This window comes from Labeo rohita, chromosome 15 (genome assembly GCF_022985175.1).
Source record: "Labeo rohita strain BAU-BD-2019 chromosome 15, IGBB_LRoh.1.0, whole genome shotgun sequence".
Taxonomy (NCBI): domain Eukaryota; kingdom Metazoa; phylum Chordata; class Actinopteri; order Cypriniformes; family Cyprinidae; genus Labeo; species Labeo rohita.
Genome location: NC_066883.1, coordinates 14174895 through 14246983, shown reverse-complemented (window position 1 = coordinate 14246983; position 72089 = coordinate 14174895). Strand labels below are relative to the sequence as shown.

Sequence of the window (72089 nt, the reverse complement as noted above, 5' to 3'; positions counted from 1 at the left end):
TATCCACAACAAGAGACAATAAAATTCTGTTTCTTATAAGTGCACACTTCAGTGTCTCCTACTGCTTTAAATGCTCAAAGCTGTCAGTGTTTTTATTGTTTTTATTAAAAGTTCTGAATGACAACTATAACAATAACAACACGTTATCACAATAAAACTATAACGATAACACAATATCACCATACAACTGTAATGTTAACAACACAATATCACAGTTAAACGTTTTTTAAACTATTTTGATGATAACATGATATCATGATACAAATGACAATAACAATAACAACATGACATCACAATACTGCTATGACAATAACATGATATCACAGTTTAGCTATAATGATAACAATGTGATATCACAATACAACTACAACAATAACAACACAATATGACAATACAACTATGATGTTAACAACATGATATCACAATTAAACTATATCAGTAACAACATGATATCACAATACATACGTAACAATGACAACACAATATCACAGTAAGACTATTGATGACAACATGATATCACAATACAGCTGTAACAACACAATATCACAGTACAATATTGATAACATGATGTCACAATACAACTATAACAATAACACAATACTACAATACAACTGTAACGTTAACATGATATCACAGTTAACTATAATGATAACATGACATCACAATACAACTGTAACAATAACAACACAATATCACAATACACTATTGATAACATGATATCACAATACAACTATAAAAATAACAACACAATATTACAATACAACTACAATGTTAACATGATATCACAGTTAATTATAATGATAACAACATGATATCACAATACAACTGTAACAATAACAACACAATATCACAATACAGCTGTAACGAGAACACAATATCACAATACAGCTATATTGATAGCATATCACAATACAACTATAACAATATCACAATACAACAATAATGTTAATAACATATCACAGTTAAACTATAATGATAACAACATGATATCACAACACAACTGTAACAATAACAACACAAAATCACAATACAACTATACTGATAACAACATGATATCACAATACAACTGTAACAATAACAACACAATATCACAATACAACTATAACGACAACAGCACAATATCACAATACTACTATATTGATAACAACATGATATCACAATACAACTGTAACAATAACAACACAATATCACAATACAGCTGTAACGACAACACAATATCACAATACAACTATATTGATAACATATCACAACTATAACAATAACAACACAATATCACAATACAGCTGTAACGACAACACAATATCACAATACAACTATATTGATAACATATCACAACTATAACAATAACAACACAATATCACAATACAACAATAATGTTAATAACATATCACAGTTAAACTATAATGATAACAACATATCACAACACAACTATAACAATAACAACACAAAATCACAATACAACTATGTTGATAACAACATGATATCACAATACAACTGTAACAATAACAACACAATATCACAATACAACTATAACGACAACAGCACAATATCACATAACTACTATATTGATAACAACATGATATCACAATACAACTGTAACAATAACAACACAATATCACAATACAACTATAAAGTTAACAACATGATATCACAGTTAAACTATAATGATAACAAGATATCACAATATAACTATAACAATAACAACACAATATCACAATACAACTATAAAAACAACATGATATCACAACATAACTATAACAATAACAACACAAAATCACAATACAACTATATTGATAACAACATGATATCACAATACAACTGTAACAATAACAACACAATATCACAATATAACTATAACAACAACAGCACATCACATTACTACTATATTGATAACAACATGATATCACAATACAGCTGTAACAATAACAACATCACAATACAACTATAAAGTTAACAACATGATATCACAGTTAAACTATAATGATAACAAGATATCACAATACAACTATAACAATAACAACACAATATCACAATACAACTATAAAAACAACATATCACAGTTAAACTATATTGATGAAAACATGATCATGATACAGCTGTAACGATAACAACACAATATCAAAGTTAAACTATACTGATAGTAATATATCACAATACAACTATAACAATAACAACATGATACAACTAAATAGCAACACAATATCACAATAGAACTACAATAACAACAACATGATAACACAATACAACTATAACATTAACAATGTGATATCACAGATAAACTATAATAAAAACAACATGACATCATGATACAACTATAACAACACAATGTCACTTTTGTGTACAATATCACTATACAACTGTGATTACATGATATAACTTATATAACTGTAACGATACCAATACACTATAAAAACACAACTATAACATTTATTTATTTATTTATTTATTTATTTATTTATTTATTTATTTTACATTGCACTTTTAAAATGTGGTCAAATTTTCCCTTAGTTAGCCCGTTAATCTGTGGATTACTGAAACCTCTGGTGTCCGATCAAGAATAAAAGAACCATTTACACCACATAAAACTCAAAAATCCAGATCTTTTTCTTCTATTACCAGTCCCCCTGGAGATTTTGTCTGAAAAGACCTGTGCATAACACAAACCCAAAGCTGAAAGCAGTCTTAAGATCTCTTCTAAGAGCCAAACTTCAGCCCTTTTGGTGAGTTGGAGCATGCAAGATATTGATTCCTCATTTAAATTCCTCTGGCCAAAATGATTCAGATAAATGAAGAAAGATCAATATCATGGATTGGTTATCTTTTTTTAGATCAGTTCTCTGACAAGACAATGAATGGCCGAAAGGAGTGAGTGGGCGTGTGTTCAAAGATGTAACTATGTGCGATCAAGGACTCAAACTGAGGGGTGTCGATAAATTTGATCCAGAGAGAGCTCTATCCGTCAGTCCCTGTGAATACGGCGCAGCGGGACAGGCCACCACTGGCTGACTCCATCTTTGATCCACATTCCCACTGAGTGCCAGACACTAACTCTGGAGTCGTGACGAAGCCCCTGGGGGGACCATCTGCAGGGGTCTCTCTGTCTACGGGGTATTTAAAGTAACATTGTCTAGCCTGCTGATGGAAAAGCGCAGACACAAACACATTTTCAGAGCCTGAATTTTTGTTGTGGGTAGGAAGGTCAAAATTATATTGTTTTATACTTAGTCAATCTAGCCTAATTACCTAACTTATCATTAAGCAGCAAATTGGGAGTTTATTAAGGGAAAACTCTTTGTTAATAGTGAATATGTGTTCACTAACCTAAAGTTTTACCTTTTTTTGTTTGAAAAAAAAAAAAAGTAGACAGATTAATCAGCGAATCATTTATTTAGTCTGTGAAGTGCTTTTTATAAAGCTTATAAAAATCACTATCCAAGTGCCAAAGTGAGTTAGTTACTATGGTGACTGGCAACTTCATTCAGAATTGTAATATAATGCATAGTTTAAACTTCAGGAACAATAGTCGAACTCTCACTGCTCTGATGCAACATGAGCAAAGCAAATCAAAGACATACAAGCACTACTATAGTCTGTCTAATAATGATGGAAGTGTTTGTGTTTCCACACACGCACAGTTCTCCTCCTCTGATCTTCCCAGATATAGAGTTTCTGTTTGCTTGTAAAGCAGTTAGTTACTTAGCAGAGAGTAAGTTACTGTCACTGAGACACACAGGTTATTTTTGACTTTTTACATAGTTTTAGATAGTTTTACATAGCTTTCTATCTAGTTTTTATTTTTTCTTGGATTAAACTGATTTGCATGTTTAGACATATTACACTGATTATTATATATAATCATAATGGACAGATAATTCTGTCAACTACGCATATGGTACACATATGGTAACTATTTCCTCTTAACTACCTTAAAGATTTTCTTTAGAAAAGTGTCTTAAAACAGTATAAAGTTGCTGCATGATTGCATCACACCTCTCTGAGAGACTTCTGACTAAAAAAGATCATAATGTAAGATATATATAACTCCAGCAGAATAAAATTAGAGGTAAGAATTGAAAAAAAGGATGACTGTTTGAGAACATCATACATTATATCACTAATATGTCATTATATTATTTTTTCAATTCTTTAAAGGCATGAAATTGACTTTTATTTTGTAATTAAACACTGTTAGTAACTTTCGTTGCTCAGGTGGTGAGTTGGCATAAAGTGTGTACCTCGAATGCAATGCAAGTAAGTCATTTTGGATCAAAGTGTCGGAGAATGTAAATGTTCCAGCAGCACTGCCAAAGAGACGAATGGGAATACTAACTCATTATCCATTCTACAGGAGCCAAACAAGTCTTAAAACGTCCCATCCTGCACACCTGTTTTTGACAGGCTCAGATCAGGGATGGATTAAGGGCCGCACCAGGTGGGTCCATCGGGGACCTTCAAAGCCTCGGGCCATGAGGCTTGAGTCTTGCAAAGGAGGCTGAACACCAGGGTTCTGCGGCCCCCTGATCTCTCAGCATGAACGCCATACGTGGGACACCTGCGCCATTTCAGTGCATATACAAGCTGTAAAGGCCTTCGGAGAGTCCTCTGCTAGATGAACAGCAAAGTCAGAGCCCCCAGGCCCCTATTAAACTAGATAGATTTTAGTCCTCTAATATTAGCCTACCAAAACAGACTTTTCTTTAATGTTTTAACGTTTTAATGTCATGTTAACAACATGTTAATAATACGAAAACATGATAGTAACATGTTAATCATGTTAAAACATTCTAACAACTTCCTTATAATGTCAAGAATATGCTAGTGACATGGTAATCATGCTATGTACATCTTAAAACATGATAATGTCATGAAAAAGCTGATAATGCAATGCACATCCTAAAACATGTTAACATAATGCTAAAAACATGCTAGCAACAACTAGCTAATAATGCTAGAAACAAGTTAAAAACATTATCAACATGCTAGCAACATCCTAATAATGCTACAAACATGCTAACAACATGCTAATCATGCTAACATGCTAACCGCTTCCTTATAATGACGAAAACATGCTAGCAACATGCTAATCATGCTAACAAGATGTTAACAACATTATAATAATGTTAAAATATGCTAACATGTTAACCATGGTAAAAAATGCTAACAACCTTCTTATAATGTTAAAAAACGTTAGCAACGTGTTAATCATGTTTAAAACTTCTTAAAACATGCTAACATCATGCTAAAAACGTTAAGAACAACATGATAATCATGTTACCAACATGCTTACAACATGTTAACCATAAAACATGCTAACAACTTTCTTATAATGTTAAAACATGCTAATCATGCTAACACATTAGCGGCACGTTAGTAACATGCTAACAACACATTAATCATGTCAAAACATGCTAACAACATGCTAACCATGCAGAAACATGCCTACAACTTCCTTGTAATGCTAGAAACATGCTAGCAACATGCTGATCATAGCAACATCCTAATAATGCTAGAAACATGCTACCAACACACTAATCAAATTAGAACATGCTATGTTAGTAACATGTTAAAAAACATGCTAAATCATGCTAGAAACATGTTAATCGTGCTAAAACATCTTAACAACATGTTAATCATGCTAGAACATGGTAACAGCATGCTAGTAACATGGTATTAATTTTAACAGAATGATAGCAGCATGCTAATCTCGCTAACAACATGTTAACAACATGCCGGTAACGTGATAGCAACATAATAATAACAAAAATATGCTAGCAACAGGCTAATCATGCTAGTAACATGTTAAAAACATGGTAGCAACATTGTAATAATGCTATAAACATGCTACCAACAAGCTAATCATGCTAAAACATGTTAACAACATGTTTGTCATGTTATAAACTGTTAACAACATGCTAGTAAATTGCTAATCAAGGTGATGCTGGTTTAAGCTGGCTCTTTGCTGGTTTATGCTGGTCCTTGCTGGTCCAGCAACATGACCAGCTATGGACCAGCATAAACCAGCAAAGGACCAGCTTAAACCAGCATCAAAACTTACCTAACCAGCAACCCAGCTCCAAAACATACCTACCAGCATATGCTGTTTTTTTTTTTTTTTTTTTTTTTTTTCACCAGGGTAACATGCTAATAATGCTAACAACATGATAGAAACATGTTAAATTCTGTTAGAAATGTGCTAAATCTTGTTAGCAACATCAAAATCATGTTATTAACATGCTAATCATGTTAACAAAATGATAGCAACACGCTAATAATGTTAACAAGATAACAACATGATAACAACATGTTAAATTGTATTAGCAATGTGCTAAATCATGCTTTCAACATCTATCTAATGTAAACTTTCAGACTTCATGCTTTTACAACTGCTTCAAACGTCCAACCCTGGTGAAAAAAACAGCGTATGCTGGTAGCTATGTTTTGATGCTGGGATGCTGGTTAGGTATGTTTTCATGATGGTTTAAGCTGGTCCTTAGCTGGTTCATGATGGTCCTTTGCTGGTTTATGCTGGTCATGTTGCTGGTGAAGGACCAGCATAAACCAGCAAAGGACCAGCTTAAACCAGCAAAGGACCAGCATAAACCAGCAAAGGACCAGTATAAACCAGCAAAGGACCAGCTTAAACCAGCAAAGGACCAGCATAAACCAGCAAAGGACCAGCTTAAACCAGCAAAGGACCAGCATAAACCAGCTAAGGACCAGTTTAAACCATCATGAAAACATACCTAACCAGCATCCCAGCATCAAAACATAGCTACCAGCATATGCATTTTTTTTTTTTCACCAGGGAAGATAAGCTTTCTAAAGCTAACTTCAAAGTTTGTTTCACCTTGAAACTTCTGACTTTATGCCCCTGAAAAAAACTTTACCACCTTTTGTTTGTTTTACTTTATATGAAATGCATTTCAATGTATTTCTGAGTTGATTAATTTTACCAGATCAAAAAAAATAAATAAATAAATAAATAGCTTCATGCCATTGACCCTGAAGCCCCTATTGTCCTTGTCATACAAAGTAGGATAACAAGTAAGTTACTATAATCAGGAGAGGTGATGTCTAAAAGTACAGTATGTGTCTAAGGGTCTTGCAGGTTCATGAAAAGTCTCAGTCTCAGATGCAGAAAGGTTCTCGTGTTCCACGTGTGCAGGTGACAAACAGCCAAACGAGCGATTGGGGCATGTTTCTGCAATCCCTCTTCACCTAAGTATGGCATCATTATATATCAAGAGCTCTTTACAGCGCTTTCTACCTCGCTGCAGCCCCGTTCCTATAGCCACAGTGTCTTTCTCTAGTTTATGACCTCATCTCCAGCCATCGCCACATTCAACAGCTTATCTGCGCTCCCATCATTACCGGCCGTGTCGGCATCCTGCCTTCCCCGCATACTTTATGTCTCGATTTATTTACCTATTATTCTGCGACTGCTTCGCTCCTGGAAGCTCCTTGGCTTCGCCCATGCAAAGTGTGCCAAATAGATCTCCCATGAGGTGTCAGCAAGTTGCACTTCTTGCAAAGCCAGGCACTTTTTTACACCTTAATCTCAACCATCATTGGACGGAGAGACTCTGTTATTTGCACCGTAAAACATACTGTATACCGAACGCCATCCCGAAGGTAGGAGGAGAGCAAATCCTAGCAGAGAAAACGCAAGGTTTAGAATAGAGTTGGCTAGTGGAAGCGAACGCTTTTTGATTTCGAAATGGATTAAGTCCTCCTCCTCATTTTTATCCCTCTTTTCTCTGCATTATATGCCAGCAGTTTGTTTTAGGTGCCGCATCCTTCGCTTCTTTTCACTTCCGCCGTCTTCCTCACGGATGGGCGCACGATCAGTTGGGTCGTATTCGCCCAGTCTGGTTCATTGAGGTATTCTTAAGAAAGGAGTGAAAACCGCCAGAAGGATAAAGGACAGAGCAGATGAGAGAAACATCTCTGTGAGTCACAGGCTGTCAGTAAAAGGGCTCTAAATTGGGGTCTTGAGTGCCATTGTAGCTTGCTTTCAAAATCTGGAGGCCTGGATTACCACCGTAGTGCATTGTCAGGAAGACTGTAACGTCTCGTAGACTGATGAATGCGCACAAGCCGTCAAGCGTAATGCAATTAATTCACGGGTGTATTTTCACACTGCCCTTTCATTTCGGTCCTCCTCTGTACATAGTACAGGTGTGCACGTAAAGCTCAAAGCCACAATTGGCCTTCTTTTCTAAATGCAACCATCTGCAAAAATGGCATCAAGGGTTATATAATAAACCCAGTCAATAGGCTGAAAAGAAAGAATGGGTCCTATGCAGATTCAAAACCTCACTGGAGGGGAACGAGTGCAGAGTTTTGCACAGTAGCGAGTCTGGGTAGAAATGTTCCAAGTTCATAATATAGTTCTAATTGACAAATCTCAAATCACAATACTCAAAAGATTGCTGCAGGAATAAGCCTGAAAAACTGAACATTTTAACACTTCCACCTCCACCATCCTGTAATCAAAAGGTTTTTTGAATTAGATTTTGTTTAAATGCACAAAATAAGTTATGTGGAAAACACAAGTTCAAGATATTTTATTCTACAACATAAAACACATATGTAATGTATTTTTTATGCGGTTGTCAGGAAAATTAAACATCATCATGCCAAACAGGTTAACTCATCTTGTAGATACTATTTAAACACTGAAAGAGATGTTCAGTGCTTAATGTTGGTGATGTTAAAGACATGTGACCGATTTAGTTCACTTATAGGCAATTGTATTTAGCCTTTAATATTTATATTTAATATTCTTTAATATTCAGTGTTGTGATAATTTGTGAATATTATCGTGATGAACAAAACATACGAGAATTCTAAACTTTTGTTGGTCATTGAATTTATTTTCTGTGACAATCCAAAAGCTAGTTGAAATTGACCAGACATGTATGTGAATGGTTCAAAAATAAAATAAAATAAAATAAAATAAAATAAAATAAAATAAAATAAAATAAAATAAAATAAAACAGGATGAAATATGTATTTAATTCAAATAAAATTAGATTAAGTACTTGTAATTTATGAATGTCAAGTATTTCATTCACTGGATCAAAATTAAATGAAATTTTAAATAATATTAAATAAAAAATAAAAATAAAAATAAAATAAAATAAATACCTGCCATTGTAAAGTATTTAATTAAAATAAAATTAGATTAAATACTTATCATCTGTAAATGTCAAGTATTTCACTCATTACTTCACAGAATTAAATTTTATTAAATTTTATTAAATTAAAAAAAATAAATAAATAAATAAAAAAATACACTGGATCCAGCAAGTTTCTAAAAAAACTCAAATTAAATTAAATTAAATTAAATATAAAACCAGGACAGAATACCTGCCATTATAATGTATTTAATTAAAATTAGATTGAAAATGTTAACATTTGTAAATTTTAAGTATTTTATTCACTGGATCAAAATGAAATGAAATTTTAAATTAAATATTAAAGTTTCTAAAAATAAAATAAAATAAAATAAAATAAATGAAATGAAATTAAATTAAATTAAATTAAATTAAATAAAACCAGGACCTGCAATTCCAAAGTATTGAATTAAAATAAAATTAGATTAAATACTTTAAAAGTATTTCATTCACTGGATCAAAATGAAATTCAATTTTAAATTAAATATTACATATTCAAATTACATTCATTAAATTTATTAAAAAATAATAATAATAATAATAAATAAAATACCTGGTGTTGTAAAATATATAATTCACTGGATCCAGCAAGTTTCTAAAAATAAAAATAAAATAAAATAATAAAAAAAACCATCAAATTAGATTAATTGAATTAATCATTGAATTAAATATATATTAAATTAAATTAATATAATAAGAGGATCAAATGCCTGAAATTGTAAAGAATTTCATTAAAATAAAATTAGATTCATCGTCTGTACATATCATGTAATTCACTCATTACATCACAAAATTTGAAATAAAATTAAATATTAAATTCAATTCAATTAATTAAATGTATTAAAATAAAATAAAATAATATAATATAAAATAATAAAATAAAGTAAAATAAATAAAATAACAGGATCAAATTTAAAATAATTATTTAAAATAAAATTAGATTCATCTGTAAATATCATGTTTCATAATTCAGAAAAAAATGAAATAAAATAACATAAATAAAACATGTCATTTGTAAAACACTTAATTCACTTGATTATTAAAAACATTACTACAAGGTTACGTAATATACAAAACATTATGGGATGATTTCCTAGAATAAATGTAATATGAACGTAATTCAGTAATATGAAATAACTCATAACACAAAATAAGATTTTCTTACCACCCACATTCAGTGGCAGGTATAAATAAATAATTGAGAAGTAAAATCCCCAGCACCTTGAATCAAGGACATAGCTGGAAGGACTGTAGCCTAATTTCACGCTCTTCACTCTTACACAGACACTTTTCAGGAGTGTGTGTGTTTTTGTACATAAGACAGTGGAAAGGAGGAAACCACCTGTCACCATTCTGAGTGTTTCATTTTCTATAGATATTTATACATCAGGAGGGAGTTGGCGATGTGCTCCTAGAGGTACTGCTGTCAGATTTGCACGAATACAACAACCACACGGCGCTATGAGATTCCCGTCTGTGAAGCTTTAATAAAGGGACTCAACCCTCCTGCAGAGTATCAATTTACTATCTGCTTGTAAACTATAAGACTTCTTGTACACCTTTTCCAGCTTGCACTCATTCCACTCAGTGCGCCTGTGTGTTTTGAAGTAGTACAAAAACCTGTCTTTTGTCTGCTCATGTGTGTAAGTGGATGTAAAAATGTACAACAAAGGTTGTGAAGAGAACTGTGATGGAGAGAAAATATAATAGAGAAGTAATGCAGTGTGAGCTCCAGAGAACCAATAGAGCATGTGAGTGTGTGTGTGTGTGTGTGTGTGTGTGTGTGTGTGTGTGTGTGTGAGGAAGAGGAAAAGAGACAGACTGTTTCTATAATAGGAATTTTCCATGCCATCTTGGAGGCTAATGTCCTAGATCCTCGCTGCGCCGCGGACAGAGGCAGAAAGACACATCAAAACACATCAGTGTGCTATTGAGTGGACGCTGAAAACCATCAGTGACACCTGCCAGCTCTCACACAGGTGTTGGGCATTGCCCATTGCCATGTGTTCACCTGGAACCAGGAATTGATTTCACAGAGGTCATGCACAAAAAAACAATTTATGTCATATATTAATGTTATATATAACTAAAATTATCAGAGTTGACCACATATATATTTTCTGAACCCCTATTAAATGTATGTATACATAATATTTTTTAAACCCTAATTAAATATATTTATACATAAAAGTATATAATATAATATAATATAATACAACAAGGCTGTAAAAGTTCTGTAAAAATGTTGGCATTAATCGAGTAAAATTATTATTATTATTATTATTATTATTATTATTATTATTATTATTATTATTATATATTTTTTAATAAAATAAAATAAAATAAAATATTATGCACATGTATATTTTCTAAACACCAAATACATATGTTTACACATAAAAGTATAATATATTTAAATGATATAATGTAATGTCAGTGTAACTATTTTGTGTGATTAATTAATGCATTAATAAGGCTGTAAAAGTTACGAAAAAATATTGACATTGTACTAAACATTATTATTATTAAACATTATTATTATTATTATTATTATTATTATTATTATTATTATTATTAATATTATTATTATTATTCACTGGATCCAACAAGTTCCAAAACAAAATAAAACAAAACAAAATAAAATAAAATAAAATAAAATAAAATAAAATAAAATAAAATAAAATAAAATAAAATAAAATATAAAGCACTTTGAGTGTCTACAAAATTGCTATACAGTGAATTGTTATTGTTGTTGTTGTTATTATTATTATTATTATTATTATTATTATTGTTATTTTTATTGTTGTAGTTGTTGTTGTTATTGTTATATAATGTAAATGACCATATTAATTTTATTAAAATATATAACTAATATAGACTGCATATGCATTTTCTGAACACCTATTAAATATATTTATACATAATAATATATTTAAAATAGTGTGCAATAATATAATATAATATAATATAATATAATATAATATAATATAATATAATAATCATTGTAACTATTTATTGTGCGAAATTAATGCATTATTACAAATGAACAACAGTTATGTAAAAATGTGTATAGGGATTTAGATAATATATAACAATATAGAATAGAATAGAATGGAATAGAATAGAATAGAATAGAATATGGCCCTATTTTTAAAGTGTATATTATATAAATTCAATATAACAATATTTTGATGTAACATAATACAATATTAAACCAGAAGTGGTACCTATCTTTCAGCAAACGTCAGCACATGCTCACATATTATCTTCAATTATTTTCCACCATCAGCACACTGTAAACACAATTGATTTACAACCTGTTATCACACAGCAAATTACAATATTGGACCAAAGCTAATTTTCTATATTTGCCTCATAAACTGTATTCAATGACAAATCATTTTGAGGCTAGTGAAAGAACCTTTTTTTTTTTTTTTTCTTTAATTAATTTACTTTTGCGGTCAGGCACAGAGATTAACAACCCTTGTGGTCTACAGAGGCTCCATAATGATTCATAATGACTGTGTGTCTCATGTTGGGATTGGAGGAAGTGGGTCAGCGGAGTTCAGGGAATGGTAATTTAAGATTTAATCCATATTCCACTGCTGCTCATGCAGTCATGTGTTTTTCTCCTGAGATCATTTTGCAAACTCATCAGCTGTATCACAGGGACATGAAGAGCTCCCACAGGATCATAGTTACGGGATGTATATGATATTGTCTATTAAAAGTAGCTAAAGTATTGGTTTAAATGGAGATAGTTTGCACATTCAGCACAGTTTTTTTCTCCTGACCTCCGCTGGCCTTCACAGATCCGCCTGACTCATCGTTTTAGCACACTGAATGTTGGATTTCTACTATAATGCTGTGAGATCAAGATACAAATGCAGAGAAATCTCAGCTTTACCATGTTCAATCCTCCATGTACAGGTCGATCAAAGCATTTGCACAAGCTCAAAAAAATAAAAATAAAACAGAAAAGCTGGCATGTAAACATACCACTGGTAGAAATAATTAAATCAAATAAATCAAAATTGGATTTTTGTGGCTGTGAGGCCATTTTTAGTGTACTGCTAAATGTTTCGCAAATATGCTCATCTAAAATGTATGTTTCTTCATTCTGCTTTACTCTTCTATTGTTATTGTTATTTTATTTTTATTATTATTTTTATGTAAACACACTAGATTGAGTTTAAAAAAAGGTATACACAACAACAACAATAATAAATATATAAAAAAAACTGTTAATTATTAGTACATTTTAAATTAAGTCCATTGATTATTTTAACATATATGACTTTTGCTTTTTAATAATGCATTAGTAAATGTAGACATTAACATTAACTATTATTAATAAATGCTTCAGAAAGTTGTTTTTTTTTTCCTGTTATCTATTGTTAACTAGAATCTTATTTTAAAATGTTATCAAAATACATTATTTTGTACATTTACAATTAAAAGCAACTTACACAATCAATACATGCATGCATACACACATAAATACATACATACATACATACATACATAAAACTAAAAATAAAATCAGTACTTTTAAATGAAAAAGTTCAATTAGTAAAATAAAATAAAATAAAATAAATATAAGGCACATGTATATTTTCTAATTTTAAATGAAAAAAAAAAGAATTTAGTTAAGTGAAATAAAATTTAAATTAGGCATTGGAAATGTATAATGTACTGTATAAATAAATAAATAAATAAATAAATAAATATATAATTTTAAATACAACAAGCAAATTTAGGCATTGCAACATTATAATGTACAGTGCAAAAAAATAACATTAATTAATCAGATTTGATCACATATATTTACATATATTTTACACATTTTACAAATATTTTATATCAATGTAAAGCATTAGAAAAGCTAGAAAAATGCCATTGTTATTAAATAAATAAATAAATAAATGTCATTTTAAAAGCATTTAAGTGAATTTAGGCATTGCACAATTATAATGTACAGTACAAAAAAATAACATTAGTTAATATAATCAGATTTGATCAATTTTTTTAAAACCCCAATTAAATACATATTATATGTAAAAAAAAAAAAAAAAAAAAAAAAAAAAAAGTGATGTAATGTAATAAATATATTATAAAATTATTAGAGTTGACCACATACACACACACACACACACACACACACACATTTTGTTTACATCACACACACACACACACACACACACACACACACACACACACACATATATATATATATATATATATATATATATATGTGTGTGTGTGTGTGTGTGTGTGTGTGTGTGTGTGACTTTAAATAAGCAGTTTGTTAATAAAGCTAATGTCCACTTGAAATTTTCTTTGATATTTTTGGAGATAAATTTGATTAAAATATATATTAATATTTATATTGTCTAAACCCCTACCAAATATATGTATACATATAAATCTTTTTTTTAAAACCCTAATTATAAACATAAAAGTATATAATATAATATAATATAATATAATATAATATAATATAATATAATATAATATAATATAATAATGATCACATGTATATTTTCTAAACACCAATTCTATACATTTAAAAGTATAATATATTTAAATAATACAATATAATGCAATGTTAGCGTAATGCGATTAATTACAACACTGATGTAAAAAAACGATTTGTAAAAATATGCATATTGCATCAAAAGTATAAATATTATTACATAATGTAAAGCACTTTTAGGAAAGTGCCACATAAATTATATTATATTATATTAATTATATTACGTTGCATTACATTACATTACATTACATTATATTATATTATATTATATATATTATATGCAACCAAATTTGCTATTACATAGGAGCATGCATAATATATTCCAATATCATAATTCTCCAGCTCTCTAATATCAGCCGATAAAGTGGTATATCACGCTTCAGGTTCTGTGGTATTTCACAACGAAATGTGAATATATAATTTTAAAACAGCATTGTGTTTGAGTATATTTACAATGTCTTTCCATTTTAAACCCTCTATGCTGTTTACATTTGGGTTTTTTTGCTACCGCTTTTCTTCCTTTTTGCGTGCATGGCCTCACCTCCAGTCACATGTTGTATGCGGTGTGTGGGTGTTGTGGAAGAACCCGAGGGGTTTGGGACACGCTCTCACTCTCTTTCATTCCATCTTTATATCTTCATCTCTCTGGACTGTGAAAGCAAATTGCCTCTCTTTAGAGCTCCCCTCTATTCACAGTTTCCAGAGTGTAGGCAGAGGAAGAAGGAGGAGGAATAAAAGCTGGTCAGGATGGCCTTCAGTTACAGAGAACTTACTAAGCGTAAAAGAAAAGGAAAAAAAGACACAGCTGTCATGATCACAGTGCGATAGATAACTCTGTCCTCCACTTCTGTGATATTTCCCCATAACTGCCGGCTGTTCAGGGCTCATTGTCACAATAAGGAACTCTCCGGCTGGTCAAAGGATTTGAAGTATTCTTGGGAGTGTCAGCCCTGATTCCATACACATGATCAACTGCACAAAGCCTGCAGGACATATATTACTCTTATCAGATATCAAAACCATGCAGAACCCAATAACAGCGCTGCTATTTTTAATACAAGAAGAAGACTTGGAATATTGTGCTCACCCAAGTGAAAATAAGTAACTTTAGCATACTTAAAAAAAAAAAGAGTACTTATTATAGAAATAATATACTTTAAAAGAATAAGCGTGAAGTGATGGTGCAATATTCTAGTGATAACATAACTCCAACCGTTTGTATCACTCCATTTCTCACAGCGAATGTCATGGTGGATGCCCAAATTTTAAAAAATAATACTGTTTTTGTGTGACAACTGTATTTTTTTTGGCCAAGAATGCACTTGTTTAGACTTCAAACATGCGGTTTGTTAATAAAGGTAATGTCTATTTAAAAATGTTCTGATGTTTTCGTAGATGTGAGCTCCAGGGCATCAGCAGCTGTTCAGCACTCATGAACCTGCCGAGAGCAGCCTTACCTCGGACAGTTCTTTTGGAATTTACTACTACTTCTGATGTCTCTACAGTGGTTAAACATGAGATATAATTTATTTTGGTTAAATCTAACAGGCAGTCTTCTGTCTCATTAATCTATTATTTGTTCCAGAGGAAATAGTTTTGTCTGAGGGCAAAATCTCATCACAATATATTTTATGTAATTTTAATGCTGCATATCAGAGTGCTGCATTTGTACTTTTGTCTGAATTGCTGGTCCTTTGCTGGTTCATGCTGGTCCTTGAACAGCAACATGACCAGCAAAAACCAGCAAAGGACCAGCTTAAACCAGCATCAAAACCTACCTAACCAGCATTCCAGCATCAAAACATACCTACCAGCATATGCTGTTTTTTTCACCAGGGCCCTAACAGATGAAAGGATAGAACGACAAAGATATCGCTTTCCTCAGCAGATATTTTTATTGTAAATATGAGATTAAAATGAAGAATGCATGCTGTATCAGATGCAGGCAATAACACTCGCTCAGTCCATCTCTCTCTCATAATACTCTACATCAGGGGTTTTCAAACCTGTCCTGGAGGCCCCCCTGTCCTGCACATTTTGTAGGTCTCCCTTATCAAACACACCCAATTCAGGTCTTTCAGTCTCTACTAATAAGCTGATGAGTTGAATCAGGTGTGTTAGATGAGGAAAAGACACAAAATGTGCAGGGCAGGGGGGGCCTCAGGGACAGGTTTGAAAACCCATGCTCTACATAATACAGGGAGCTAGTCATACAGCAATACTGTAAGATGTTCCTTTATTACTAGTTCTAAAGTGACGTTTTTGAATTAGTAAAGAAGGCTTGGGCTCAGCTGTTAAATCGACTTGAGATTCATGGTGGAAAGATGTAGTTCACACAAAAGATTTAAAGTATGCTGCAATTGTACATTCAAGTAATTAAGCACATTTCTTTTTCACAAGGACAAGTAGAATAGTCTATTGTGATGCTTTATTGGTGATTCTATCTTTTTTTTTAAAGCTTAAAAGCCCCTGTTCCAATACATTTTTGCTTGAAAAATAAATAGCATCCTGCATTCTGATATATTTCTCCTTCTGTGTCCCACATATAATTGTCATGCAGCTTTGAAACAAGCATTTTTGTTTGAACTATCCTTTTAATAAAGGCTGTGGTTACAGTGTTGACAATAAAAGACAGTGTTTTAATTTTCTGCATAATGTTGACAGGAAGTTTTTTCGAAAACTTGCAGTTAGTCGAGGGTCTCATTAGTCTCTAATACGAGGCGTCAAGTGGGCGAGTACTGCTGCTCCAAAGAACGAAATGAAGTGGGAATCAGCAGCAGCTGGTCTTCCTGATTGGATAATCTGTGTATCTTTGGTCTGGGCGGCCTCACAATATGGTGGCAATTTCATTGCTAAGTATGCAATTACTGTGCCACAGCACTTGAGGTAAATAAGCGAAGGCGAAAAGGTTATTATTCAGATCTAATGATGTAAGTGGACATAAACATCAATTACGGAGCTCTCCCACAGGTGCAGAACATTATGTTTTCAAAATGTGCTGGAAACTACTGTTTACATCTTTTGTTTTATCATAATTTCTTGATATTGTTGTTTTCAGGGTCACTTGAGGAAATCAGGGTCATTGAAAGTAGTTGACACGTAGCCGGTAGTTCAAAAGTGGAAATGAAATCCATTCCGTGGTGGCGTGTGTTTTGACCCTCAAAGCTCTCCTGGCACCTAGAGTCGCCAAGAAACTGCCACTTTCTCCTCAAATCATTCATCTTGAGCGGCACTGAATCTCTCGCACGCTCACTCCATCTTTCATCTCTCTCAGACAATCAGCCATAAACACTTCATCCTGACTGGGAGGGGCGAAACAATGCGAGGCGATTCGCTGAAGCAACGAATGTGCAGGATTAATACCTCTCATGAGGTGTAAATGAATTCACATATTTGGCCAATCAAGGACAAAGTTTTAATTTTACCCTCTATAAACAGCAGATGCGTTTCACATACATTTTCCACAGCTTTGTGAGGAGCCTGCAAAAAAACGTCTGAAGGGATGAGCGAAATAGAAAAAAAATTATGGATGAAAATAATGCTTTTTAACAGGAACTGTTTAACAGGAACAAGGTTGCTCTGACATTTCAGTGGAGAGCGTGCTGATTCATTCCTCCCTCTTATTCCCGTCTCCACTCTTCAGCCCACGGATTTCGATGCCGTAGGCCTGGCGGCCTGCTTGCCTGCCCCCACTTAGCATAAGAAAAACATTCTCTTAACCCGACGTTGTTCAAATCCAGGCACAGAAGAGATTGCGTCCATGCGATGCATCATTCTACAAAGTGGACACTCAATGTATTGTTGCAGTCTCAGTGCTGGTACTTATTTGATCAGAAAAGGAAGTGGAATGCTAACTGCTCCTGCCATAGATATGAATGCATAAATGCCATATTAGTAACTGTTGCTGATTACTCTGATATAGCTATGGAAAGGTCGAGATCCACCCATTAACACTAAAGAGAATTGACAGATGTGAACTGCTTCAGATTCTTCCAGTCAGTTTTTACAAGAGTTGGTTTGGCTAAATGCCAGATAGTTATTCATAATGCAGACACTATATAACTACAAATTAAACCGGGACAAAAAAAAAAAAAAAAATTGTCCCACATTGTTCTACTGAAACTGTGTATTTTTAAGCTTTTTGGCCGAGACTGAACCCATACATTTATGATCAGGAAATATTCCTCTGTCCCCCTCTCTCATAGCTATACGGTGTGAGTGGATATGTATCATTCATTTGAGGTAAATGTGTTCAAAAGTCTGAAATATCTGTGTAACTTTAAGGAACATCACTACCAGACAACTTTTTCTGTAAGTAAGCACACTTTTTTGGAGAGTTATTCCATAACATTTAGTTTTTATATGTATAGGGTACAATGGGGCTAAAGGCACAAGTTAAGAAAAAATTAGCTGTTCACTGCATCTAAAACTGTGCTTAAAATATATATATATATATATGTATACATACACATTTATGCATTTATGCATAACATTTTTAAAAACATCAAATATTAGATCAAGTAAGCACAGAATCCACTTTGTGCTGACCGTGATAGTGTCTAGGATCAGACAAAATTGCACGTGCATCTTGAAAGGCGAATGTTTTTGAAAGTGCTACGCCATGTTTTTGTGCCATCTACACTGTAAAAAACAATTTGTTGAGTCAACTTAAAATAATTTGTAACCTGGCTGCCTTAAAATTTTAAGTTCAGTCAACTCAAAAAAAGTTTGTTCAACTTGAAATGTTAAATTATACTAAGTGACAACTTAGATATTTAAGTTGAATCAACTTAAATTTTTAAGGCAGCTGAGTTACCCATCTGTTAAGTTTAGCAAACACAAATATCTAAGTTGTTACTTAGTACAACTTAACATTTCAAGTTGAATAAACTTATTGTAGTTGACTGAACTTAAAAATTTAAGGCAGCAGAGTAACAAACTATTTTAAGCTGACTCAACAAATTGTGTTTTTGGTCACTACAAACAGTGTAGTGGTTTAGAGGGAAATAATATCAAAGGCACCTTTTACCCTGGGCCGCCTTTAGCCCTGGTTTACCCTACCACTGTTCAGATCTGTGCTAGCTAACCATGTGCATCATTGAGCTAGGTTCAAAAGTATCTAAAATTGTCACTACTGAAAATTTGGTGGTGACAGTCTTTGTGACATCTTTGTTTTTGTTTATTATCCCATAGAATTGCCACTAACAAAACAGTCACTACAGAAACATGTCATCATTGTTTCGGTAGTAACAAAAGGAACACATAATCCTCATTTTTGGGCGAAATAAACTAAATTTTAGTACAGTTTTAGTACAGATTTTAAGTATTTTTGTATGTCTTAGTAGTGTTTTAGTATGTGGGTTAAAATGCTAAATATGTGATTACTGCCAAAAATGTGCTGCCACGACCGAAATATGGGATGTTTTGTCAAAAATAAAGTATAATAAATGATTATGATTGAGTTTTTGGTTCAATGTATATTTTGGTTTATGGGTTTTTGGTTCAATGTATATTCAAACTAATGAGTCCTTAACTTTGAAATCAGTAGGAGCAACTTTTTGCCTTTTACAAAGAAAAATTGGATACAAAATATAACAAATCCCATAAATTACACTTGAACAGAAATTAGAAGAAAAAAAAAAAAATCTAGATGTAAGTAAAATTTTAATAGACTAATATGATTACTAATTAGATTATTATTACTGTTTTTTGTAGTGACAAATTTGGGGAGAGGACAAATATTCCAAAACTTTCTGAAAATACAATTTGAGAATTAACCACATAATTACTAGAAATGTGTACCTTGGATATTGTACAATTTGCATTCATACAAAAATGTTTCAAGACGTTTCCAGCTGACTTTGGACCAATTCTGTAGGGTGGCCCATATACAGTACATCAGAGTAACATATAGAATTATTATGATGACAACTTGTGATTAATGGCTTGAAACGCAAGAGATAATAAGGGGGAGTTTCAGGGGACTCTTTAAAATGCTCAATTCTGATTGGTCAGACTGACCTTGGTTTGATTGGTCATGACATTCCAGAGGTCAGCTATCCCCGGTAATGACTGGCATCAGGAGATCTTAGTCAAGTTAGGTGCCATATTGAATGTAACATGGATGGAAAAAGTAAAGACTTATTTTTTTTTACAGTGGCACACACTATATAAAGCTCCTAGATGATGTAATTTTTTAGAACTTACAACTTTCAAAATGGTTTTTATAGAGCTTTTTTCTACTAAAAGAGTTTTGTTTTTGTTCATTCGTGCCAAAAAAAATTAATATAGAGCTATCAGCATATCAAGTTCAATAGCAAAGCTGTCTAATGACTTCTCATCTGGATATTTGAGGTCTGCTCTCTTTTATGTCTTTAGTATCACATCATGGACTCCCGCTCTCTCATTTCACTCAAACACAGCGGGTACCGTATTGCACCTCAGTTATCAACTGTATTTACTATAAAATGAAACTGGAGCACTTTGCTATAATAGTAGGCCTATGATAATATTATGGAAGTGTTTAAAGAACGAGTGTTTTGTACACTGCAATGCATGAAACAATATTTCAAAGTCAACATCATTAATTATGTGGGGGAAAGCTGCATAACAACTTACACGTCCAGAGGCAACGCTATACATGTTGCCAAGTCTGTGGTTTTCCCGCAAAATTGGGCTACCTTCATACTGTCACCTGGGCTGTTTCTTAGTCCGCGGGCTGAAATGAAACACCCTGCCACCCTTTTTTCCAGATTTATTTTTAGCGTTTTTGCATTTATTGACAGGACAGTGTAGAGTAGATGGGAAGCTAATTTGGACAGAAGTAGAGGGGTGGGATTGGAAAGGTACATGAGCCCAGGATTCAAGCTTAGGACGCCCGTAGCAAAACAGTGCTATATGTTGGCGTGCTCTGGAATGCAATTTTGACCGATGAGAGACCCCAATTGTAATCGGGTTAGCTTTGTGAACCAATTGCGCTGGTTTTGTTAGGCAGACCTGGCAACCCTGTAGCTAGATACCACTGTGCCCCTGTAAAATATTACTGATAAATCCCTGTTTAATGTCGGATAGTATTATATAATGACCTCTGAGAACAATTTTCCCTCATAATATTTCAGCAGCATGTGTTTTCTATTGTCTGTTTAGAATCAGAACTACCAATGCCGGATTTGCAGATGAACCACTTTTTAATACAATTGGTCAAACTGTTTTGCAAAAAGTTTGGAAATTCAGATAGTACACTCAAGCACTGAAATGTTTTCAGCAGTTTCTCACAGCATAATGGGAAGCGCTGGGGGAGGTGGATATGAACCTTCAATCTATTCTAGGAAACAAAACTTTCAAATTAGCTTGTCAGCAATGAAACAGTTTACTGCATGTACAACTTGTGAACAACTCTGTACTGCAGATTTCTCAAAAATTGTATCAATTTATGTATCAAAACATAAGTATACTTTTTTTTTTTTTTTTTTTTTTTTTTTTTTTTTATGGTGGTCTCTGCCCCAGTACTCATGAAAGGCTAGAAATGTTTCTGGATGCAACTACACTATCCCTTAAATGCACAAACTTATCAGTTTGTCTAAGCTAAAAGCTTACTAGAAACTGTTTCCAATAGTTCTTTTTTTTTTTTTTTTTTTTTTAATTATAATGCATGTGGCAAGTAGCTGTGTAATAAGCAAGATAATCGCTTATTTAAAACAGCTGCATAATAGCATCATAAATATGGTTGCCAGCGCATTATTTTTTGTGCATGATTTAACTTTGAAAAAAAACAATATGTTACAATAACTAGCCATTCGTCTGTATGGGGCATTTTTTTTTTTTCACTGTTTAATCGAATGCAATAAGAAGGCTGCAGAGGACGCTATTAATTGAGCAACAAGACAGCAGAACAGCAAGGAGGAGAATAACAATAGAATGTTCCTAGCAGTAAAACAGATAAATCAGATACAATATTTAAATATGACATTTGTTTTTACATAGTACCTTGCTATTATTTTTTAAAAGAACAGGGACTGCTTTTTCAGAAGCTTTGGTTTATTTCAAACACTGTGCTACAGAACTTTATAATAGTGGTGTCATCCATAACAGGGTATGCTGAGAATTGAAATACCAAACAGAATGTTTGTACAATAGCTTGCTTGATACTCAACACAGGTCAAACCCTCTTAGCTAGAACACTAAGAACTAGTCTAAGAATTAGAGTTGATTGCTTGCATGCTGGCATTGACCCTTGAAATATATCCACTCACCTCTGCATGCATCTTGGATCTGCCAAGTGCGGGACATGTTAGCACAGCTGTAAATTATATAAGGCCAGAACATTCAAATACGTGAGTGTTCTTGGCTCAGGCCTGCCTCGCCTCATTCTTTATCAGCCATGTTCAACATGACACAAAGGGCTCACATGGGAAGTTCACAGTCGCGGGACATAAATTCAGCAATGCGTCACCCTCGCCACGCTTGCTATGCAAATCTCAGGGCCCGAAAGATAAGAGATTGGCCCATGAGATAATGCTAGTTCAATTTGCACTGAGCTGAAAAGACAGGCGATGGATGCGGTCTTATGCCCGACCTATCAGTGTGAAGAGCCCACTTGCAATCAGAGAAGGCTTCTTTCATGTTTAGTGCATGTAGGGCAGCTGTGATTTCTATGTTTGACATATTCAAAATTGCTGAAAGCAGTAAAGAGCTTTATGTGAATTTAAGGTGACGTGTGGAATTTAGACGCTGAAATACTTTCTCATACACAAGTCTAATGTGTAGAGACAACTAAGGAGGTTATTCATAGGTTGTCTTCTCGAAGAGTGTAAACACTACTGTCACTCCTGTGACACTCCAAACAGCTCTTTTTGTTTAAACATCTCAATATTTTCAGCTTAACCGGTGGTGTGGGCTTATGCTTGGACTACCTGTTTGGCTAAGCGAAGAAAGACAGAATATCATTGAAACAAGGGGATTAAAATTAAATTAAGTGCTAAATTAATATAAATGTGCAATTAGACAACTAGTTTTTGGAATAACACCAGGGCTTAACTTAAACTCAAAGTTTTGGTTTCTTTGACTTCTGTTGTTCTGTGGTATCTGGCACCAAGACATTAGCAGAAGAACCTTTATGTCCTGAAAGTGGTGCGGTGGAGCCTCCATGGATTGGATTTATTGGTCAGCAAATCCTATAGATTTTCAGTCGAACTGAGATCTGGGGACTTTGGAGGCCAAGGCAACACCTTGAACTCCGTCATGTACCTCGAACCATTCCTGAACAATTTATGAAGTGTGGCAGGTGCATCATCCTGCTAAAAAAGGTCACTGTCATCAGGGAACACCATCGTCATGAAGGGGTGTATGTGGTCTGCAACAATCTTTAGGGACTTGTACTTGTCAAAGTAACATAACACTGCCTCTGCCGACCTGCCTTCTTCCCATAATGCATCCTGTGCCATCTCTTCTCCAACTAATCAACACACACCCACCCAGCTATCTACCTGATAAAAAAGAAAAAGTGGTTCATCAGACCAGGCAACATTGCTCCATGGTCCAGTTCTAATGCTCACTGCACACTGTAGGTGCTTTCAGGCACTCTGCAGCTACGCAGCCCCAAACATGGCAAATTGTGATGCATTGTGTTGTAACCCCTTTCTATAAGGACTTTTGCACCATGTAGTTCTAAGAACTAGCCAGCATAGTTTTCCTGGTCAGATTTGCACAGGGAGCTGTTTTGTTGAGTGTTGTGGGTTTTGTGATAACAGAGATGGAATGTAAACACATTTACACCATTGAAAGAGCAAAAAGTTGGGCTAAGAGACAAAATTTCCTATGACAACTTGAGGGGCTTTCGCACCAGAGGAACCTTTTCATAGTTCCTAGAACTACTGGTGGAAGATCCCACTTTTTGGCATGTTTGCACCTCAGGAACTAGGAGCGGTTTTAGGTCTAGGAACTGGGGGGACTAAATTATGGTATAAAACAGTTTTATAGAAACTATAAGTGACATAAGTGTACAATGATTGGCCAACCACATATGAAACACTGACTACCTGGCATTTTAAAAATCCAGAGGGTGAAATTGTTTTTTCAGGAACCACCCTACTTCCTAGAACAGAGTTCCTAGAACTACGCAATGCAAAACTCCCTTTATAGTGTTACATATCGTTGAGGCTGAGAAAATAATTCAACACTTTTACATGTTTGTGGAATAAATATGTTTACAGGACGATGTATCCAGTTTTTTGCATGCGTTTGGCCAATCAGCGTACACTTTCGCCACTGGTAGTTCCTATGGAACTCTTTTAGACCCTACTCTGAAGTAGGAGCTAATTTAGTTCCCCCAAGTGGAGTTTCTAGAACTAAAACAGCTCCTAGTTTCTGCGGTGTGAACACACCAAAAAGCAAGTACTTTGGCCAGTAGTTCTGGGAACTATGAAAAGATTCTATGCAAAAGACCCTTATTATGACCAGTTTACTTTTTCAGCAATTTGAGCTACCGTAGCTCTTCTGTGTGATCAAACAGACACGTTAGCCCTCATTCCCCATGTTCTTTAATTAAAACCCTGACACCAGTTCACTGGTTGTCCTTCTTTGTACCATTTTTGCTACCTGATCTCATGACGAAAACGCACCTGTGGGAACATTATTCGCAAGACGCAAAATGTCTACCAATAAGTACATATCACTGCAGTTTTCAACTGAAATGATCACTAGAGGTGGTAAAATAGCAAGCACTTGTAATCATTTTGTACACAGTTATGATTACAGCTCCATATGTTTCACATTCTGGACATAACAAGCTTGCTTGGTAGCTTAGCCAGCATGGAATTGGTGTTAGGATGTGGAGTTCTTGGGTACGAATCCTGTGAAAAACATGATTCAGAGCTGAAATGTGAGAGATCAAAAAAAAGCTAAAACGGCATGGTTGCGATTGCGTTTTTATTCATATTATCGGGTAGATACACGAGTAGTGCAGAATGTACATTACTTTAAAATGTCACAGAGTTCTAGTGCCACTCAACTGACATTTCAAGTCAGAACTGCGGTGACACGTATAAAACTAACGTCACATAAAACGTACAATATGTGCCTGGATGGTAATTGTTTTCTGTGGGGACATCTGTAAACGTATGCATTCAGATGCTAAATTCAGAAGCAATGATTTCTGCAATCCTACCAAGGAATTCCACTGCCGATGTGGGCATCAAATGTGTACATGCTTTTCTTCTTTCTTTTTTGTTCTTAACAGCTCCCACTTGCTATGGTGTTATGGAAGTCTTGTTCTTGTACATTTTTATTACTGAAATTCTGGAAAGCATTTATGTCTAAAATGCATGCAAATTATGAAGCACAACAGTTACTGTACGGTGCTTGACAGTTTAAAAAAAGGATTAAAACAGTGAATTTTGAATTGATCCATTTTTGTAAACTCAAAGATGTGGATTCAGAGAGCAATTAAAATTACCACATGACCTTGGTGTTTGTCAAAAAACAGTAGGTAATTCGGCCAGGGATTTTTACGCAGGTGGTGGGAGAAAAACATCATCTTTCTGGATTCGGATGGCAATAAAATCACAGACTAACCTCTTTAAATGAGATTTTTTGAAAGACTAACCTCATGAGAAACAATTACTCTCTGAATAGGGCAAAAGTTCACTTGCCTCCAACAGATGAAATTCATGAAGTGACTTGTCACTTGCTCCCTAATATATCCCACCCCTTGACAGGTGCCGTTGTAAGGATATTATCAATGCTGTCCACTTCACCAATGACAATTTAAACCATTTAAACACTTTTTACACAAGGGAATAATGACTGATTTTTCATTTTTGGGAGTATTATTTTGTACTATGATTTTATACGTTTACTATGAGGGGTAGGTTTAGGAACAGGGTTAGGGGTGGTCATTTTGTATGTTATATGAAAAAAGTAGTATGTATTATTCATACGAATTTATAAAATATAGCCACCTCATAAAGTACGTACAAATTGCTGTGAGATTGAGTTGGAAACATGGAAAGCAACTGTTACACAGACAAGTCAATAATTACTTCCCCTACACCACTCAGTATTCAGATGTCAGACTCAACCCCAAATTTAGTTGTTTATTCCATCAAGTCATTCAAATTTCCAGCCAAAAAAATGACTTCTCCAGATGGTCAGGCTTCTCAAGTGCTCTCTCACAATTCACCAACCTCTATGAGCTGTATCAATATTAATTCATTCCGCTTCTTGACCTTACCAGAGGCTCATTACTGGACAAGCGGGGTCAGTCTGCGTTTGGCAAGTCGTGTCACGGAATGGTCGACTTCTAATGAACTGGACACAGCTCAAGCCGTTCTGCGCCATACCACCTCATTATCACTCTGCCAATGGCATTAACAGAAGTGCCTGTCACATACAGAGCTGCCATCTTCTGCTTGGAATAGCACAAATGTCGCTTGATAACCACCTTATTTTTAACGTAACAGCGGGTGCAGACATTTGTAACTTGAATATGCAAGGCTTCAGTGTCATCAGCTTAGAGTTATTTTTAGCTGTACAAAACAGCTTGTTATGCTGATAGTGCAAATTTGTATTTATCATTGTACTGTCGTAATCATAAACACTAGTTATACTGTTTGTTTTTCCTTCTACACTCTAAAAAATCTGGGTTATTTTTTAACCCAAAAGCTGGGTTCAGCCTGTTATACCGTTTTATTTATTTTTTTTGTTTGTTTGTTTTGGGGCATTTTCACATTTTTCGTGATAGGACAGTTGAGATAAGAGGAAGCAAGTGGGGGAGAGAGAGAGAGAGAGAGGGACAGGGTCGGGAAAGGTCCACAAGGTGGGATTTGAACTCGGGACACCCGAAGTGCAACTGCGCGATGTTGGCACGGTGCCCACAAGCCTATTGCCGCAGACTATTGTGTTGTTTTTAATATTTTTACCCAGGTGCTGAGTCATTTTTTTTTTTCTACCCAACCACTGAGTTGAGTCTGTCTCTGACGAAACAACCCAACTGCTGAGTTACAGTCAGACCACAGGCTTTTTGAGTCCTCTACATGAGAGACCGGTTTTCATTTGTTGCACTTCTTCGGCGATATAAAGGTTTTTTATACATTTTATTTCATTTATAAAGTCTTTCTGTGCTGTAAATTGTATTATTTTGCACAACGCAACATACTGTAAATACAAGACGCCAATCAGTTGCGTCACTTCACATGATGGAAATGCCTTTTGCCTTGCATAAAATAAATTGTTTTTTTTTTTGTTTGTTTGTTTGTTTGTTTTTTCATTATAGTCCTGAGTTTAATTTAATTTAATGTTGAAATATGTTCTTTAATGTCAGTACTGTTTGTTTATGGGCAGGTTTGGAGTCAGTCACAGCATCTTTCAGCTGCGAGAGAAGTTCACAGTAACAGCAGCCCTTCACTGGCTCAGACTTCAGCAACACACTGGTATGAGAACTAGCGCTATTTTGGTAAAAAAGCAATTACAGAGAATACTACTTTTAAATGTTACATGTCTGAAATGCTTTTGAAATGAGTTTAAATGTTTGTAATATTGTAAACTATGCTGTATTCACCCAAATAAATTCAATTTGTCTTGTATTTTGTTCATGTGTTCTTGCTTAATAATAAATGTTCATTTATTTTATTTTTTTAGCTGGGTTATCTTAAATAAAATAACCCAGCATGTTTGGTAAAAAAACATTTAACCCAACCAGCTGGGTCAAAATAACCCAGCATGTGTTCTGTCCAATATTTACCCATCACTGGGTTGCCAAATAACTCAAGCTGGGTTGTTTTTAACCAAGCCTTTTTTAGAGTGTAGTTATAGCGGCTAGCTAATCAGAGGTCTGGCACATACCGAGAATGCAAAATAAGATAAAAAGCTATTGATTGGTTATTCACTCAAGTGTCCTGAGATTTTTTTGTGAAAGTGGAGTTGCATTAAATAGAGTATGGTACAATCTATCAAACTGCTAGAAGAAAATATACACACGTAAGTGACATAGTCTTAAAGAAATGACCCAAATACCACTTAATCTAAATAGGCTGCCATCTCAAATGGCATTATTGGATTCTTTTTCAGTTTTTGATGGAAGCGTAGTCAAAGAAGTAACAGCATTTTTAAGCAATCTCGCCCTGAAAAAATGAGGGTGCCATATGAGAGGCTATTTGAGGAGTTGAGGTTAGAAGCACTTGCTGTTTTGTGTCACTCAGTTTAAGATGGGCTCTCATCTGAAATCTCTGGGCAAATCCATGATCAGAGTTTAGGTCAGAGACTTCTGATCTGGCTCTATCCACAAGAGGACCATAATACTGAATTTGGGGCTTTTGAGACTCTGATACTTAGAGGTCAAAGTCAGCTTTCATGGTGACCTTTTCTATTTTTGGCCTTTTTGCCAATTTAATTTATTAGAACAGGCATTTTCAACAACATTTATGGCCAAAATCCACTTAGAAAACCACTTAGAGAGACAGGCCAAATATGGGAGGAAAATAAAAGATGGTTGGGTCTAGCCGTGTTGTGTCCAGTGTGGACAGAATAATTACTTGTTTCTGGAATCTTATCGCATTGTGTTCAGTTATGACACAAAGAAATGGACATCCATCAAATCCTGACCAAACATATATTTTATTAAACCAAGGGAAGATGATGATATCGAGTGAAAGGTGAAAAATGCATGGTAACAGTCTATATTTCTCATCAAGGACCTTAAAGAAGCGTTCTTGTTCATTAGCCCAAGCAGGCGGGTAATGAGCATCACAGGCTGAAACTGAGTAGATCACGTTCATTCTAAAGGTCATTCATGCCCTAAAATGATGGGCTGGACATGAACATGTTATGCTCCAAATCTATTCGCTCTCTCTCTTCCTTTCCCTTTACAGCACTGTACTCTCCAGTGGATGTCAGATGTCTTTCAAAAAGCCAATTTCTGACACAAGGCCAGCATGCCGCAGGAAGCAGCTTTCAAAGCGATGGGCCCCGGGCGCTGTTGGCCTGATTCAGCCTTGCAAACAGAGGCAGACAGAGAGGAGAGATGAGAGCTAATCCTCAAATTAATGATTGCTTTGTTTCAAAGGAGAGACCTCACATGACTCATATTTCCTCACATGAAGATTGCAAAGAAGCTGTGAGAGTTTGAAGCACTGGATTCAAGCTTTGCAAAGTCTGTGGGGCGTGTGCCATTTGGAAGTGTGAAAAAAAGAAAATCACAAAAGGGATCTCCATTTTTCTTCTTCTAGACACAGAAATGGATAGCAAACCTTTACCAGCCGTCTCAATTTTTTCACCAGAGAACAAGACCCCAGTGATCTTATATGTGTCTCCTGTAGACTTTCAGAAGAGGCTTAAATAATGTCACAAACTAAACTCAAATTTGTCTCCATTAGATGGATCTGCTGTTATTTTATATTAGTATTCCTTAACTTTATGTCAACAATTGTTTCATGTTTTCATTTCCCCCCCTAGGGATTTTAGAAGAAACACCTAAAAAATTAAACGTTTGATGATGACAATGATTATGACAGTTTTAATTATGATGACAGTGGTTATGGTGATTATAGTATTTATAATGACGATGTTGATTATGGTTGTGGTTATTGTGGTTATTATATCAATAATAGTAATGATAACAGGGGTGGTGGTAAAGATGATTATGAGGGCAATGATAAAAATTATAGTAATTAATGGAAATGATACTAGTGGTAGTGATGATGATGATGATGATGATGATGATGATGATAGTTATTATAAATATGATGACCATTATGATGATAGCGGTAATAACAGTGAAAATTATGGTAATGATAAGAGAAGATGATGATGATGATTATGATGGTGGTGGTAATGATTAAAATTATAGCAATAATGGAAATGATAACAGTGGTAGTGATGATCATTATGATGATGATGATGATAGTGGTAATGATGAATATGATGACAATTATGATGATGGTGTGATGATGATGATGAAAAATATGGTAATGATGGTAATAATAACAGTGGTGGTGATGATTATGATGGTGATGATGATGATAATGATTGTGGTAATGATGAAAATTATAGTCATGACAGAAATGATAACAGTAGTAGTGGTTATGATTATATTGATAGTGGTAATGATGAATATAATGACAATTATGATGATGAAATTATGGTAATGATGGTAATGATAACTAGTAGTGAAGACTGTGATGATGATGATGATGATGATGAGTATGATGATAATTTTGATGATGAAATTATGGTAATGATGGTAATGATAGTGGTGGTGGTGGTGGTGATGATGAAATTATGGTAATGATGGTAATCATAACAGTGGTGGTGGTGATGATTATGATGGTGACGATGATAATGATTGTGGTAATGATGAAAATTATAGTCATGACGGAAATGATAACAGTAGTAGTGATGATGATTATATTAATAGTGGTAATGATGAATATGATGACAATTATGATGATGGTTGTGATGGTGAAAATTATGGTAATGATGGTAATGATAACTAGTAGTGAAGACTGTGATAATGATAATGATGATGATGATGATAATGATGATGACAATTATGATGAAGGAAATTATGGTAATGATGGTAATGATAACAGTGGTGGTGGTGATGATGATTATGATAGTGATGATGATGATGATGATGGTGGTGATGGTAATGATAAAAGTTATAGCAAAGATGGAAATATAGTAGTGATGATGATTATGTTGATAGTGGTAATGATGAGTATGATGATGATGATGATGATGATGATGATAATGAAAGTAGTAATGATGAATATGACAATTATAATGACAATTATATTGATGATGGTGATGATGAAAAATATGGTATTGATGGTAATGACAACAGTGATGTGATAATAGTTATGATGATGGTAATGATGAAAATTATAGTAATGATGGAAATGATAACAGTGGTAGTGATGATGATGATAGTGGTAATGATGAATAATAGTGGATAGATAGTGGTAACGATGAATGCAATGATGATTATGATGGTAATGTAATAATGAAAATTATAATGATGGAAATGACAACAGTGATGATTATAATGATATAAATATGATGGCAATTATGATGATGGTGGTGATGATGAAAATATGGTAATTATAACTGATTGTAGTGATGATTATGATGGTGGTGGTAATTATGAGAATTATATTGATGGTAATGATAATGGTGGTGGTGATTATGATGATAATGGTGGTAATGATAATACTGATGTATGAAGTGTACCGATGATGATTATAATAATCTTGACAATGACATTGTGAGTATTATGGAATAACTATGTTGATGATGACAATGATGGAAAGATGAAGGTGATGTTGACAGTAATATTGATGAAGATAATTGTGAAAGTGGTGATGATATTGATAATAATGATGAATATGTTGATACCAACGATGATATAGACATCGTTGATGAATTGTGATAATAATGACATTGACAATGACTGATGCGGATTAGGATGATGGAGGTAATGATAACGGTATTAATGACAATCATGACTGGTGGTCACTATGAAATTGATAATAAATTTTACGCTGATTGCCAGGCGACTCATTTTTAATCTTGTTACAATTACATTTATTTAGTTAGAGAGTCTCACACCGTTAAAACCATGCAATGAAAACAATAGACAAGCTTTGTTCCTTTGTCATCCCGCTTTTAAGAATCTACAAAATTATTTTAACTTGTTTATATAGCAGTACAAACGCAGCTAGTTAGGTGTTAACTTCTATTCGGTTGGCTCAAGCTCTCAAGCGGTTTACTGTCAGTTGCTTCATTGTGAAAGAGAGTTTCAGAGAGGCCGGCTGATACATCATCTGTCTACAGACCTCCGTTTGTGCCTTTGCATAATTGATCAGCCCTACGTTTACATATCATCTGAGGCGCATGCTCTATACCCAATGTTGTCTGGCAGTTTTCTCCCCCTGATCCCAGACCTGCACTTACTGGCGAAAACAAAGATTATATGGATCCGCTGTGGAGTTAAATATATCATTAACTCTGCAGGGTTTATACAAAAATTTCTACCATAAGGGACGATAGGCATCTCTCAAAGCATGCTCTATTGTTGGAGATGAGTCAGATCAAGAATATTGCTTTATTTTCAGCTTGCGCTTGGCTGCATTGATGCACTTGGACAATAGATGTATTTTTTATTGAAAATGAATGAATAATGGTGCTGTATGTGTAGTCCAGGAAGTGAAGTGAAGATAGTCAAAGAGATGGGAAAACACACACACAGGGTATACAAAGATAAGCTCCTTCACACACTGGAACTTTGTTCCAAAGCCTAGTGAGCTACCTGCTGTCTACACAGACAGCTACCTAAAACTGAATCTCACGAGTGACTAATTTGAATCTACACAGACAGCATGGAAAACACACTAAAATGAAAATTTGCAGAAAATATATTTACCCTCAGGCTATTCAAGACGTAGATGAGTTTGTTTCTTCATCAGTACAAATTTTGAGAAATGTAGCATTACATCATTTGCTTAACAATGGATCCTCTGCAGTAAATGGGTGTCGTCATGAGAGTCCAAACAGCTGATAAAAACATCACAATAATACAAAAGTAAGCATGACTCTAGTACATCAATTAACATCTTGTGAAACAAAAAGCTGTATGTTGCTTCCATCTAAAATATGAGTCCACTATCCATATTGCTTTATAACATTGCATAATATTTCTTTATGACAAACTACAACTCTGGTTTATATAAATAGCAGAGACGTTGGACAAGGATGAAACTTTCTGGTTCGCGTATGTTGAATGGATGTGTTCATGCACACCATCAGATGGATTATATTTTGAAAGACGACACGTTCAGCTGTAAGCACTGTACATAAAACATGTCGTTTGAAAGAAGACAACAGCTATGACAAGATATCAAGCCTGAATCAAATGTGTTCTTTTAAAAATCCTTCTATTCCCAAATTCACTTCACTCTTGCCGAACTCCAGATCAATACAGCACTAAAATCTTTCAGAGACATCAAAAGCCCTTGTATGCCACAGTCTTCCAGTGAAGGACTTTAGACAGTTGCTACAGACATTTACAAAAAAAAGTGTGACCGTCTCAATAGCCTCCTCAAAACATCTTAATGCTAGTCACCAATTAGACGGTTGTTTATAGCAAAAAGCAAGCAGCAAATCATTGTTTTGCCAGCTGCACAATCACAACTCCCACTTTAAAAAAATGTGTGTTATCATAGTATCATGTTTTAGCTAATCAAATGAGCTTTTATAAACCATTAGCACTATGCTATGCTAATGGGTATGCTTTTAACTTGCAAAACAAAAGCTAACTGAAAATAGATGCAGGCAATTAATTAGCATATTTTCTTGATTAAGAATAAGTAAACCATAAAGCAAGTTCTATCATTTCTAATCAGGCATAGAATAGATAAAAAAAATTCTTTCTCAGTCAAAAGAAAGGCTTTGCTGATAAAACGGTGGAGGATTCCTATTCAGTTTCTGTTTCAATAGGAACTATGCCAACATAAGAGAGAAATTTCCAATCATCAAACCATTTCACGAGGTCTTAAATGAAACTTGAATCAAATAAGCAAGCCTTCATCCTGCTTGATAAATTTAAAGTTTAAGAAGTCATATCTACTAAGATATGACAACAGACGTTTCTTACACTTTTTTTCTGGCGTAGAAACGCTTTAGAAACTGGCTTTGTTATGCGTTGAATTGAAAACGCATGGTGTGAATATGTGTATAACGTCACTGCCTATTCTTCATTAACCTTTATTGTTACAGACTATACATAGTTTGCTGAAAAGATCACACATACTGCAGGTCATACTCAAAAAAAAATAAAAATAAAAACAATAAAATCACAACAAAACGCAGCTGTTATTTTCATTAAGGATGATGCTTATGCAACTGTGAAGAGATTGGCCATGTTACACAAACATTTGACCAAGTAATCTGTTTGTTTGCTGTCAACAATCCCTTAATCTCATCCGCTCTATATGTGTGAAAGCTGGATACATTAACAGAGGAAAACAGTATGAGAGCAGAGTGAGTTCAAGAGCATAAACAGGATGCCAGATTGTCGGAGATAAACTTGCGATGAGAAAATGAGGAACAATGAGTGTGAGCAACTGTGGATTGTTTCCCATTTTCGAGATTACCATAATACCAATACAAGCCGATCAAGTGGGGGCTAAATAAATTAGATTTTTTTTTTTTTTTTTTTTTTTTTTTTTTTTCAATTTAATTACTTCGTTTTTTTTTTTGTTTGTTTGTTTTAATTTCCCCTTTAATTTAATCCCCTTCATTAAATTGGTTATTTTGAGATAACAGATCAAAGCAAACTCAGACAAAGACAATATATCTGTCTGTCTCTCCATCTCTCTCTCTCTCTCTCTCTATCTATCTATCTATCTATCTATCTACAGTATATACATTTAGTCATTTAGCAGATGCTTTTATCAAAAGCGACTTACAAATAAAGACAACGGAAGCAATCAAAATCAACAAAAGAGCAATAATATGCTCTGACAATGTGCTATGACAAGTCTCAGACTAATACAGTACATGTAAGGTTTTATAACAATATAATAATTATATAATAAATGAATGAATATACATACATATATGACCCTGGACCACAAATCCAATCATAAGTGTAAATTTCTTGAAACTGAGATTTATACATCATCTGAAAGCTGAATAAATAAGCTTTCCGTTTATGTATGATATGTTAGGACAGGACAATATTTGGTCGAGGTACAGCTATTTGAAAATCTGGAATCTGATGGTGCAAAAAAATCTAAATACTGAGACAATCGCCTTTAAAGTTGTCCAAATAAGGTTCATAGCATTGCATATTACTAATCAAAAATTAGGTTTTGACACATTTACATTTGGAAATTTACAAAATATCTTCATGGAACATGATCATTACTTAATATCCTAATGATATTTGGCATAAAAGAAAAATTGATAAATTTGAAACTGCAATCAAACTGCAGTTGGGTTATTTTGATAAGGTAAAACAATAACATAAAAATGACAGCTAACCAACACAATAAAAACTTTATCTGTTATCTGTTTTGCACATAATATTTAACTGAATGAAATAGTAAAATAATTTGACATACTAGAATGACTAAAACTGAAATAAAAAAATAAATAAATAAATAAATAATAATAATAATAATAATTAAATTAAAATACACACACACACACACCTATATAAAACCTAATGAAAATGACAAGCAGATGACAAAATTACCAAAATGTAAACTGAAATAAAAATGAATACTAAAAATATATATAAACAGGAACTCAAAATAGTATATAAAAAAATACCATAAAAGCAGAGGCTTTTCCTCCAAGGCAAGGAAGTCAAAATATTGGACAGAGGCAACACCAATATCACAATTACAACATGAAAAAAAAGTGTATAAATTACTTGTTTTTCTAGAGGAAGCAAGGGAAGCAGTGCCTCCTCAAAATATTGGATGAGAAAAAAAAATCTTAGTACAAAACTAAAACAACACCAATATTACAAAAAATAACATTAAAACCTGTATAAATCACTTGTTTTTGTAAAAAAAAAACAAAAAACAAAAAAAAACGGGGCCCCGAGGGTGACAACCAAACCAGTTTAATTTAGTATTATTTATACTTTGATCGTGTAATTAAATATTTGTTTATACTTATTTGCTATTAATTAATCAGCATATCATTTGATTTATTCCATTAGCATTTTTAATAAATTGGCCACCCTACCATTTTTATGTCTCTATCACAAAGCCTTATTTCCTATTGATGAAGTCATTTCTATATACCAAAGAAATAAATAAATAAAAAAATACGACCCCACTTCATCTCCTGTGTTTATTTACTGACTGTGGTTTACGATCTCTCACACTAATCTCCTGGTGAGATAATCACAGGCCCTTCATTTGATCTGGGCCTCCTGGGTGAAGTCTGGCCAAAGTCTCCCATCAGCAATTTCCTGTTGTCATTGATTCTGCTGCTGTTCAGTAGCACACAGGAGACCCGATGCTCGTTTCAGCTGGCCCAGGACCAGTTTACCTGGCCTGCGTTGCACATACTAATGCAGCTGAGCTCCAAAGCGCTGACTGGACTTGAACATCCAGGATGCTGCAGAAAAGAGGTCTCCTGATCCTGTGCAGCGGGACGTGTACTATTGCTAATCCCATTTAGAACTCTTCTACACCGTGAACGGCCTGGTGGAATATTCATGAGGTAATTAGAAGAATGCTAATTAATTCCTCATAAATTATTAACAAATTGCCAACACACATGCTAACATCTGTTTGTTTTGGGGTTGCAGGAAGGCTTGTGTGTTGTGTGGTACCACACTGCATTCCTGTGGTGGGTGATGGTATTACAACACATCCATTAAATGGGTAATCTGGGTTAAATCCTGTCGTCATTTACTCAGCCTCAAATTTGTCCAAATTTGAGTTTCTTTTTTCTGTTGAACACAAAAGAAGATATTTTGAAGAATGTTGGTAACCGAACAGTTGATGGTAACCACTTTCAAATGTGTGGAAAAAAATACTATGGCACACTAGACAGTGTCTTTCATACTTATTTTGGGTCTTGACAGTGGTATTTATCTGGCAGTTAATGGGACAGTCAGAATCTTCCTGGTTTTCATCCAAAATATCTTAAATTGTGTTCCGAAGACGAACGAAGCTTTTACGGGTTTGGAAGGACATGGGGGTAAATGATTAATGGCAAAATTTTCATTTTGGGGTGGAGTAACCCTTTAATGGACACATACAAACATAGTCTAGAAATAAACATATTGTATGTGTAACTATTTCTTTAAAGATGGAGAAGCTTTGCGGTCTGAAGGGGGTAATGCACATCACAGAGGGACTTCTGAGAGGCCAGCTTGATGAATGTTGTTTAGGTTAAACTGGGGCATAAGCTAGCAAATCAATGGAGAGCAATCAATGGGGGGTCAGTTCAGAAGGACTTTGCATTACATACAAAGCTGTTGTTCTCAAGTGTACATACACCAGAGGGTAGACTAGACAATGGCTATTGACAGTGAGGTCACCATATAAAAAAACAAGGCTCTTTAAACAAAAAGATATCCTAGGTGTTAGCAGACTCTGGTGCATGTGTTTCTTCAACTATGGGCACTTTGGCCTTGTGGAATAAAGCAACTGTGTGAATTAGAGAGAAAAAACACACCTTGTACACTCGTACAATTTTATTCACTTTAAAGGTGCAATATCATGAAAATCTGACTTTTCCTGTGTCCCCCGATGCATCTACCAGCCCAGAAAATGTGAAAAAGAACCCAGTAACTTCGTTTTGATAAGCCTTTCTCTGCACAAAAAAAAAAAAAAAGAGCTGCTCAGATTTCGCTGCGTAGAAAGGGGATGTTGTTATAATACTACCGTCCTTTAATCTGTACGTTTCCATCTACAGGGCCGCCATTGTGTTTTTGCAAGTGACATTGGTGTACCAGTTCTAACACCATGGCAAAAGTTGGAGCAAAGCATGCTAACTATTCTGTCGTTGGCTGCACAGATGAGCACAGAACACTGAGTCCCAGCCTCAGAGGAGACAAGAGAGCATATTTGCTGTGTATTATGCTGCTGCCACACAGATCTGATATAAGTAATCAATTTCTTTCCCGACTGTTTACCTTCATAGACATAACCAACTTTTTTTTGTAACTCATATGTTTTTAACAAACTTTTTGAGCACACACTTCCGAAGCGCATGCACAGAAAGCGGCTATCACATGGCATGTGAGTACTAAACTAAGCTTTCTTTCATGTCTTATTGCACTGTCAAATACACAAAAAAAAAAACCAAAAAAAAAAAACGTATATCAGAAGTTTAACCTGATATGGTTTTAAAACGCATGATTTCAGCACCATAAACATGACAGTTAAAACCAAACAGATGGGGGTTTTTTTGGCAGAGTATCTGAATTATGAGCTGTAAAGGCACACCCCTGTTCTGGAAAAAAGGGGGCGGGGAGCAGCAGCTCATTTGCATTTAAAGAGACGTGAGAAAACAGCGTTTCTGCTTCTATTCAAAATAGGGATTTTCAAAATGATATAATAAATGATCTATGGGGTATTTTGAGCTGAAACGTCACAGACACATTCTGGGGATACCTGACACTTATATTATATCTTGTAAAAAGAGGCACAATAGGTTTCTTTTAAATCTGTTTGTCCTTCTGATAGTCTGATTATCAGACACACACACACACACACACACACACACACAAGTGTTATGCTCTGGGAAATCTTGCGTCCTGCATTCATGTAGATGTTCCTTTGACACATACCACTTTCCTTAACCCATTTGTGCCCAAATTTTTCTGAAAGGTTTCATGCATATAGTCGTGTTAATAGTGTCATATGTGAGGTTTTTTAATTTATTTTCCCCAGGTTTTTTTTTTTTCTTTTTTTTGAAAATTGTATTTGATTGTGCGGCAACTATAGTTCCCGGTGGGCAAATATGTTGTATACACCCCTTCAATGTCTAATTTAATTAGGAGGAGAACATTTGGCACCTAACTCACAATAACTGCTTTCAATAGATCAGTCTTTATTCATGAGCAAAATTATTATTATATAAGCTGCATCTAGCTTATAATCTCTTAAATATGAAAACACAAAAAACAACATATCTATTTGTCCTAAAATGGTGGAACATAGTGCAGAACAAAGTGCAGCCATTAAGTTGCCCCAGCAGGGCATTGTGTATATGTAAATTTAAATAAATGAATAAAAATAAAAAAGAATGAAGAAAAATGAGATCTATATAAACAAAAATAAATAAATAAAATAACTAATAAATAAAAAAATAATGCACACGGACAATTTCTTTCAAAAGACATTCGGAATGGGAAGTTATGTCATACATGTCCTTCCCACTCCCTTTTTTATCTCTGTCCTCCCAAAAAGCGCTAAACAAGACCAATAACCTTGATTCAATAACCTATTAGCACAGTATACCCCATTTGACCAATATACAGTAGTCAACATTTGAAGTGGATCAAAAAAGTTGTCCCAAGACAAGAATGGGTATTGTTTTGGTTTTAGGACAACTTCAATGAAAGGTTTTGATCCACTTCAAATGTTGACTACTGTATATGTACTGACAAGTCATTTGCCCACCGGCAGCTATAGTTGCTGCTTTGACTTTTGACTGAGTATAAAAGTATATCTCCTTTGGGAGGATTTGTCTGCGCCATGCTTCCTGGAAGTAGGGGTAGGAACTTGACAGCCTCATGTGATAGGAAGGAAGTAAATACTTATTGAGAAATAAAACATGGATAACATCTAGATTAATAATTACAAAAGGAAAATTACAGCTATAAACTGTGGCAGCTATAGTTGCTGGTGGGCTTAAATGGGTTAAAAGCTGTTATGGTATTCACATACATCTATTCATGCCAGTGGTGTTTTAAAATGGCATTTGCCTCATTCAGCTGGAAAAAAAGCTCAGGAATGGTTTGTTGAACATGACAAAGAGTGCAAGGAGTTCAATTTCTCCAAATTTTTCAATCTGACAGAGCATCTGTGGGATGTGCTGGACCACCAAATCCAGTCCACGGAGGCTCGACCTCACAGCTTGCAGGACTTAAAGGATCTGCTGCTAATGTCTTGGTGCCACACACCAGAAGACACATTTAGAGTTCTTGTAGAGTAAACATACATTTACACTGGGTTAAAAGCGGGGTTTATAACAACAATAATCAGGGGTTAAGCACAGAGTGAAAAGCCCTCACATATGGAAAAGAAGGCGAAGCAGAAGAAGGTGACGCAGTAGAAACCAGTCAGTATTGCATTAGAGTTTTCCCCGCTTTTTTTAATATCTGACTTGAAGCAGCGTAGCTAGCCTATGCCATCAAAGTAGGCTACCGGCTGCAAGAGTGAGCAGACGCGTCTTACGGTCAAGAATGAGCATTCGTGAGCCGTCACTGTGCCCCTCTTTCCATCCTCTCCCCTCCTTGCTGAACGTGTTCGAAAGTGAAAGTAAAATCGGAAAAAGTAGCGTGCAAACGAAAGCCATTGCATGCTTTCACGAGCATCAGCAACTGCACGCAATTTATATATATATACTGTATATATATATATATATATATATATATATACATATATATATATATATATATATATATATATATATATACAGTGGGTACAGAAAGTATTCAGACTCCCTTAAATTTTTCACTCTTTGTTATATTGCAGCCATTTGCTAAAATCATTTAAGTTTTTTTTTTTTCTCATGAATGTACACACAGCACCCCATATTGACAGAAAAACACAGAATTGTTGACATTTTTGCAGATTTATTGAAAAAGAAAAACTGAAATATCACATGGTCCTAAGTATTCAGACCCTTTGCTGTGACACTCATATATTTAACTCAGGTGCTGTCCATTTCTTCTTATCATCCTTGAGATGGTTCTACACCTTCATTTGAGTCCAGCTGTGTTTGATTATACTGACTGGACTTGATTAGGAAAGCCACACACCTGTGACCATAAGACCTTACAGCTCACAGTGCATGTCAGAGCAAATGAGAATCATGAGGTCAAAGGAACTGCCTGAAGAGCTCAGAGACAGAATTGTGGCAAGGCACAGATCTGGCCAAGGTTACAAAAAATTTCTGCTGCGCTTAAGGTTCCTAAGAGCACAGTGGCCTCCATAATCCTTAAATGAAAGACGTCTGGGACGACCAGAACCCTTCCTAGAGCTGGCCGTCCGGCCAAACTGAGCTATCGGGGAAGAAGAGCCTTGGTGAGAGAGGTAAAGAAGAACCCAAAGATCACTGTGGCTGAGCTCCAGAGATGCAGTCGGGAGATGGGAGAAAGTTGTAGAAAGTCAACCATCACTGCACTGGAGTTTGCTCCATGCATTATATATATATATATATATATTTTTTTTTTTTTTTAATTATTATACCCACACTGGGGGCTGAGCTCCCCTAAAATGAAAATCCTAGAATCGCCCCTGAAACCATATTGTAATTGTCAGAATGGCCAAAAGGATCAACAATCTCCACGTAAAATTGATAAGGCAGACCAAACTGTAAGTTGTAGAGACTTGAAACTTGGAGAGAAACTGTCTACAATTTCACAAAGACATCGCATTTTTTCAAGGGCGTAAGCGATTGTAGACTTCATGCTTTTCCACACATACACTCGATATTCGTATCACACAATAGATCTTCTCATTTCGAACAACTTTGCCTCTACAATACCTGCTGTGAAAATAAAAAACCTACTTTTACAAACTAGTCTTAGGTTTTTCACTCAGCATGGGACAAAAAAAAAAAAAAAAAACACTGCAGTACAATTCTATGGACTCTTTAAGCCAGTAATTATAAAACAATGTTGAATTTTTTCCTTTGGGAAGCTATAATGGGCTCTTTTAGAAAAGGGGCTTGTCCAAGTATACCCAAAAAATCATATAAAGCCTAAACGAAAACTGGTGAGTTCATGTGACAGGTGATTCTAAACAAGCATGCAAAGATTTAGGGAGATCGGACCACAGCTAGCACTATAACAGTCATTAACACAAAATAATAATAATAATAATAATAATAAAAATAAAACAGGAATTTGGAATTTGCCTTTTTGTGTTGTTTTTTAAATAAAAAGAAAAGATTAGAGTACTAATGTAGTCTCCCCCTTCAATATCTCCAGCAAATGAAGAAACAGATGAAACAGAGCCAATAGCTAAATGCACAATATGTAATTTTTGCCACTAGATGGCATATTCAAAACAATCAAAGACTTATATAATGCTGTGATAGGAGTTGTTGTCTTTATCCCCTTAGATGATACAATCTGACAGGACTGGGGCAGAAGTCAAGTTCATGGATAAGCTAATGCATTAAATATTTATTAAGGTCACTGTATGAAGGGTGGGTCTGAAAGCAATGGAAGCAAAACAAGTCAGCAGGAGTGATTGCTAATGAGAGATGAATGTGAAAAAAGCAGAGCTTTTATTATCACACAATCGACGGCCATGCGCATGGGGTAAAGCAGCGCTGTTTTATCATACCAGATACATTTGACTGTGTTGGAAATTCTGTTATAATGCTACTCTGTACGTTTGTCACCTGTCTAATAAAACGTTGAAAATATTAAAGCGTCTTTGGTGTTTATGTGTTTTTTTTTTTTTGTTTTGTTTTGTTTTGTTTTTGTTTTATTTTTACTAAATAAAACCGGAAATCGACACGTAACAAGGGACTGGATACTAGTTAAAATATCTTATTTCTCTGGATTTAAACATTCTTGGAAACATTTGGGATAAAGTAAGTACACAAGTCAGCAAAATATATAACACTGTTCTGTTTTTTTTTTTTTTCTTTTTTGGATATTTTAATCAAAAAAAATCTTACATATGTGCCTTCAACCCAGTGCACTAAAGTTAGAAACATTCATATATTTCTTCTGAAATAAACTTTCTGAAAGAAATGTAGCTTTCAATCTTTCATTGTCTATGCAGTTGTCTGTATGAAATAATACAGACTTCCTCTATGATTATCTCTAACCTGAGTGGAACATCTAGTGTTGTTCCTGTGCAAGAGTGAGCTCAGTTGCTGAGCAACAGCCTTCCCCAGTACCTTGGAGATAATAGACATATGTGAAATAGACTAGTAATTAAACCAATCACATGGATCTGCTTTCTTAATTAAGTCTTTAATGTCAGCAGTTTTAAGGAATCCTGGCATGTGACGTAGCAAAAGCATTGGGATATTTTTACCAATTCACACAACACAAACGACCAACTTCACACTGTCAATCTATGAGCTGCATTAAAGCTACAAGATTGAACAGACATATGCTGTTGTCTGAGACGGGACCAGCCAATTGGCTCAAAAATAACAAGCTGTCAATGGAAGGAACACATACAGTAGACTGTTACTGTAAACTGAATATAGTCTTATTTATTGTCTGGATGTGTGCTATTTCAGTCACTGTGCTGAAAATTAAGCTATTTTTATTCTTAAAGGGCTCGCATAATGAATTCTTTAATTTTCTTTGACCTTTTCAAAAGTTCCTCCAATGTGCAAAAAGATCATTTATTTAAACTACATTGCAAAAAAAGTGTCTTATTCTGGTTTCAGACTGATGAATATATTAACATATGACCGCCAATATTTCCATGTCAGCAACATATTCTGTGCTCATTAAAGGAAAAGTTAATTAAAAAATGAAAATGTGCTTCAAATTTACTCACCCTCAACCAATCAAAGATATAGATGAGTTTGTTTCTTCATCAAACCAGATTTGAAGAAATGTATCATTACATCACTTTCTCACCAATGGATCTTTTGCAGTGAATGGGTGCCGTCAGAATAAGAATACAAACAGCTGATAAAAGCATTACTACAATCTACAAGTAATCCACACAACTCTAGTCTATCAATTAACATCAAACAAATTAAGGCATTTTCACATAAACGATTGCTTCTAGCCAGTGTTAATTTTGACAGACATTTCGGAGTCTTAGTCTTTATCTCGAGACAAAAATGCTTAACAGTCTTAGTCACATTTTAGTCATTTGAGTCTTTCATAGTTTTAGTCGACGAAAAGTCATTACATTTTTTGTCAACTTTTAGTTGTAATTTTTAGTCATTACTTTTAGCCAAAATGCAGTTACCAACATTTATTTTGGTAGATTTTTTAAAGTCTTCAAAAAAAATTAATTCTTATATCTTTATACCAAATAAATTAAGATAATGAGAAATTTATCAAGGATTGAATTTGGAAATCATCTTAAGAAATTGAAACTAGAATAAATTATGACAATTTTAATTTTTGGCTAGAGATATAAATTAAACTCATTTCTCAGATACAGTAGGTTTACTTAACATTTGGTTAAATGACACAGGTATTTCATTAGGAATGCTGTCCCTTTAATACGGAAGGCATGCATGTAATCCTGACACATTCAGTTTACCAGTTTACCCACCTGTTTTCGTTCACTTAAGCCATAACTGACAGTATTTACGTGAGATACTCAACATGATGGACAGGTGGACTACTGCATGTGTATTTGAGAACTGAGAACTGATCATGCGCTGTATGAAAACTGAAGAAATGGAGTGTGCGCCAGAGAGAGCACTATCAGCACTATTCCGCCCTTCCCGCCTTCACTGACTTGTCATTAGACAACGAATTGTGACTTCCGGAAAAAACAAGACGTCTGGTCACCCTATCGCTAACCCTTTGGGTGTTGAGGCCATTGTTTCAGATGGCAAGTTCGCGGTTTGGTAGCCGGCTGTTTGCGGCTGTCATACTGAGACTAGACACGTCCCTTATGATCCAATGACAGGGACGAACATTTTGAAAGACAAGACAGTTAACTTAGCCTGTAGGATGTATTTTGAATGTCCCATAGTCCTCAAATAACATTCTAGTCCCGTCTCGTCTTGTTAACGAAGACGCAGCATAAATGTCGTCATAGCTTTTATCATCAGATATTAGTTTTAGCTCGCCAATGTCTCGTCTTAGTCAAATATTAACAAATATTTTTCGTCGTCGTCTTCGTTGACAAAATTAACACTGTTTCTAGCCAAAATACAAGTACATAATCCAGATGACACCATCCCCTGTTGTCCTCTCGCATCAAAATACAATGACATATATATAAAGAACTGTTTTAGCTTGTAAACAGTGATTGTGCATATTTCTCTCCTGATTCAGACAAGATGACTTTTTCACTGGAGAAAGCAATATTATGGATAGAGGACTTTTTCCTTACAAACATGCAGCTTTTCATGTAACAAAACTGGAGAGAATTACTTGTGCATTGTTGTGATTGTTTTATCAGCTGTTTCAACTCTTATTCTGACGGCACCCATAAACTGCAGGGAATCCATATTTTAAGCAAGTGCTATGCTCATTTTCTCCAAATCTGTTCTGATGAAAAAACAAATTCAGCTACATTTAAGGTGAGCAAATGTTCTTTTTTGGTGAACTATTCCTTATTTGGGCCACACAGTCAAAGGCCCACAAGACTATGGTTAGTATAACTCGGTTAGTACAGTGCATATCAACCTTATAATTCAAACACATCAGACAATGTTGTATAACATTTATAATTCATGACATTATTTATGGTACATTTTCATTTTAGATGAGAAGGTGTAAAAATGGTAATGTAGGACTTTTTAAAAAATATCTGAAAATGAATGAATATCTTATTGTCGTGGTCTTACTTTCTTATCACACAATTAATTCAGTAACCAGCAAGAAGAGTCACACTGCATATAAATAAAGGTTATTCTGAATCTTTGAGTCTTTGAGTCACATTTGCAAACACATCCGATGAATACTGACACTGTTGCATCCTGCATCATATAATCGCTCTGATTAGAGAATACATATTAAAGTCAGCTTGTTCGGTTCAAACATCTGCCCATTGCATGTGTTCAGTCACAAATAATTGATTATATATTCTCTTACTCATAAATAGACTCACTGATCTGATGAATAATTCAATGATTCAGTCATAAGTGATTCAGATTGCTGGTTTATAAGCACTGTTGCAATTTGCCAACAAACGTTGCCTGTATTGGAGCACAATGCTTATGTTTTATTCATGAATAATTCCTTTTACAATGCTGATGAAATTTCTGACCCATGTAATGACATCATCATCTGACAATCGTGTCCTTCCTTCATCAAACGAACAGAAATGGAAAAGTGTTTTGTGCTGAATCAGAAAGAATGAATTGATCAATGTGACAGACGTCTTTGTTTATTGCCTTGGGTTATGTACCTACCTGGAAACTTCATTTAACACAATGTCTCTGTTCTCTTGAGGAAAATGCTTTTCTCTTTCTTCAATCTAATGTAGCTGACATCAAATGATACACTAGAGGGCGAAAGAGATTCGTTTTACTGTTTGTGGAAAGCAGTCTGCCTTCATTTGACCGACCTACGTCCATTAAAGGGAAAGTCATCATTTACTCACCTTCATGTGGTTTTAAACCCGTATTTCCTTCTTCAGTCAAATACAAAATGACACATTCTGAATAATATACTTGTTGCAGGTTCAAGGATAAAGTGGACATGAACTGTATGAATTGAAAAGGAAACCCACTGTTGTCTTGCACTTCTTTGCAGTGATGAAAAGCTCTCATTTTTGAGCAAAACAACTATGCTTATTTTTGCTTTTTACAATACATGAGACAGCTTTACAAATTAGATCATGTGTTCGGACAACAGAGGATGTGGTAACAGTTTCATTCAATGATAATTAACCACCGCATACTGTGTCAGGAAACAGTAGCCTATAGCACTTCCTTGATGGCATCAACAACTTCTAAGTCGGAGTGCATACACAACATTCATCTGGATCTTGGAATTTCTGTCTTTCGCTTAAAATATATTTATGTATTCTGTCATTAGCAGGGGAAAAAAAAAACCTTACAAACTTTGCAATGTCTTTATGCTCAATTATGTGGCACCTAGTATTTATCTTAACAGGTAAGCACAAATTTATTATTTTAATCAAGCATGTTAAGCATTTAATTTACGTTTTTAATATAATATGCACTCATTTGGTTGACAGTGTATAGAACTTATGGTTGTGTGATGACCAGTCCAGACCAGAAGGTTAATGAGGGGACAGATGTCTATTTGTCGTGTAATGTCTTACAGTGTCCTGGATCTCAGGACATTATGTCTCTTAGTGTGGAGTGGGAATTCCAGGTAGGCTTATTTTTAGATTAGCACAAATATACTTTATAAAAACTTTTTTATATATTCACAACTTTAAAAACCTACATTTCTGTTTATTTTTTGTATGTTTTAAACACAGGATATTTCCTCTGAGCCAAAAATAATCCTCTACTACATCAGAAATCGAACTGTACCAATTCCGGGTGTATTTTTTGGGGGAGATGTCAAATTAGGGAATTTTGATATACATCTCCAATCCGTGACTTATGAGAACAATGGAACTTATTTGTGTAGATTGCGTCTCAATGGCAATTTTCACAAGAATCGAACACACCTTACTGTCCAATCAGGTAACAGACTGTTATGTTTTTTATTCACAATTCATTTACCGTTTACTTGGCAGTTCTTGGCTACTCATTGTGGGTCAGTTGTTGATGTAACAGAAAAAAGTTAGGCTACTGGACAAAGCAAGAATAGAGTTTCTTATTATTCAATAGGTTAGGTTTATGCTGCGTTCAAGCCATGTCATAATTACCGTAATTTTGAGATGACAACACATGACATTTTATTTACAGCTTTCCATGTTGTTGGACTCAGAGGTAACGCCTAAGCCAAAATGAACCTGACGGCAGTCAGGTGGTACAGCTGTAACTGGTCCAAGTTGTAACTCTCAAAACATTCAGAGTTTATTCTTTGAGGGCTTTGGTGTTGATAGTTTTGCCATAGAAACACATACTTAAAAATAAAGGTGTTTTAAAAGGTTCTTCACAGCGATGCCATAGAAGAACCATTTTTGGTTCCACAAAGAACCATTCAGTCAAAGATTCTTTAAAAAACCATCTCTTTCTTGCTTTTTTGTAATCTGAAGAACCTTCTTTTGCCACAAAGAACCTTTTGTGAAACAGAAAGGTTCTTCAGATTTTAAAGGTTCTTTATGGAACCATTTAGACAAAAAAGGTTATTTTATGGCATTGTGAAGCACCTTTATTTTTAAGAGTGTAATTCAGCTCGAGTAGAACGCCACATGTTGTCAGCTCGGAATTATGATATGGCGTGAACGCAGCTTTAGGGCCCAGGGTGTGGGAGGCTGTCTATAAACTTCCAGGGGGAGTTATAGCTGGTCAAAGTTTGAATTTTGGGGGGCTGTGTCTCCAGCCACTGGGGTCTATCGACTTGGGATTTGGAGCGTTGGATTGAGGGCTTTGGGGTCTACCAGTTTGGGGTTAGGTCTGGTTTGGCAGCATCCAGGAGGAGTTATAGCCAGTCAACATTGTAACTTTGGGGGGGGATGTATCTCCGGCCCTGAGGGGGTCTATTGACTTGGGGCTGGTGGAGTTGGATAGAAGTCCGGGAGGTTTAATTTAGCCCTGATTTGGTCCGGGTTGCCCCAGTCTCTGGGGACTTATAGCTGGTCAAATTTGGGGGGTCTATCGACTTGGGGCTGGTAGCAGTTGGTAGAGGTCCCAGAGATCTGCCTAGAAAACCATTATTACTGTGCTAAAAAGCATTTTGGATTTCTGACTCAAAACCTTATAGTTAGCTATTGTACCAATCTCTTCTACAAAATAAAAACAACCAAACTGACATGAATTGTTTGTTGGATATTGTCAAGTTATTTCACGTTGCTTTTGCACAGCTTTTATTAAAGGATAGTTCACCCAAAAATGAAAATTCTGTCATTAATTACTTGCCCTTATGTCATTCCAAACTTGTAAGACCTTCGTTTATCTTCAGAACACAAATTAAGATATTTTTGATGAAATCTGAGAGCTTTTTGACCCTGCATAGACAGCAATGCAACTAATATGTTCAAGACACAGAAAGATAATAAGGACATCATTAAAATAGTCTATGTGATATTAGTGGTTCAACGTTAATGTTATGAAGCTATGAGAATGTGCAAAAAACCCCCAGAAATAATGACTTTATTTACCAATTTCTCTCAAAGTCTCCTCTACCATTTATTCCGGTTCCGTGTCAAAGCACTGGCTTCTGGGTTAGCACCATACACATGTGTCGTGGTACTCTTGTGAATGCACGTTGTGAAAATGAAATGAAATAGAAAAAGAGTCATAACATTTCACAATATTACTGTTTTTACCTTATTTTTTGCTAATAAATGCCAGATGAAATGAAAAAGCTAAATTAAAATTCAGCTCTGTAAAAGTTTTATGTATTTGAAATCCATAGCATACTTGTAAACACCTGTTGATGTTTATAATACTAACATTTTAAACATTTTAAAGGTTTCATGTGGAGTAGTTTGTATAAGGGCTCCAAACTCAGTTCTCTTCTTTATTTTCTTCAGCACTGACCAGCAGGAAAAACAGTCCAGGTGTGAATCATCTGCAGGCACATCCTCCCTGGTGGCTGGCCCTGGCATCAGTGTCTGGGTTTGTGTTACTAATTGGTACCGTGTTTTGGGGGAGGAAGGCTTGCAGATCGACCCAGAGAGAAAACAACTCAAAGTAAGTCATTGTCAGCTCAGAAAGAGATGTAGCAGCTTGTAGAATTTTTTTTTTTTTTTTCTGTCTTGAGGTTGTGCTTTATTTTCTACTAGGCAAAATATAGATGAGGTTAAAACCACTTCTGACACTGACAACGAGGCAATCACATACAAGGTAACACACTATCTTTGCAACTTCCTCCTGCACCTCTGCTCTCATTTCCTCTCTATGCTTTCTGTACTTGATAAATGTCAAATATTAAATCAAATTTTCTTTGATTTATGTGTATTCTGTTTAAATTAAGAAAACGGTGGTTGAGGTTTGTTTCAAGAATGTTTAAATGGGTTGTTGGATTGGGTTCTTGGGTTGTTGCACAGGCCCTGAAGATGACTTCTTGTGTGTCCCAGGTGGGAAACAGCTCTATGCCTGATTTGGTAGATGTGAACAGTCCTTCCAGCAGTGCAGACAACATCTATGTTACCATGGTAAGTTAGACTTGAAAGCAAGGTATGAAATAAAATAATGTGAATATTTGAGTTATGAAATGTTCTTGTCAGACAACAAATGTTTATACATTATTACAATAACTTTTAAAGGAAACCCCGGATATGAAGACTTGTATGGCTTAATATAACGTAAATTATATATCATGTACTGAAAAATGTAGAAGAAAACCAATAAAAGATTTAAATTAATTAAAAATTCCACATTGTTTTATACATATTTTGGACTATGAAGCGAAATGACTGCACTCTGTGAGGTACTGTTGCTATTTTTACCGCAACACAACTCAAAAAAAAAAAAAATAAATAAATAAATAAAAATACTGAACCAAAAGCCTTACAATGAGGTCATTGTATCAGTATTTTTTTTTTTTTTTCGATGATCAGAATCATCAAAATAATGGCAGCCTCCATAGTCCAAATTATGTATAAAACGATGTGGATTTATTTTAAATAATGCAAGTACTTCATGGGTTTTCTACATTTACCTGGGGTTCCCTTTAAGTACGCTGACTAACATACTAAAGCACATGTAAAGTAGTTGATTATTTTATTATAACTTTAATATTCAATGATACAAAGGTAGTATATGTGACCCTGGACCACAAAACCAGTCTTAAGTAGCACGGGTATATTTGTAACAATAGGAAAAAATACATTGTATGGGTCAAAATAAAAAAAAATATATATATATATTTTATGCCAAAATTTTATGCCATTATTAAGCATATTTCAAGAAGGTATTTTGTACAATTAATCAGTAAATATATCAAAATTAAAATTTTGCTTAGTAAAATCGTCACCTTAGAATAATAAGGTTTTATCAGACATTTTAGTCAAAATTGAGTTATTCACATATTCTTATTCTATGACAACTTATTTACATTATGTGATTTCTTTTGTAAGCTGTGTACATTTTGGGACGTTTTTTAGAAAACAAAAATGGTTTTATCTACAGAAGTCTATGGAACGCAACAACTTTGAAGCTCAAAATCTTAAAAAGTGCTCAGAATGCAGATAGAACCTTATAATTCGAAGGCGATGAAATGCATTACTAAGAACTTAATTTGGACAACTTTAAAAGAAGAATTTTCTGTCTCTCTCTCTCTCTTTGTTTTTTTTTGTTTTGTTTTTTTTTCTTTTGCCCCCTCAGATTCCAGGTTTTCAAATGTTGTACCTCGGCCAAATATTGTCTTAAAAAATGTACCCTTATGACTGTTTTTCTGTTTTTGTGGTCCAGAGTCACGTATTTGAAACATACTAAATTGCAACTGCATCATTACAAATGTGTAAATACAAACATTTTAATACATGACATACACATTTAAAAATAAATTGCATTAAAGTATTTACCATAAATGTTTATCAGTATATTCAATATATATTTCATGGACAACAGAATTATGAAATTACAAATCAAGATGTACTTAAGCTTTTAAACACTTTTTGAACACTCTTTATTTAAATATAAAATAAAAATATGAATGCAATTTTTATGTAATTTTCCGCTGATTTATTTAATATCACAAAACAGACTTCACAGACTTTATCAAATATATACAATAATTATACACAATAATTATATTCTTAATGCCAGGCATCTTTATTATTGTAAGTGAAATATGTATATGCATAGGCCTATGTCCTGTTCATATGTAAACTGATTATTAACCATTTACCACAGAACAGAAGTGTGTTCACAAGATGTAAAATGGCTTTTGTTTGTGTGTGTTTTCAATGGCTGGAAGCAGCATGGTGTACCATTCCCACAAGACACTCCTGTCACATCTGGACGCAACAGACGTCTTCCCTCTGATTGGCAGCCGAAGGATGAGGAGCCCGTGTATGTCCGCTGCCAAAATTTATCGTTCAGACCATGCAGACTAATAGATGAGACACAGAATAACTGATTATTTAAAAGAATGAGAGTATATTGTCAAACATGTATTCCTACATGTTCCTAACAGGTTGTTTGCATATACCGGCTGACTATACATTATCCCTCATAATAAATCTGCGTTCATCTGTTTGAATATGCAATTAAATGTCATTTTAATTATTTAGCTTTCTTTCCTCACACACCTCTTTTATCATCTGCAAGATCTCAACAGTGGTCAGTACAGTTTAGTTACAGTGCTTCATGGTGAACTTCTACTTTTTTTTTTTCTTTATCTTCTCAGTGGCTTCTCATCAGCATGAATTTGCCACTTCTAACCTGTGTCTCTGAAGAGGCAAACTAAATTTTCCTCCAGTGCTAATAATGAAGTGGTTATAAGCGTTACACAATTAAGTATTCACGCCAACTATCCTTTGCGATTTAAGAAACCACAAACCAAGAGTTTTATAAACCATAATAAAACTAGTGGCTAAAACCGTTATTGGCTATCAAAACCATCAAGGAACACCCTCAATGTACTGTCATTAATCAGATATATACACCGCCTTATGTTAGATGTCTATGTAGGAAGTCTATATCTTTAATAAGCATCATCATCACCACCATCATCCTCGTGTTTTTCGGCACCTTATGTGTATTTCCACCTCTTGCTCATCTCTAGTGCACTTTGATCTCCATTAGTGATGAGATGAGGAGAGGTGGTCCTACTGGAAGCTAGGGACTCGTTATTTAGTTTTGCGTCCACGGCCGATTGGATTTTCCTAGACTGATTTATGACTTTTCTAAATGGAGGAGATATATGTAGTATAGAGATGCATTCCGAATTCGTTTTAATCTCGTGAAACGAGTCATGTAATATTTTAAGTGCTGCTATTATCGTGTACTTTATCTTGTTTTAATTGAACCCTCAAGTAGGGCACATGACAAACCACAACCATACTATCAACCAGTTTTCCTGCTACAGACACTGCCAGCCATATCATAGCACAAAATAAAAACATTTACGTGTTATTTTGTATAATTGAAACGAAGAAATAGATCTCTAACGTTTTTCCGTTCTTATTTTCCTCTCTGTTTATTATCATCGACCAAAATGCCTATTTTATCGCATTTTGGGAAAACGCAGTGGGCGTCCGCTTTGAAATTATCCTGTGTTGCATTGATGATATTTCTGGGTAAGTAAAAAAGCTTCTGCTATGGAAAAAAAAATTAAAGCACATTAGTAAAATGACCATTCGACGTTTTAATTTCAATGTACCAACCAAACATGTGTTAATCTAATCCGGTGTATGCGTTATAAGAAAGATGTTTTTTTATTAGGCGTATGTCTTTATATCATAGCGTTTGATTGTTATTGTTACAGATCATCTGCCAAATACATTGAGCAATACTGCTGTGTTGTTTTTCCACGTCGCCATTGGCATTATCACTGCTTTGATTGTGATGCAATTGAAAGCGCATTCAGCTTGAGTATTGAACGTAAAAAATGACATATATCTATATTCTCTTCTTATTATTCCTATTCATTGCCACACAATAGGAAACAGCAGTTCTGGGTGTTTCAGCTTTGATAAACAGTGAGCAGTGCTGCGGGTATGATTTTTTAGCACTGAACAATTAGGTCCGATGATATAGAGTCCATATAAAGTGTTTGTATAATTCCGTTTGTTTATTTATGTATTTATTTATTTTTTCAATGACGCTTTCTTCGAGTTACATCGTTACACCAGTAGGTGGCAACACGTGTATGTGTTCATAAGCGAGTCATACAATCTTTCTCTCAAACGATTCCTTCGAATCGCTGACTCATTCAAAAACAAACCAGTTATCTGCTGCTCAGAGACAAAAGTGTCAAAGTATTTGGTGGAGGAAAAGGTAATTGGCAATACTGTAAATAAAATGTAAGTTATGAACTTCATGCTGCCACCCCCCCTGGTGAAAAAAACAGCATATGCTGGTTAGGTATGTTTTGATGCTGGTTTTTGCTGGTCCTTTGCTGGTTTATGCTGGTCATGTTGCTGGTCAAGGACCAGCATCCACCAACAAAAGACCAGCACAAACCAGCAAAGGACCAGCATAAACCAGCATCAAAACATACCTAACCAGCATCCCAGCATCAAAACATGCCTACCAGCATATGCTGTTTTTTTTCACCAGGGCCATTGGCTGTTCAGTAAAGATGTTAATAAAGCTTCTGCTTTAGAAAAGCAGAACAAAGTATTTTCGTTGGTGGAGCAAAAGGTAAAAGTCTGAAATGTCTAAACCAACAAACAAGCAAACAAGTCTAGTTAATTCATACAAAGTAACTTCATAAAGAGTCATAACCAATATACATATTCTGGTTATTTTGCAAATAGCTTTGTTGCTACAGCTGTGGCCTCATAAGGCCGTTTCTGTTAAAGGTTGCATTAGGATTATGTATTTCAAAAGAAGGCAGATGGCCTACTTTCTTGTGCATAATCCATGTGGTATAGTCCACAAATTTTAATCCATTAAAGTTTTAGCGAACTACTGTTTATTGCAAGCTTAACACAAAGATAAAAGCATACAGCTGAACTGGGAAGTTAGATTCAACTTCAAGTGAACACAATGCAGTTTTTCTAAAAAGCCACTAGAGGGGGTAAAAACAGTGTTTTAGTGAGAGTAGAGAAACATGACCTGCAATTATTACAAAAAATCACTTTCACTAAACTGCCTACCTCCAACAATTTTCTTACTTCTCATCTTAAAAGTATTTAATGAGTTTAGATGATATGGCCATATGTAAAAATCTAAGATCCTCAAATATTAGACACGTTCTAAATATAGACTACAAATCTCCATAAAAAGTCAATGTTTTCACATTGTTCCATTTCATGTAAATGAATGCATTTATTTATTTAAAATTAATGTCACTTGGTTTGATATTTTATTTACTGTAAAACAATTCATAAATGTGTCTTAAGTGTTCAAATATACTGTACGTATGAATTTTAATGCAAGTTTTTATTCTCTAGGGAACTTGGCCTTAGTGACTTCCCTTTGCAAAATGATTTGCATATCAATACCACATTCAGGTGTACAGATAAATATATGTATTGTCGCAGTATTTGTGCAGCATTCTATTCGCCAGGAGATTGAAGTTAATAATACATTTCAGTCAGCTTCCTGGAAAATACTGAATTATTCCACAAGCCTCAAAAGCTATTGAACTCAATTTTACTTTTGAAACATCCTCCTCCTCTTCTTCTTCTTCAGTAAAATGGTACACTACACTACAGTTTTTACTTTATTCTTCTTCTTCTTCTTCTTCTTCTTCTTCTTCGTATTATTATTATTATTATTATTAATAATCTAGTAATAATTTAGCATTTTGGTGAGGCATATGTGTTTTAAAACATATCAACCCTAAACTTTTTATAAACTTTAAACTTTATATGTTTAGTTTTTATTGTCATAGATTGCTAGTTTATTTTTTAAAGGGACAGTTCACCTAAATTAAAAGTATCAGCATTTACTCACCATCATGTTATTCTAAAATCATCCACCTTATCTTTCAAAGCAGAAGACAGCATTTCCTGTGAATGTGCGAGACAAATTTATTAGCTGATATAGATTAAAAATATATATATATATATATATATATATATATATATAGATGTATAGATGAATAACTACAAACCAGTGGTGTTATGATTATGATAATAAATTAAAATAATATAGCAAGAAATAATAGTTTGCAATATCTAGCAGCACAGTGTGCTGTTTTTGTACAGGTAAAATATATATATATATATATATATATATATATATATATATATATATATATATATATATATATATATATATATATGTATATATATATATATATATATATATATATATATATATATATACATATATATATATATATATATATATATTTTTTTTTTTTTTTTTCCTGTTATTCACTGATGATTTTGTCTGGGCAGGTCAAACAGATTTTGAGACATGAGGGTGGATAAAGATGACAGAATATTCATTTTTGGGTAAACTGTCTCTTTAAATAGTGGGTCGACAGATACAATCGACCTGCAGTAGCACACAGCTGTCTGTATAAGCTGAATGTGACATATGGCAGACTATGAGAAAATGATAACTGTTAATGAATATCTGCTTCTCACTGAAATACAGATGCCTGAATTTGCCGGCAATATTTCAGTAATTTGGCAGAAACACACAAAATGTGGTGTACCAAAACCATCCAAGCAGATTTGATGAGGTTACATCAATTCTAACAACTTTACACTTTTAAAATTAAAGAGAGGATTTGAGTAATTAACAAATATCATACAAATATGAGTGAGAAATGAAATGAACAGTGAAGCATCCTAGTGCTGTTAGACTGTATGTCATTATACTTAGAACACAGCTCAGCACAGCTCAATCAGATTGGAAGACTATATTTAAAATCTAGAAGACTTAGTGCTGTCATAGACAGTGTTTGTATGCTTGTTCATGGCTTGTTCATGTAATGTTTAATACACTTAAAGGGATAGTTCACCCAAAATTTCAAATTCTGTCATTAATTACTCACCCTCTTATCGTTCCAAACCCGTAAGACCTTTGTCCATCTTCAGAACACAAATTAAGCTATTTTTTATAAAATATGAGAGCTTTCTGACCCTGCATAGACAGCAATGCAAATACCATGTTCAAGGCCCAGAAAGGTAGTAAGGACATTGTTAAAATACTCCATGTGACATCAATGGTAATGTTATGAAGCTACAAGACACGCAATAAAAAGAGTACCATGACAAAAGGTATTCTCATAGCTTCATAAAATTAAGGTTGAACCACTGATGTCACACGGACTATTTTAACAATGTCCTTATTACATTTCTGGGCCTTAAATGTGTCAGTTGCATTGTTGTCTATTCAGGGTCAGAAAGCTTTTAGATTTGTGTTCCGTGTTATGGGTTTAAAAACAACATGAGGGTGAGTAATTAATGACAGAATTTTCATTTTTAGGTGAACTGTCCCTTTAATGTTGTTGATAAATAGAATGGAGTATATTTTGTTTTCATTTAGATTTTCATATCAGAATGGTATTTTCTACACAAATCTTCGGGTCGACATACAAAACTCCCAAATATCCATATATTGTAGTAATATCCTAATACTGTAATCATTATGAGCACAAATTGTTATTGCTGCTTAACACGTTCATTGTGTCTGCTTAACTTAATATAAGTCATTAACCACATAATGTATCATATTATAACTGTAAAATGCTGCCATATGGATATTACTTTGACTCTCATCTCTGACTCATAAAAAAATACTATAAAACAGGTTGTGTTGCTTACAGTTTAGGTCTTTTATATTTCGTTAAATATTAATTTTAAAATATGAAGCTTTGTTAAACATAAAATTGTTTTGCTCAAAGTGCCCACAGTAGATAACACAGATGATCATAACTGATATCCATCACATTATTTTTCTTCTCAATAATGTTGAGCTATTAAAACTGAATAGAACAGCAACGATAAAAACAACTAGCTAGGTTAGCTGACATCAGATATCGCCATCAGTTTATGCTGCTGTTAACACTTTCTCTGATAAGAGGATACAATGAGAGCTGTTTTCTGGCTTGGTCAGGTGACGTTCTCCATTGTAGCATTAAAAACAAATATTTTCTGTAAAGCTGCTTTGAAACAGTATGCATTGTGAAACATGCCATACAAATAAACTGCAATTGAAATAAAATCTATGTGATAAGTTAGGTCAAAAGTAATCTAAATGTTATAAAGTCAGTATTGCATAAAACAAATGTAATTGTGAGGAAAACAAAAAAACAAAACAAAACAAACAAAATTGAACAGAATTGCCAGATTTGAACTCAAAATTCTAAGGAAAACAAATATCAGAATTGTGAGATATAAACTCACAATTCTGAGAAACAAAGTCACAATTTCAAGAACTGCCAGTTGTTGGGTCAGAATTAAGATACTGTATATAAATTTGTAATTCTGAGAACATATCAGTCTTTTTTTTCCCCTTAGAATTTGACTTTTTGGCTCACAATTGCAAATCTGAGAAATGCAGACTTTAAAAGTAATCAAAAAAGTAGTCAGGTCAAAAGTAATCTAAAAGTAATCAAAAAGTAATCAGATTGCATTATCTAAAATGTGTAATCTAATAGATTACGGACAATTTTTACTATTTTCATGATGTAATTTTGAATCAGAAATCTGGAGTATGGAGTATTGGCTGCTAAAAAATTGAGCTATGCCATCACAGAACAAGTTACATTTTAAAATATATTCTAAAAGAGAACAAATATTTAAAATTGTAACAATATTATACAATATTACTGTTTTTTTCAAATCAGACATTGTTCAAAAATATTACAAAACCTTATCAATCACCTACTGATTTGAACAAGGCAGTTCAAATCATTATTTAAAGTTAAAACTAGTAATTTTGTAATTAAATAAACGTATAAAGGTGTGTTTTAAATGACATTATTATTTATTTAGGAACAGAGGCTGTATAAGACTACTATGCAAGCCATTTTTAAAGTAAAAATGTATTTATCTGTTGGGAATTACATTTTTTTAAGCCCATTTCCGTTACTAAATAAAAAAAAAAAACAGGCAATTGAGACTTTTTATCTCACAATTCTGACTTTAATTCTGAATTGTAATTCTGACTTTTTACCTTAGAATTATGCGAGTTTATATCTCACAATTCTGACTTTATAACATGCAATTGCAAGTTATTGGATCAGAATTGAGATACTGTGTTTAAATTTGTAATTCTGAGAACATATCAGTCTTTTTTCCCCTCAGAATTGAAAAGGCCCTTTCGCGGGACGCGGCAAGCTGCGGAACCGCAGCACAGGCGCTGCCTCGGCTGCATGGGGCGCTTCTGCTGCACAGACGGTTTGGCGGCCGCACGGCGGTTCCGCTGCTCACCGCGTCCTGGACCTCAAAAGCCGAAATGACGCCACACTTTACACTTTATACCTCGCAATTGTGAATTTATATCTCACAATTCTGATAAATAAATACAGACTTTAAAAGTAATCACAAAAGTAGTCAGGTCAAAAGTAATCTAAATGTAATCGAAAAAGTAATCAGATTACATTACCTAAAATGTGTAAGAAAATAGATTACTGAACATTTTCACCATTTTCGTGATGTAATTTTGAATCAGAAATCGGATTACAATTTATAAGTAATCTACCCAGCACTGTATGTATTGAATGTATGTAGGTGTGTGTGTGCACGTGTGTGTGTGTGTATCATATTATTATTATTCGTTTTTGCATGCATATGCAGCACCACAATGTACCTTGTCCACATTTCTCCTTTTACCATAACCTTGAGAGCAGAAAAAAAAAGAGGACACAGACAGCGCAGGGAGGGTGTAGGGATGGGGTTTGTCAGGGACTGTTGTGTGAGAGAGGGTGAGAGAGAGCTCCACTGCAGTATTTTATGCCTACAGCACTCTGAACCGGTGAATATTGGTACATAACCATCAAACCGGTACCCCAAGAGTGGGCTAGAAACATCAATGCTAGTCAGACCCCTTATTTTTATGCCTATATAAACCCAAACGTTCACAAACAAGAGTTTACAGATACTAAAAAAAAATCACTGCAGCTTTCAAACCACAATAATTTGACTATTATTATTGATTCATCTAAAAAAAAAGCATGAATTCAGTGGTTAAATGTGCATGGGGTGTGTGACAGAGTTTTAAAATGTCTCTGCTGTGGTACAGACCGCAGTGAGAAACAGACTAAATATACATGAAGGTAAAAGGGTGGGTGGAGACGACATTGACGTAGTGCTGGTATTGAGTAACACGCCCGGCCAAGTGCTGACTCTGCATGTGTGCGTGTATATTTATGCTGAACATGTGTGTGTGTATTTCAGCCCACACTGTAGGATACAGTGACATGATGCAGTACTGCATCATTTTTAGCATAAAAAACGCTATGTATATAATGTATTGTTGCATATCTGTATAGTACAAATGTTGCCTTGTTGGCACTCTGGATTTAACGTGCTATAAATCATAATAGTTACTGAAGCTATTCACGTATGCGAGGTTTGTGTGTGTATGTTTTCTCTGAACACAGCTGCTGTAGTTCTTGCTCTCTATCCGTGAGGACACCTGATTTTTCTAAAGGGAGGGGGACGGACTAAACTGCAGCACTTTGAGGGGGGTGGGGATGGGATAGGATGGGATGGGAGGGTGTGACGAAGTTGCTGCTACTACTGCAGAGAGCCGGGCCGATAAAGCATAACTGCTGCAGCAGTGGGAACTTGTCCAGAAACACAAAACTCCTGACTGCAGAGGGATGAAATGGTGCAGAGGTGGAGAAAATAAACCTTTAGACAACATGATCTCTCTTTTTTGGCAATTATTATTATACCAATGCAACATATAGTGTATAGCTATACAGACACAGATTAAGAAGTGATTTATTTACACCCAACTTGGCAACACTGGAAAAATATGATTTACTTTAAGGGCTTGTAAACACATTGTTCAGAGCAGAATAATAGCCTTATAAATATTAAAATATTTTACATTTATTGGGATTCAAGGTGGGTCTTGAGACCTTGAGACCAAATGTTTATTGTGAAAATGTACATTTCAGAATGTCTTTGCAATTATTTTTTATTGTGGTTCTTTTTTAATTATGTATCAAGGATGCATTAAATTGATCAAAAATGACAGTAAAGATTTTTATGACTTTTTTGAACTTTCTGTTCCTCAAATAAGATTGAAAACAGGTTTCAGAAAACATTTTAACTAACTAACTATTTTCAGCAGTGATAATAATAATTACTCAGCACTATGTTATCAAATTAAAATGATTTCTAAGGATCATGTGACACTGAAGACTGGCATATTGGCTGCTGAAAATTCAGCTTTGCCATCATAGGAGTAAGTTGCATTTTAAAATATATTCAAAAAGATAACAAATATTTGAAATTGTAACAGTATTATACAATATTACTGTTTTTCTCATTTAAAAAGAGACTGCTTTGGTAAGCGTTGCAATTCCAATTACCTTTTTTATTTTATTTGTTGTTCAGTGGCGGTAATTCCACGTTTATATCCTGCTATTCTAACTTCATAATTTGCAATTGTGGGATTATATCATGAAACGTCAGAATTCTGACTTTAGAACTCAGTTGTGACTTCATAAAAAAATAAACAATTTGGGGATGTAAACTCAAATTTGGGAGATAAAAGTCAGAATTGTGAGATAAAAAAGTTCCAATTACCTTTTTTATTTTATTTGTTGTTCAGTGGCAGTAACGGCTTCTATATGTTTGAACTTACTTGAAAGAAAAAGAGAAAAAAAAACATCTTAATGCACAATGGCTACAGAACATCTGCTGTACAGAAATCTCACCAATCAGATGGCAGAAATTAGACATGTATATTTGCATCTCTTGTAGCCTGTCCAGTGAATTCCATGGACGTGCTGGTGCCACCACAGATCAACGCTCTCAACGGAACAGATGTTAGAATCCCCTGTGCATTCACCTCATGCTACAAGCTGGACCCCAGCAAGTTTGCCATGAACTGGACCTACCAGGAGACAAGCAACAGCACAGAGGAGATGGTGAGAGAAAACAAAGACTAAACATGCTAAAACCATGCTAAAAAGTTACACAATTCCCTGTTTGTTTATCTTTCTCAGTCTACCTTCTTACAAAATGTCTTCTTTTCCAAGTTCATGACCTATAAGAACAAGATAACACCCTTGAAGTCCAGCCGATTTGGAGACCGAGTCATATTTTCTGGAAACCTGGATAAAAACGATCTGACCATCACTATCTTGGATGTGCAGTTGACGGACGAAGGCATCTACAAATGCTATGTGCGCAACCCTCCAGACCGCATTCAGGGTCTCGGCACCATCCAGTTTATCGTCCTGACTGAATGTAAGGCTTCAGCATGTTTTTTTTTTTTGTTTTTTTTAAGAGAGGCCATGATGAATGGGGTTTCCTTATTGCAGGTGTTGTCCAGAATTAGAATAGAGCACTGCTGCATTCATAACATGTTTTTTTAGGCCAATCTGAAGTTAGCATCACCTTCAACAAAAACCCAAATTTTCATTGGCTCTGTGAACAACAAACATTTATGATTCTTACATGTTTGTTTCATCATGATAATCTCCACAAATAAACACAACTTTTCATTTTGAAGCCCAACAACAAACGAACTTCATGAAATGAACACAACTTCAATGTCATGACTATTAAACATTTTCTCTGAAAGTTTGAGTTCTATTATAAACACAATGAGGCTTTTAAAGTGGAGTAGTAAGTGGATGAGTTTTCTTGTTTGGTGTGATGATGTTTAATGTCCTCAAAAACCTCTGTAGACCCACATTTAGACAGTTGTTAGCAACCACCATTTTCAAAACAATTAAAATATATTAAAACACAAGTGCTGTGTTCACTTGTGTTCAACACAAGACCTTATTTCTGGCATTTAACCATTTCATTAAATTATCTTTTAGTACCGTTTGGATTGTCAATGTTACCACTAGGGGTGCTAGAGCACAAATTAGTGTTAAAAGGATAGTTCAGCTCTGTCATAAATTACTCACCCTCATGTCGTTCCAATCCCGTAAAACCCTTGTTCATTTTTGAAATACAAATTAAGATATTTTTGATGAAATCGGAGAGCTTTCTGACCCTCGCACAGATAGCAGCGCAACTACCATGTTCAAGGCCCAGAAAGGTAGTAATGACATCATTAAAATAGTCCATGTGACATCAGTGGTTCTTATGAAGCTATTAGAATACTTTTTGTGTGCAAAGAAAACAAAAATAACATCTTTATTCAACAATTCCTCTCTTCCATGTCACTGTCCTCAGCTATTATCTGACATAGAATGTGCACGTGTGGCCTTTGCGCACAAAAAGTTCTCAGACTTCATTAAACATATCTTAATTTGTGTTCCGAAGATGAAGCAAGGTCCTACAGGTCTGGAATGACATGAGGGTGAATACTGACAGAATTTTCGTTTTTGGGTGAGCTATCCCTTTAACACTAATATCTGCTCGAGCACCCCTAGTGGCAACATTGAGAATGCAACCAGTACTAAGAGATAGTTTACACAACCCTGTTTTCAACTATTAAATGGAAATTCCATAAATGGAATTTTTTAAAATGCATTTTGGTAACACATTCTCACTCCCAACTTGTCACATATTGCCGCTTGATCAGGACCATTTGGCATCTACAACTGCTATGTGCGCAACCCTCAAGACTGCATTTAGGGTCACGGCACCATCCAGTTTGTCATCTTGACTGTATGTAAGGCTTCAGCATGGGAAAAGATGCTGTACAACTAAACTTTTTGATCTTTAACCAGGGTTATTTTAAGAGAGGCCATGAAGAATGGGGTTTTCTCATTGCAGGTGTTGTCCAGAATTAGAACAGAGCGCTGCACTGATAATTTTTTTTTTTTTTTTTTGCTTTTCATGATAATCTTCACAAATGAACACAACTTTTATGAATTTTGAAGCCCAACATAGGCAACAAATAAACTTCACAAAACAAACTTTTCATTTTTCGACGTCCAGGTTCTTCCATTGCTTTAAATACGAAACCCTTGGCATCAATATTCCAACACAAAAGGCATTGAGAATTTATCGTCATGAATAAATTATATACTGGGCAAAAATATTGCCATTATTGCATATATGTTAGGGTGGGATTTTTAAATGTAAACAGTCACAACCGTTTTATTTACATTACACTATTTACACATTTATGAGCACCCAACCCCTGCCCTTAAACCTATCATTTGCCAATAAAACACAATAGAAACAATTGTCTCCGTCTGCCGTAAAGCTCATCCTGTGTGCTGCAGTCTGTGCGCAATTTCAAAAATTGCCGCCAGAAGAAGCCTTACATCAGCCTTGTCTGTGAAATGCTATTGGTATTATTATGTTTTGTTTTTTTTTTTTTTTTTTTTACGAATGCATGCAAATTATTAAAGACAAATAATTGATATCAATGGAGGACCACGCACATGTAAAAGTGACACAGAGAAAAAGAATACATAAAAGAATACATCTGTGCGTCGAAACATGATGCTAAAGGGGTACCTTGAGCGTCTAAAAGAGTCGCCAAAGGGTCCTGACCACACGTCAGTATGTGACAAGTTGGGAGTGAGAACATGTTGGTTTTGACAGCAGCATTTTAGGGGCCTGAAAATGCAGAATTTTGAAAATGGGTTTCAAAGTGCAAGTTTAAGATAATGATACTGTTATTGACTCTGTGTAAACTACAAAAAAAAAAAAAAAAATTGATTTTGTATAAACTGTGACATGATGTGCATGTGTATTACATGTCTGCTTAATGGGCAAGTTTTTTTTTTTTTTTACAAAGTTACATTGCCAGCTACTGGCCCAGCATGCTTAGTACAGGGTTTGTGTTGTTTTTAGTGTGTATATGTGTGAAAATGAATTATTTTGACAATGTTGTTGTCTGTACATAAACCTTTTCAAAAACGCAAAGGAAAAACCTTTCCATTTTTAGTGCAGCTGTTGTCATGTAAATGCACCTTAAGTTTGGCCAGTTACCCACTAGTGATAGATGCCGTAATGACTCAATCTTGGGTCAGAAAGCATCTTAACGCTTTTTTTTGTTGTTTTTGTTTTTTCAGAATACACTTTTTCGCAAAAGCAACATGCTACTCTGGTGCAGGGCTGGGCGATATGGGCAAAAAAAAAAATCATGATTTTTTTTTTTCATATCAGTCGATATCGATAATTATCACGATAAATGTCAAATCTTTATTTGTTTCAAGTTTAAAGTCAGATTTTTGCTCCAAAGTGAAAGTTGTAGAAACCAGACCATTAATTTTCCTTAACAAAATAAATATTTCTGCATGTTCTAATAAGTTATATTGTTTCAAATCAAGAAACAGGTTTGGGTTGTATGATAATAATAATAAGAAGAAGAAAAATAAAAAGACACTTTTTGTCTCTTAGAAATGCACATTTGATAGTAGCTTGAGGATGCAGAGGTAAATTTTTGTTCATTATCAATCAGTAACATGTAAAAATTGTAGCAACAATTTTTAATTAAGCATTGGTCGGGACTCGGTTTTTCCAGGCGCGTCCGCGCCACATCGAGATAATAAATGCATCTTCTCTTGTGAGCTCGCACAGCGCGGGAGTTTGAACTTCGGTCAAAGCGGATAAGCAGTCCATGCGGCGTGATTCAAATGAGTCACGCTGTTTCGTTCCCCTTTTGGCACATAAAAATTATATTGAACATTTATCGAACTCTTCATATCGTTTTATCGAGGAAAATTATATCACGATAATTATCGTTATTGAATTATCGCCCACCCCTAATCTGGTGTATTTTGTTCATAATGTTGCTAATTTTTTTTTTTTTTGTCATCCTCTGCCTAGTGCCACCACCAAGGGATTCGACCATTGCTGTCGCCATCGGGGCATCTGTTGGGGGAATTCTAGCTTTGCTCATTCTGTCCATGGTGGTGGTGAAGTGTATTCGCAGACATAAGAACCAGGAGCTGATCTCAGATGAGCAGAAGATGGAGGAAGAGGGCAAAGCAGATGGAGAAGGAGGCACAGAAGAAGCAACAAAGTAAGAATTTCTTTCTTCTTGTTTGCTTTTCTCGTAATAAAGAGTTTCTTCTCTATAAACAAACTGCTTACTTTGAATCCTGAAACAGACAGCCCTAACCTGCCATCTTAGCCATGGAGGCCTAACGGATGGTGGAGCTCCATCCTACACATTCTGGTAAAACTGATTGCTAGCAAGTGTGTTTTGGTGGGTCATGTGACTGTGGTTGACAGTACCGGTTTCAAGTTCTCCATCTTCTTTTCATTAGCCTGTTCTTTGTTTTTTGAGTTCTGGACCCAAATTTCCTGGTTGCTATCAGTCTGTTTGTAGTCTTACATTATCTAATTGGGTTCTGTGATGTCTTTGTTGTGGTGGTATGTTGTATTTATTTATTTATTTATTTATTTATTTATTTTCATAGCTGCACAATGAACTGTACTTTCAACAAGTGTTTGAACATGTATGACCAATAATTATCTTTATTATTATTATTATTTTTTTTTTTTTTATGTACAAAAACCTATAAATAACCTTTATATACATATATAAAAATGTGTTACTGTATTTTAGTTGCTAGTAAATTTCAGTTACAAAAAAGGTAAGTAACATAACATATTGAATTAAATGTGACATTTTGAAGTAGAAAAACTGAAATGGTATTTCCTTATCTTAATATTAAATGTAAACTCAATATGCTGAACATCCTTTCACATTTTTTATTGTCTTTCTTTTTACCTTTCAGAAATTTAAGCCTCCTGCCTGAAGATGTGTAAATCTTGTTTGACTCTTCATCCTATAACTGTCTCATTCAACATCCCTGGGTTTTCTCGTGTAGCAGTCAAACATGTCATGTTAGGAAGATCTCCACCACAGTGCCATGGTGTCCAGTTACCGGGTTTCAAACTGCCTCTTCCACTTAAAATGACAGGTTAAGGTAATAACAACTTCCTGCAGAACGCTACGTTTGGACCACACTTTTTTCAATTCAACTAATGTCTTCTTTCTTCAACTACTGCCACTATTAGCACTATTGATATTAGCCATCCAGTATTTCTGCTGAGAATTTTCTAAAGAGATGAATTTTAAATTATACAAAGTCACAACTACCAAAGTGTTTTTACCCTTAAGGTGTTTATACGTTTTGACAGTTTCTTGAGAAATCACTGCCCTCAATGTCCTCTCAAGTGGATGTAGAGACATAACGTGTGTGCTTGTGTGTGTGCCTTCTCATTGTGCCGGTATGCTTCTATTGAGTCTAAAAGTTTATGCTGTTTTTACAATGCAGGAAGTAGAACAGCAGAATATTAGGCAGGATTATTACTATACATCAGTGTTCAAAATCTATAATTTGCTAGCTTACAGCACATAAAACACCTCCAAAACATGTACAATCATTGCATGACAATTTTCTTACGCATGATACACACAATTTGCACAAAATAAAAATCATTGATTTGCACAAGCATATGGCACATTCTACAAATAGGGTATATTTTGCTGTTCCGTTACATTTTTTAAAAGCCTTAGAGGAACAAATCTAATGTTGATTTATTGACTTAGATAATGTATATTTGTTATCTAACATAAAACTAACTTAGCGTGAAAAATAGCTTTTTTTAATGGTGATTTTGGTTTTAAAAGATGATTGTTTTATTATTCTTAGTTATAAAAAAAAAAAAGTAATTTATTCTCAATTAACCTTATTAAAACTTATTTCCCCATTACCAAGTAAATAAGCAAACAAGTAAATAAAAATTTCTGAGCCCCCCCCAAAATAAGATAATTTGGAAGTAAATAATTTGTTCCCTATCTATCGTTCACTCCAACGTTAGTGCATGACAAAATCTTGGAAGGCCCCATTCTTGGCCAGAACACGATATATCAACAACTCCTCCCTCACCACCCTCGAAGGCAGTCTGGCGAGAGGGTATATGGCGGTCCTGTCCCACCCCCCCTGCCCCCTTTAAAATGTTCCTGAGACGGGCAGCCCAGAGGAGAGGGACCAGCTGACCTGCCTGGATCCACACTCGACGAGGGGACAAGCGCTGGATTCGGCTCCATCCCTGCCACCCAGCAGACGGCCACCACATGGTCAATAAAAGAGCAATTTCCCTCTTCTCTGGGCCTTATTCACAGCGTTTCCGACCCTCTGTGCGACGGCCGGACACTGTTTTCCTTAACCGGAACATGTGTCGGCACACCCTTTGTTTTCCCTCATGTTCTGAAACATCGAATTAGTTTAGACGATCTCCCTGGCAAGAGAGATCCTCTGGTCAGTTCTCATCTAATGAATTCGGTGAGCAGAACAACCAGTGGTCCTCGAAGGGGTTTACAGCCCTTAATCATTGTAACCAAGAAGGGTGGTGGGCTCAGACCAATCCTAGATCCTAGAATCGGGCCCTTCACAACCTCCCGTTCAAAATGTTAACCCTCAAACACATTCTCATGTGCATCAGGGTTCAAGATTGGTTTGTGGCAATAGACCTGAAGGACGCGTACTTTCATGTCTCGATCCTTCCAAGACACAGGCCGTTCCTGCGGTTTGCCTTCGAAGGTCAGGCTTATCAGTACAAGGTTCTCCCCTTCAGCCTGTCCCTGTCGCCCCGCGTCTTTACGAAGGTTACGGAAGCTGTCCTTGCCCCTCTCAGGGAAGTGGGCATTCGCATTTTCAATCTCGATGACTGGCTGATTCGGCTATAGGTCGGCTATATATTCAGCTCTGGTAGAAGGCAGATCGGTGGGGAAGCACGATTTGGTCATTAGATTTCTTAGAGGCGCCCGGAGGTTGAATCCTCCCAGGCTGCACCTCATCCCCTCTTGGGATCTCACTGTGGTTCTTCAGGCCTTACAGCAAGATCCATTTGAGCCCCTTCAGTCAGTCAATCTCAGTGTCCTCTCTATGAAAACGGCCTTCCTGACTGCGCTCACTTATGTGAAAAGAGTGGGAGACCTTCAAGCCCTCTCGTCAACGGTTCGTGCCTGTAATTTGGGCCGGCAGACTCTCACATTGTCCTGAGACCTCGGCTTGGATGCGTGCCCAAAGTACCCACCACTCGCCATACCATACGTAACCGAGATGTTTTTTCAATAATGAATATACAAAAGATTCTAATATTCTACTGAGTGACAGCTTAGTTTATACTAAATTTGCTCCAATTTGTAACCCTGCTATTAAAAAATGTAATAATAATTTTAAAAAAGCTATGGGTATACCCTATTTATGGAAAATGCCATTTCCAAAACATTGCGTTCACACATAAACATCATCATTTCAGGTGCAATGATTATGTGGCAAGCTAAACATTATCTATTTATAGATAAACGCCAAAAAACAACCTATACAGAAATTTGATTGTTAATATTATTGATTGTGTTTGACATGTTTGTTGTGGTGTTATTTGGAATGTGTGAATTAATTTTACATGAGTATCTTCTTGAACGTATAAGATGTGAATTTCATTTTTAGTCAGTACTGAATTCATAACACTTCATATTAGCCTCATAATCAAATTTCACACATCATATAATCTGCTCTGAAAGAGGCTATTTAAAGGTTTCAAACTGAGTAACAAGCAAATGAAAGACACTGGATTAAGCAAATGTGCTTTTGATGGAAAGATTAAAAATAAATGGGAAAAAAAGAACAAAAACAAAACTATATCTATTAAGTCCAGAAACAGAAAATCTGCTGTTTTCATAATGACTGTGTTGGAAATCCATTTTGATAGTGAAACACATAGTGATTGTGAACTCACTTTCGGTGGACTCGTAGTAATAGACTGCAGACTATCTAGTGGATTATGTAGGGAAGGGGCAGGTCTCCTACATACCATCTGCTTAAATCAAACAATTTCAAAGACTAGCCTCAAAATCATAACAGTATAATTTTGTGTTATGTTCAGGAAATGTGAGGAGTATGTTTTAAATAGTTCTATTTAATAAAAAGTAAATATATCTAAATATATATTATATGTATGTATATTGTAATCTTGAATGATGTTGAAAAGTAGCAGCATATGTCTTATTTAAACATTCTGTATATTTAAAGTGAAGCAAGACAATAGCATAAAGATGCAGGCTCATTTACAAACAACTCTTATTTGTTCTGGCATAAAACCTCATACAAGGTATACAGTATTTGTCTACAGATTAGTTTAAAGTATTTTAGCACTTATTTTACTTCACCACATACGATTATTTGGTTCGCATGCTGTAACACTGCATTCATGCAGCATAGGCCCAAAGCCTGGAGCCACAGTGATTGTGAGCCCGGGAAGCCTCACCCTCTGCTGGGCAAAGCCGATACCCTTATTGGCTTCTGTTTAGGCACACTATAAATCACTCAGTGCCCTTCTGACTGACTTAAACTCCTTTTTATTTATTTAGTTAGTTAGTTACGCATTTATTCTGACACATTCACATCATATTGTATTCCAATAAGTATTTAATGGATCAAGTATTGCTTTTTGTTATATAAACAATATACCCGAATGATTCTGCTGTGTTACCTCTATAATTTTGCTCCATCAGCAACTCGAATTCCTTGTAAGGGAATGTATTATCCATTATTTATTTATTATTGTTAATTTCAATGTTTAATTCAGTGCTTTATTGTATTACAAAACCAAAATTGTGTAATCACAACTGTCAACTATCATTGCTATGTATTCAATGATAATCAGTTCAATGATAATCATGTATTCAGTGACACTCAATTACTTTGTTCACATTCACATATATACTGTGAATTGTACTATATATTTTTAAAACTACGTTCACAAAATGTAAAAAAAATCTCCTAATGGATAAGCTATAACAAAACCATTAAGCTCATAATTTGATTTGCTGCACAGCAGTTAACATTAAGCCGGCTTGTGAAATTCAGACTGCAGTGCAATGATTTTATGGCTAGTGCTATTCATAGGTTGAATTGCCAAGAAACACTGCTCTAAATCCCTGATTATTTTAAATTAGAATTAGACAATGGCATCCTAGTTTACATGTTACATATGTACTGATGTAATAATAGGCATGATACTGACTCATTACATATAATTTTGAATGTCAGAAGCCTGATATTATACTGAAAGTGAATTTGATCACATATATTATATAACCACGATTCCATATTGTTGATTGTACTGCCTTGATGATTTCTTCAATGCATTCGCCTATTCATTTATACATCAAGATCAAGCGAACAGCAGTCCAGCGAGGTTGGTTGGAATGGTTTGGGGACCAGTTTTATGCTCGTTTTTCCCTCATGCATGCCTCTGTTTTAGTGTCTCGCTGAAGATCTGACTCTGGCCTACTTTAAATACATATGCTTGCACTGCACCATAACTATGAGCTGCATCACTGACTGTTTTTTTTCAATAAAAATAACGAAACAGCATTTTGTTCCTGCCTCTTTTTTTAAATCTTTCACTACAAATTATTTCATTAATTGAAAGTATTACTTAATATTCAAATAGATGTATTCATTTACTCACCCTCATGACGTTCAAAACCTACGACTTTCTTTCTTCAGTTAAAAGCAAATGAAGGTGTCTCATTCCTTTAAAAGAAATACACAATTTTAAAATGATTATTAGTAAAACAAATTTAAAGAAAGTACAATTATTGCATGAAAATACTGATTAATGTTTAGTTTATTACAATCAGCGGAGCTACTTTCCACTATGTTGGCAAAATGTTAGTGCTCGGCAAAGCGCAGAAGATGTAAATTTGGAGCAGGTAGGCAGGGCAGGTGTTTTAAATAGGTTCTACAGAGAGAAGCTGACAGAGGGGGTTGAGGGGGCAGCAGCGTCTCCGCAGTGTGATCAACAGCAGCTATGCTAGAGAAAACTGCTGCACAGGCAAAAGTGAAGGTGACTCATGCATGCAAATACACAATGGAGATATTTATCAAAGTGCCAAAATCAGACAGACCACAACAACATGGTAACTTAAAAGTTCAAAGTAATACAAATCAAGCAGTCTGATAATCTGCAAACAAATCTGAGCTGAGCACTACAGTTCATTCAGTTAAACAGAACCTTTGAGCTGTCAATCTCTTGATCAGTACTAACAAAAGTTGCTTTTTATAATATTTAATTTTTAATATGTGCTGCTACTAGTGAGTCAGTAAGACAGACGGAATTTCAAACAACACAGATGGGACTATTTCTTATTTTCTTATTCCGATTAGTAATATATTTGTATAATTCTGTCCTCAAATAACATTTTTCATTTTTAGT

General features: G+C 34.7%; 2 protein-coding genes across 6 annotated transcripts; both read left to right on the top strand.

The window, feature by feature from the left end:
• Positions 1–47014: 47014 nt before the first annotated feature.
• On the top strand, positions 47015–52902 carry LOC127177678 (uncharacterized). 4 transcript variants are annotated; one of them, XM_051130083.1, is made up of 7 exons: positions 47015–47200; positions 47286–47425; positions 47535–47745; positions 49704–49863; positions 49956–50016; positions 50250–50327; positions 52097–52902. In XM_051130083.1, the coding sequence occupies exons 1-7, from the start codon at positions 47155–47157 to the stop codon at positions 52253–52255; spliced, it is 855 nt and encodes a 284-aa protein (XP_050986040.1). In that variant the 5' UTR covers positions 47015–47154; the 3' UTR covers positions 52256–52902. The 4 variants fall into 4 exon arrangements, with proteins under 4 accessions (XP_050986040.1, XP_050986039.1, XP_050986038.1 ...); XM_051130082.1 differs by having other exon boundaries at positions 52094–52902; XM_051130081.1 differs by having other exon boundaries at positions 50220–50327.
• A 293-nt stretch (positions 52903–53195) lies between these two features.
• scn2b (sodium channel, voltage-gated, type II, beta) lies at positions 53196–71245 on the top strand. Of its 2 annotated transcripts, XR_007829252.1 has the most exons (6): positions 53196–53417; positions 61689–61855; positions 61967–62177; positions 65676–65871; positions 65960–66027; positions 66593–71245. XR_007829252.1 is itself a non-coding variant. In XM_051130085.1 (5 exons), the coding sequence occupies exons 1-5, from the start codon at positions 53336–53338 to the stop codon at positions 66621–66623; spliced, it is 687 nt and encodes a 228-aa protein (XP_050986042.1). In that variant the 5' UTR covers positions 53196–53335; the 3' UTR covers positions 66624–71245. The 2 variants fall into 2 exon arrangements, 1 of the variants encoding a protein (XP_050986042.1); XM_051130085.1 differs by lacking the exon at positions 65960–66027.
• The last annotated feature ends 844 nt before the right edge of the window (positions 71246–72089 follow it).

Bases quoted from the DNA above. Each gene is read 5' to 3' on its own strand.
- LOC127177678 (XM_051130080.1), top strand. From the start codon at position 47,155: ATGTCTTTATGCTCAATTATGTGGCACCTAGTATTTATCTTAACAG. The intron at 47,426-47,534 runs GTAGGCTTATTT...TTTTAAACACAG, and splicing joins GTGTGGAGTGGGAATTCCAG to GATATTTCCTCTGAGCCAAA. The intron at 49,864-49,955 runs GTAAGTCATTGT...ATTTTCTACTAG, and splicing joins CAGAGAGAAAACAACTCAAA to GCAAAATATAGATGAGGTTA.
- scn2b (XM_051130085.1), top strand. From the start codon at position 53,336: ATGCCTATTTTATCGCATTTTGGGAAAACGCAGTGGGCGTCCGCTTTG. The intron at 62,178-65,675 runs GTAAGGCTTCAG...TCCTCTGCCTAG, and splicing joins GTTTATCGTCCTGACTGAAT to TGCCACCACCAAGGGATTCG. The intron at 65,872-66,592 runs GTAAGAATTTCT...TTTACCTTTCAG, and splicing joins GGCACAGAAGAAGCAACAAA to AAATTTAAGCCTCCTGCCTG.